At 34.3% G+C, this 67,566-nt stretch overlaps 2 protein-coding genes, 1 long non-coding RNA gene and 1 pseudogene across 3 annotated transcripts; 2 read left to right on the forward strand and 2 right to left on the reverse strand.

Annotated features, from left to right (window-relative positions):
- Window positions 1-16,845: 16,845 nt before the first annotated feature.
- On the forward strand, window positions 16,846-25,972 carry LOC120084510 (UDP-rhamnose/UDP-galactose transporter 3-like; annotated as a pseudogene).
- A 9,347-nt stretch (window positions 25,973-35,319) lies between these two features.
- Window positions 35,320-36,475, reverse strand: LOC120084509 (uncharacterized). The gene is made up of 2 exons (XM_039040303.2): window positions 36,281-36,475; window positions 35,320-35,657 (listed from the first exon to the last, which is right to left on the reverse strand). The coding sequence occupies exons 1-2, from the start codon at window positions 36,396-36,398 to the stop codon at window positions 35,542-35,544; spliced, it is 234 nt and encodes a 77-aa protein (XP_038896231.1). The 5' UTR covers window positions 36,399-36,475; the 3' UTR covers window positions 35,320-35,541.
- Window positions 36,476-51,511: 15,036 nt separating this feature from the next.
- LOC120086206 (LRR receptor-like serine/threonine-protein kinase IOS1) lies at window positions 51,512-56,060 on the forward strand. Its single transcript, XM_039042744.2, has 12 exons — window positions 51,512-51,635; window positions 51,723-52,260; window positions 52,359-52,831; window positions 52,926-53,064; window positions 53,137-53,208; window positions 53,294-53,365; window positions 53,448-53,528; window positions 53,654-54,068; window positions 54,152-54,278; window positions 54,893-54,955; window positions 55,033-55,231; window positions 55,427-56,060. Exons 1-12 carry the CDS (start codon window positions 51,554-51,556, stop codon window positions 55,839-55,841), a joined length of 2,676 nt encoding a protein of 891 aa, XP_038898672.1. The 5' UTR covers window positions 51,512-51,553; the 3' UTR covers window positions 55,842-56,060.
- On the reverse strand, window positions 55,270-55,768 carry LOC120086209 (uncharacterized). Its single transcript, XR_005484164.2, has 2 exons — window positions 55,629-55,768; window positions 55,270-55,509 (listed from the first exon to the last, which is right to left on the reverse strand). It is a non-coding gene; the product is annotated as an uncharacterized LOC120086209 (long non-coding RNA).
- Window positions 56,061-67,566: the final 11,506 nt, after the last annotated feature.

Here is a 67,566-nt window from a genome sequence, read left to right on the forward strand (position 1 = left end):
ACAAGCAGACCTAGTATAGAGCATTGAAATGCTATAGAAAGGGTTATGAGGTACTTGAAGAAAATCCAGAACCTAGGATTACATTATTAGAAGTTTCTCGTTGCCTTGGAAAGATTCAACGATGCTGACTGGAACTCCCTCTCACATGATTCAAAGGCTATAAATGGCTATATCTTTAATATAGCAGGCGGAACGATATGTTGGAAGTCCAAGAAACAGACTATTTTAACCCAATCTACAATGGAGTTATAAATGATAGCACTAGCAACAACTAGTGAAGAAGCAAACTAGCTTAGAAGTCTGCTATCAGAGATTCCTCTATGGGAAAAACTGATACCAGCCATATTGGTCCATTGTGATAATACTGTAGCAATTGCAAAAGTTCATAACCATTACTAAAACGGAAAAAGACAACAAATACGTCATAAGCACAATACCATTAGAGAGTTCTTAACTATTGGTGCAGTTATAGTGGATCAAATATAGACTGATGTAAACTTGGCAGATCTTTTGACGAAAGGACTGGCTAGATAGAAGGTTGTCAAAACCTCAGAAAGGATGAGACTCATGCCTATATAGAGATAAATTACCTGTGAGGAAAACCCAACCTGTAGACTGGAGATCCCAAAAAATAGGTTCAACTGGTAATAATTTATCGCAAGTGATATGTAGTGAATCATGCTAAAACAAACACAGAGTTCCTTTCCTATGACCTAGAGTCTGAGCATGATATCCTGAAGCGTAAGAAAGGTTGAACATAATTCTTAATGAGATATATACTTGATGTCAAGTGAGGTACCTAGCTACAGGAGTACTCTTGATAGATTCACCTACATGAATGTGGAAGTGGGGGCCGCTTCCTATGGATTTTTAGGCGAACTCTTTAGAGTGTTCATTAAACCGAGATACACGTGTTAGGCCTTAAAGCATGGGCTTTCGAACTACACCCTAATGATATTGTGTGTGAGATGTTGTTAGAGATAGAGTTCAAAACCATGAGTTACTTTAGTATATTCTAAATCATCTACACTACGTATAGGTTCAAGTCGTAAGACATCTTTGCTTATGCACAGTGTTGTATAAACTGATATTGCTCGATGAAAAATGTTTTTCTTATGATTTTAAATTTTCAAGTGGGGGATTGTTGGTGAAAATTTGAGTTTTAAAAGGAAAAAAATGCTTTTGAGAATCCCACATTACTTAGGTTAGGAAGCGGAATCTTCTTTTTATGCTCCCACCTTGAGTTATGGGTTTGGGCCCCAAGGGGTACCCATGTTTTAGAGGAAGTGAGAAGGTAGGCTAATGTGGGTATGATGGACATTTCACACGCGTGCCACCACCGCTGTCCAGTCGGCCGTGGCGTGGGATTATTTTTTTATTAAAAATATTTTTTCCCTTATTTTATTATAATTTTATTTTTTTTCTTTTATTTAATTCCTCATTCAACGCTCCACGTATCGCGAGTAAAGGGCGCTGGTCAAGTCTTCCTCGCGTTTGGCGCATGCCTACATGTTCAATGGCTCCGCACATTTTGCACAATTGCACGTTCATTAGCCAAACGTTCTTTGCATCGTCTTCTATTGGTCCTCGAGGCCTATAAGAGTTGCAAGTCTTTTCGACATTCAGACGAAATTCAATTTTCGATCTCCATCTTCTCTCTCGTGCCTCAGTTCTTTCTTCCATTCAAGTTTTTCGAGCAAGTCAGTCGGTTGTGAGTTTCCAATCGGTTTAGTTCGGCTCTAATTGAGATAGTTTTATATATTCTGGGTTGTTTTATCTTGGGTACGACGTGACACTTCTGTAGAACTGCTTGTACACTTGGGCAGAGCCACGAAATGTCTTAAAGAGAGCAAGATCTGCGACTCAGCCTGTTCTGTTTTGCAAGTTTCATATTTCTGACAACTATCGTTCGTGACTATTCATTGCTGTCAAATTTGACTGTCGGAGGATAGCCAGTTCCAACATTGGTTGATGTAAAGAAATAATAATAGAACCTAGTTGGTTCATTTTGCCTTTTATTGGCACAAAAAATGTGATGTTCCCCGTAGGGCTTCGTTCTTTTTTTCTTTTTTCGTTTTTTTTTTTTTTGAAACATTTGGCTTGAGCAAAACAACCACTTTTTAAAGATAAATCTAATGGTCTGTTTAGACTGATTTAAGAAAAAAAATGTTTTTTAAAAAAACTCATTTTTATTTAAACACCTTTGATAAAAATTGATTAAAATACACTTGAAAAGCTATTTTGAGTGGTTGTCAAACATTCCAATTTCTTGCTAAATGTCTTATTTTTTAAATTAAACACTTGAAAATGTAATCTGAACACATCATAAGTCTCTTTATTTCTCTTAGAGGATAATTTTATTGTTGCAGCAAATTTAGTGCTCAAAATCCATTTTATTTCGTAACTATGATAGAATTTCCTTTTAGGTTTTTGGAGAAAGATACTTATAGTTGATTTATTATAATCCTAGATTATTATAGTTGAGTTATGATAGTTTATATTTGAGGTGTAGGTTATTTTAGTTTGAGTTATAATAGTATGTATTTGAGGTGTAAACTATTTTAGTTTGAGAATGAAATAACAAACATTGTAGGTAAGATAAAAAAAATGATGAATGTAAAATAGTAAAAACTGTAGAAAATAGTAAATATTGTAGCAAATGGGGTTTTGAAATAATGTTGATTGTAGCTAATTAGGACTATAGAATAATATTTACTATAACAAAAGGTGGTTATTATAGTCTTATGATAGTCTTTGCCCTAAAGACATCCTTAAATTGGAGAGCTTTTCTTTCTAACTTTTGATTGACATCATTTTTTATTAAGCAAATATCTTTATCTAATATATATATATATATATATATATATATATATATATATATATATATATCTTATGGATTTTTAGTTTTTATATATGAATTTTCTAAATATATAATTGTCAACATCAAGATTTTAAATAATCAATATAGTAAAATATTATTGTATTGTGGTAGATAGTGACATTTTGCTATGTTTATAAATAAGTTGATTCATTTTACTTTACGTAAAATTAATCTTAAATTAATCATTACATATATTACTATATTGTATCCCACTAAAAGCATTATTCATAAACCGACAAAACATTGATAATCAAGCTTAAGAAAGGTTAAACAAAACCCCAACAATATAATATTCAAACTTCGCTAAAAACTGAATTGAACTTAATTAATTAATTAAGATCAATCCAGTCACAAGGAAATTTTCAACTAATAAAAATTGATTGATTGATGGAGACTATTAATTTTATCGTTAATTCATTTTTAAGTATTCAATTTATATATTTGAGGTTTGATTATTAATAAATACGAAACTAATTAAGTAGACTTTTCCATGATAGGAAATAAACAACTTTTTAATTACATGACAAAATCTTCACAACATTACTATATGTTTTGTTTTAAGTTTTCTTTTTCTTTTCTTTTTTTTTTTAAATTGTTTTGATCTTTTTTACCATTTTTCTACGGCCATTTTTTTAAATCTTTCTTGAGAAAATATTAAAATTTATAGTCAATTTTTTTTTTAAAAAGGATTAATATTATTAATTTCATCAAAAGAATGATGTGATTGTAGTTCAACGTTGATAAGTGTAATTTTATAGCTCAACGTTGATAGGTGTAATTTATATTTTAAGGTGGGCTACGTTATTCTTGTGGAGGCAGGAACATAGTGAACGAGATTTGGCTAGGATTACTTCATACGAGATTGATAGGTGTAATTTTTTTAATTGTTCATAGAGGGGTTGAGAGTTGATTGTACCATAGGAAATGTGTTCATATGGGGGTTGATAGTTATTATACTTTTGAAATTATTCATATGGGGTTGATTATAATGTTGGAATTATTCATATGGTGTTTTCCATATTCTTTTAACTTAGAAATGCTTTATGAAGTTGTAATATTGACAATGTTAAAGAAGTGAAGTTTTTATCAAGAGATATTGGTAGAAATTTGGTTGACATATAAGATTGAAAATGCGTGTATTGTTTATTTGATTGATGAATATATGTCATATATATACTAAATGTGGTTAATGGATCAAAATACAAGAGCAATTATAGGTAAAGACGTCAACATTACCGATTTTTCTAAAGAAATTACAAGCAGGCTTGACATGTTGAACGTGTCAAGATTATACATATTCTCGACATGTTTAACAGGTCAAGAACTCCCATATTCTTGACATTTCTAACATGTCAAGTAAGATATAACTTGAAGTTTTTTCATTATCAAGTTAAAAAATTTCTTGACGTTTTTTCCTTGTCAAGAATGCACATGTTATTGACATTTCAAACATGTCAAGTATCAGTGTTTCTTGACGTTTTTTTAAATGTCAAGTATCACTTTTCTTGACATTTTTAAAACATCAAGAAAATTCAGATTCTTGACAATGGTTTCTTTGACATTTTTTAAATTGTCAAGAAAAGTGACACTTAACATTTAAAAAACGTCAAAAAACACTGTTTTTGTTGTAGTGAACTGGCGTAAAGTATGTGTTAGATGCCAAAAGATCTTTGGTTTGAGTATCCACCCCCATATTATAATTAAAAAGAAAGAAAAAAAACCTAACTAACTCACTCAAATTTTGTATAATTTATTTTTTCCAAAATATAATTCTCCCTGTAAAGGCAAGTTATATATTTATAAAAAAAACAAATTTTTGAGTTTAGTAGTGATTTAACGAACGTTTATTTGGTAGAAGTTCACAAGTATATCTCATCAACCATGGAGATAATATTATTCATATTGGACTAAATAGTAAATATTTTTCATATATTTTATGAACATTTATAAAAAAAAAAAATCAAAAATATCATTTTTCATATGTTTTATGAGCATTTATAAAAAAAAATATCAATAAATTTTGAGCCATTCAATTTCCAATAATAGGGACGATAAGTTAATGCTTGGTTGAGAGTCTTTGCCAGGAATATTTTGAATAATTGTTGTACAATTCTGATCCATTTTTCAAGTTGCATAGTCCATGTTTCCAATATAAGTGCTATGCTAAATTAATCAAATTGATGGGTAAGAGAGAGAGAGAATGGATTTGATCCAATGGTCCATAATATAAAGACGTATGATAGGGTCAAAGGATTTGACTTTTCCCACCACACTAACAATATGCACTTCTTAATTAGGCCTCTTTTATTTATTTATTTATTTATTTAAAAAACAACTTCCAAAGTCCCTCATGGGCTGTTTAGTTGGACGAAAAAGATGATGGAAAATAGAAATCCATCTTACAAAGTTCATATTTAGTTAGTGGACTTTGTTTATTTATTTTGGAAAAGACATTTCCTAGGTATCTTTTAGCCACACAAAGTGAAAGAATTACATACTTATTAAAAAATGTGAGTTTTCACTTCTCCTTCCTACCACCATTTTCATTTCTTCTTCCACTTCCTACCACTATATAAATGTTTATTTCGTCTATGTTTAGTATTTATACTTATTGGTTATATTTGATTTTTGAAATAAAATATAGTGCAGCTGCTTAAGGTTGTTTTTAATAATTGCATAATAAAAATAAAACTGCACAAATTAATTATTTAAAATCAATTAAAGCAAGTTTCTTTTTTATTAAATATATGCTTTATAATTACACAAAATTTTGAAAGTGATCACACAATTTAAACAAAAATAACATTTACTTAGGTGATCTAATAATATTCCCATGCAACACAAAACACATGTATTACTTATTCCCAGGAAAAGTTGATAACATTTTCTACACAACCAAACATAGTTATCTTTAATTCCCATACATACTATTCTCAGACATTGTTTTCCTATGCACAACCAAACATAGTCATCCTTAATTCCTAGTAATTTTATTTCCAGACATATAATTCCTAGGCATTCTTGATTCATGGACATTGAAAAAACCTCAATCAAAACGACCCCTCAAAGCACATCGGAACAAAGTATTATTACGAATCCACCAAGAAATTAGACACTCTCTTCCCTTTCAATTTTCTGAGATTGATGAATTTAAAAAATAAAAAAAAAAAAAAAAAAAAAAAAAAACAGCAACATAACGAGCGAAACAATGAACAACTCAATTTCAAGCCTAAAGAAAAAAAAAATCTCAAACATCTCACCAAAACATCAATCTATTTCATGGTTGAACTTTTTTTTTCTTCTACCAAGTTTTGCTTCTTTTTTTGTTTATATTTTTGTTTTGAAGTCTAAATTTTGATTGTAAAAAAATTGAGCTAAATAATTACCTTTAAATTTTAAAGTTGAAGTTACAATTCATCTATACTTATTACAAGAAAATAAAAAGTCGTTACTATTTGATATTTTTCACAAGAAAATAGAAAGTTGTTACTATTTGATACTTATTACAAGAAAACAGAAAGCTACTACTATTTGTTGAAACAATAAATAATCTGTAAAAAGTTGTTTTTAGCTTACTTATTTTGTAAGCTCCTTATAAACATATCTGTATATATAAACGATCTGGAAGGAAAAGTATAGATGATATATTAGAAATTTGTAAAGATTTGAAACATCTTACAAAATCTCTTAAGGAAAGAAACTCATACCTTTGACAGTGGATGTAGGTCTATTATACCGAACCACTATAATCCTTGTGCTCATACCTTTGACAGTGGATGTAGGTCTATTATACCGAACCACTATAATCCTTGTGCAGATCTTCTTCTCTCTTTATCTCATAAGTTGTAGGTCTATTTGTTTTAACAACTGGTATCAGAGCTAATTCTTCAAGAAAGCTCCAAGAAGGCTTCAAGATTCCTCAAGAAACCTATCAAGAACATCAAGAAAGTCAGAAATGAAAGTAGCTCGGTATGAGGTGGAGAAATTCACAGGAAGTGAGGATTTTCAACTAAGATGAAGAGAACTTAAGCTTTTTTGGCTTCACAGAAAGCTTTAAGGGCTCTTAATGATCCTAAATCCTTTTCTGAAACTCTCACTGAATCAAAAAGATAGAATATGGAACAAGTGACATGAATATTTCAAATAGTGTTCTAAGACAAGTAATCAACGAGAACACAACCTCTGAGGTATGGAGAAGTTAAATAAGCTCTGTAGAAGAAGGATATGGCTAACAAGCTATATGTGAGGGAGAAATTATTTTCTTTCAAAATGAGTTCTTCAAAGTCCTTAGATGTAAATCTTGATGAGTTCAAGAAACTTACAAATGAGTTCACTCAAATAGGGAACAAGCTAGGAGAAGACAATGAGGTAGTAATTCTGATAAACTCTCTACATGAGAGTTATAAAGATGTGAAGGCAGCACTGAAATATGGAAGAGATTCAATTTATGTTGATAATGTAATCACAACCTTGACAAGTAAGGTATAACAACCCGACTCCCTAGGACTTAAGCTAGGTTGTTACTATAGACATGCATGCATGAAATTTAAACTGACATCTTTTCATAATTTAGTAAAACCAAATAAATATCGTAAAATAATTAATTTTATTAAACTAAATGACTGAAATTCAAGTAGTAGGGTACCCATAAAACCATAAAACAAAACTAGAAAATTTTCTTAAAAATCTAAAGCGTAAATGCTAAATCTTCGAGTTCCAATATCAAAACTAGGAATTAAAAACATAAAAATCCTAAAAATATGAGCGAAAGCATATGATGATCCCAATTGCTCAATCACGGATTCCGCTTGTCATTCGTTGGCACGCTTTACCCTTACCTTAAAAAAATAAACATGAGAAAGAATAAGTGTAAAATACTCAGTAAGTAACCTCACTATCGGGGTCAAGCTAAGCATCTGTGTCCTCTAGATGCCACTCTCTAGTGGGATGTGCATAATTCTCTAGTTTTCACGGGGCAGCTAATTAGTGAATAGTTGATAACTTGTAAAAATACAAGTTATTTATACTGTCTTATCTACATATTGCGGCCAAAAGAGAATATATATGCGCCAATTGTATGAAAATTAGCTTAGAAATACAATAATTCTGAATTATCACAATTACACCCACTAACATTATTAAGATGGAAGAAGAAGAGATTTTTACTTTGTTTTGCAGGAAACCAAGTCACCACTTGCGATTAAGGCTTAAGACAAACTGACCAACGCATCTCTGACACATTGCGCCCGTCAATCAACAATGAAAATATGATTAACGCAATGACGACGCAATGCGACAGTCGATCCAGAGTTGACTTTCAACCGCATGCGGTAATAAAAACAACACCACATGCGAACACACGATCGAAAGATGCAGTTGAGCAACGCAAATGTGGAGGATTTTGCCATGTGTACACTAACGGTTGTGCAGATTTAACGGTCTGATTGCATAACAGAAGGAATAATATTCCTCCATCTTCAAAATTTCCATAATAACAAGTGGGAACCACAAAGCCGGAGTCAAAGATCTTCACCTATAAATACCCCATAGAATTCACAGAAAAAAAGGTTACTTGATACGGGGCTAATTGTTGATATTATATTGAGAAAAAGGCTGAGCTGGGTGTTAAACTGAAGAAATCCGGGAAGAAGAAGAGACAAGGCCGAGAGGTGAGTCTCAGTGTTAATCTTCCAGATCCTCGCCGCGAAGCTCTATACTCAGATCCCTGCTACCGGTTGAGCAAGCCTGAGAGAGAAGCTCATCTTTCCACACGATCCATCCATTCCGGCATGCAAATCTCCATCCAAATCGATGCCAAGACATTGGCGCTTGTTTATATTTGTTTCTATCTCTTTTCATCATTGTATCTCATCTCCTTTATCTCTTCATTCACACACCATGTATCAAACGCTAAATAGATATGTTGAATGTCTCAATCGTTTTCATTACCACTTCTCTGTCTATTTCCGTTCCTCCGTTTATAGTTTTCTTCATGAAGTGTTCTTAATCCCCGGGTAGTCAATATGAATTAAACGAGTACTTAATCTGTGTTAGAGAGATAATTGCATTTAGCTAAGGCATGCTAGATAGCATCTTCACTTGTGAGAGCAGAAGTGAAGATGTTAGTCTGATCTATCGAGAGAAGGTCAGAAGAATGTGTTAACTAGAGCGAGTAGTACTTCCAGGAATGGAAGCAACCTTGCGTTCATTGCATTCGTCTCTGTTTCACCACAGACATGTGGAAATGCGGCTGATCACTAAAAGGTATATGCTAAGGGAAGAATGGAACCGTACTTATGACTTTAATGCAGTTAAGGAACTTGCAATATTTATATTAGTTATCTTTCTCTTTCTGCTTCATACATAAGACTTACCATCGCATCACATGATCTGTGTATAATCTTCACAGCCAGCCTTGCCCTCAGTATTTTGTATCATGCTGCTTGTATCTTGTACCATCTTAGCTTAGGTTTACTGCATTTTATTTTATTATCGCATTTTTACTGCTTTTCTTTACTTTATTGCAACTTTATACTCTTATACACAAATACTTTTATTAAATTGAAAATCCTGGTTGCATGTATCATAAACATAACACAATAACCTCAAACAGCCCTTGTGTTCGACCTCGGATCACATCAAGAAACTTGCGGTAGAATTATACTTGGTTCCAATGCAAGGAAACTTGTGACAACGCACAAAATCCTACAAGAGCATCCATTAATAACGCATATCTAGAAGTAGTATTGCATGAATTGAGTCCATTAATGCATGCATCATTAATAAGGAAGTAATTTTCCCGTTACAATAATTGAACCCACTCTACCGTAGTTTAAGCGTACCCACAACCTCTGGTAGATCCCAAAGGACACAAACCTTTGGTAAAGTCCTAAAAGAGTTCACACCTCTAGTGAATCGCGTAGGAAACACAACCTCTGATGAATCTCGAAGGATACACAACCTCTGGTGAATCCCGGAGGAAACACAAACTCTAGTGAATCCTTAAGGAATCACAAACCTCTAGTGAAATTTCGAAGGAGATCACCACTTTTAATGGGTATCTAACTACCGGTGAGGGCAACTATCACTGTCATGAATGTAACATGCAACATAAAACATAGTCCTACAACATGAAAATACATATCATCATACTTGTAGTTATCCAACAAGTCATAAAATCAATAAATAATGTAGTTCATGGTAGCATTCATAAAATTTTTCAACATAATTAAAACAACCTATTTATCCTCATGAAATTCAATACAAACAACCTCAGAATATTCAAACTAAAGCATAAATCTTATTGCCTGACACATAGGCGGTTCCAGTAGTAAGATTACTTATCTCGAATCGAAATTCCAAATTTAACCCAAGCAATTAGTCTCCAAAAAAAAATAAATCTTGAATTAATTCTCCTAACACAAAACACAACACTCAATTTCCTTGGAGCCAAAACCAAAACATACAAAATTTATTCCAACGATCCCCAATTAACATACCTAACCGAAGCTTGATCAACAAACACTCTCAAGATTTCAACTCTAAAATCTCCCAAAAAAATTTTAATTCCAACGGACGACGACTTGCAACCTTCAAAATATGAGAGTTAAGCCAATATTTAACCCAATAATTAGTGGGTGTCTAAAAACCAACAACAAGGATCGCAAACCTTACCAATTTCTTACCCAATCTTGTCTCGAGCCAAACGAACAGCAGTGCACTTCCTTACAAACCTCGACCTAACACTAAACGTGATGGATATTGACAAGTCAAAGTCAAAACTTAGCAAGCATCTAATGCTCGATTTTATGAAATGGAAATGTGGGTGATACGCATTGATGAAATTGCGTTATGCACTCAAGTTTCCTCAGCAGAATCCAAGTGTAAATTCCACTGAGTTTCCTGGTAAGTCCAAGGTCAAACTTAGGGACTTGTGAAAACAGGTTGCGTTGGTACTTTTTATGAAAACCTTGCGGTAACCAAATAAATAAATAAATTGTTGGGTTTGTTGTTTGCGTTAATGAAAAATAAATAACTGCGGCGAAGTTTGAAAAGAGTTGATAAACGAAAAATGCGATGAGTATGCGGTGAACGGGTTGGGAAAAGTTTCGGCAAACAATTCCTAGGATGAATTCATGCTATGTGATCATGCAACATACATACAACAGTAAACCACCTCTCGGCGCGAATGCCACGACTTCTAAAACTAGAACGCATGCGATATATGCGAAAAGTCTATAGAACCTACATATAAGACTCTATTCTTATTTATGTGATGACAGAATGACACACACATAAATAATGCGACCACATAATATCATTCCCATCTCTAGGATGCATGCGATGCAAGTTGACAAACAAAGCTTATCTTTAAGTCCCCATTTCTTGTTCATGCAGTTCTAATCTTACGCTCTCGAGTCCAAATTCTAACATAGCTCTCTCGAGTCATTAGGTTCTTTCTTTAGACTCTCTCTAAAGTAGCTCTAAAGGGTATTTAGCACAGCATAAAACAAGACAATCGCAAGCAATGAACTTCCTAAGTCATGTTAGCTTAGTTCTTCTCAACCCATTCGACTAGTTTAGCTACTCATGCGTGCTAAGAGAGTGAATAGATATAGAAATAGAACTTCCATTGTATAAATATAAAGATGAAGTACAAAATAACAATGCAAGTATAGAATAAAGGGTCTGGTAGCAATCTCTTGTTGTCCAGGCTTTTACACTGTTTTTCTACTCGTACTCAAAAGATAATCTCGCTCTCGCAAGAGTCGACTTGCTTTCTGCTTCTTCGCCTCAAGGTTCTCTCTCGAGTTTCCCTGAGCGATCTTCGACGTCAATACTCTTCCCTTGTTCCGCCTTAAAACGAAAGGAAAAACTATGAACAAAGACGTGCGAACTGAAGTATGAAACCTCTAACTGTTGAATTGCTTAACCCCTTTTCTGAAGGATGCCCTTGGTATTTATAGAGAATTTATGGTGAAAGAAGGCTTCTCTCTCATGATTGTACAGATGGGACAACTTTAATTCCTGATTGATGCATTGAATAATTGTCACCAAAAAGCGGAATGTACTTGTGATCGTTATCGCCTGTCAACTTAATTCGGATTCGACTGTCATAAGCTTTATGTTCCATTGCGATTATTAGCCTTTCACCCAGATGCGCCCACCATGTTGCGCTGACCAAGTTGCGGCGATCCTTCTCGGGCGAATATTTGCAAACACAACCACTGCAAAGCCTTGGGATGATGCTGCGCTCAACCAATAATTTCCTATGATTGCAATTTCCGCCTTGTGTCATCACATATTTTGCACAAAAATACAAAAATCAACTGTTCTAATGCGATGAACGCTTGCGACCACAATATTATGAAATTGATGCTTAAGGGACGCAATTTAACATGTTTTATCAACGCAAGCCAATATTGTTTAAGAACATAGAACTATGATAACGTGCATTTCTACCTATTATCACACCCCCAAATTTAATCAATGCTTTTCCTCAAGCATAAGCTAAAGATTTCTTTTAGCAAATCGACCGCAATATTCTTTTCCTAGATTTCTCAAGGATACGTCGCTCAATTCCTATATACCAAAGTTTTCTTAAGTCTTATTCAAGTCTCTTCTTAAAATATTTCTAAGACCTAGGGACTGCAAGCTTAATTTCAAAAAGACTTTGCTAATTTCCGGAACATCGTATGATTTATTTCAAAACGAAAAAAAAAAAATTCATCCGGGTGTCAAATGATTTTATCCTTGCATATTTCTTATCATTGTTATTTTTTCTGACCTTGCGCTGGTCCAAGTACCTTGCCTTCATTTTGGCTTGCCCCCACGTGTGTCATTCGGACATCCAACTACGAGCAATGTGCTCTTTCTCAGACTAAACTCATGCCTACTTGGCAGTGGAGTTGTGGTCATTTATTTATGCGTTGATCCTGGTGACTTACTTTTGTTTTGGCTTGCTTCCAAGTCTGTCATGCAAACATCCAACTATGGGTAAGTAGCTTTCCCAATATAACTCTTATCAACATAGGTTTCCCATTGTGTTGAGTGGAGTTGTTAATTCTCAATTTTTTTTTTTTTTTTTTAAAATAGCAAGGTTGAAAATAAATACCTCACCCTCAAATTTAAAAGGCGGCAATGTCCTTATTGCCAAAAGATTGATATAAGTCATGCGATGTTCTTAGAATGCTTCGTAAAAAGAGTTTGAAAGAAAGCTAGCAAACCCCTAACTTCCAGAAATATTTTATGAGGTGACTATCTTAAAGTTAAGATAACTCTAGTATATACGAAAGAAATAGAAGCATGTTTTTCATCATTGAAATCATACTTGGCAAAGAAACAACATGCGGTAACTTACTAAATTTATCCATGTCAAATGATTGCGGTAATCAAAGAGGATGCAGTGATAAGACTTTTAAAACTAAAATGCAATGCGATAGTGCAAAATTTGAAAAAAAAAAAAAAAAAAAGATAAGGAAGAATACACCCCTAAATTTGCGCTGTCAGCTGCATTGTGTATTGGTGCATCCTTCTTTGTGGCGATCTCTCTTCTTTGGATTGCGGTGATCAAGTGAGATAATTTGCTGCTTCATGTAACATCTCCGCAATCCAACGCCTCGATTTTTGCAACAAAAACAAAGAGAGGGTCAAATTATTTTAAACAAAAAAAAAATTCGTTATCGCAATCTCCATTTTTTCTTCTAAATACAATAGATAAAGTTGAAAAGAGATAGTGTAATGAAAATTCAGAATAGTAGAGAAAAGTTGAAGATTTCATGCTTCCTAAAACTTGCGTCCCTGATGGATTACGAACGTTTGATAACGCAGGGACCACCTACTTCCTTCTTTATTTAAAGTTCTTTAGTTTCATGGAGTCAATTCGGTGATGCCAACCTTCTCCATGATATGCTTTTACTCGCTGCCCATTAACTTTGAATATGTTGATTCCGTCATTGTTTGATAATTCAACCATGCCATGCGGAAATAATTGTCTAACTATGAATGGTCCAGACCAACGTGATTTTAATTTTTCCAGAAAGAGCCGCAGATGTGAGTTGAAGAGTAAGACCTTTTGCCCGACTTGGAAGTTCTTACCGCATATGCGTTTTTCGTACCAGCGCTTGGTGCACTCTTTGTACATCTTCGCATTCTTATATGCATTAATCCTCCATTCTTCTAGCTCGAAGTTGCATTTTTCGTGCTTCTCCTGCTTTCTTCAAATCAAAGTTCAGCTTCTTTACCGCAGTGCCTTATATTCCAGCTCCAAAGGCAAATGACATGCCTTACCAAATACCAACGCCTATGAGGACATACCTATGGGTTTTTTAAATGTAGTTCGGTATGCCCACAACGCATCGTCAAGCTTTGTTGCCCAATCTGTTCATGAAGGCCTTACTACCTTCTCAAGTATCAGCTTAATTTCTCGATTGGACACCTAGGCCTGACCATTCGTCTGCGGATGATATGCGGTGGCCACTTTATGGATGATGTCTTATTTGCACAGTAGCTCCATGATATTATGGTTGATAAAGTGGGACCCTTCATCATTTATGATGGCACGGGGAGTGCCAAAACGAGTGAAAATATTTTTCTTCAGGAACTAGAAGACTACCGCCGCATCACTTGCAGCACATGCTATTGCCTCTACCCAATTAGATACACAATCGACAGCTAATAAAATACAATGCTTACTATTTGAGGGAGGGAATGGTCCCATGACATCAATCCCCCACACGTCGAATAATTCAAGCTCCAAGATGGTTTTCATTGGCATTACATGTTTCCATGAAATGTTACCTGTGCATTGACACCGGTCGCATTTCATGGCGTAGTCAGCTACATCCTTAAACAATGTAGGCCAAAAGAATCCACTCTGTAAAACTTTGGCTGCGGTGCATTGTCCTCCAAAGTGCCCACCATATGGTGAGTCATGACATTGTGATAATATGTGTTGTTGAGCAGCATTTGGTACGCATAATCGAAAAATCTGGTCTGCCCCTCTTTTATACAAATTCGACTCATCCCAATAATAATGTCTGCATTCATGTTTGAGCTTCTTCTGTTGGTGGTAAGTGTAATCTTCAGGAAATTTCTCGCAAATCAAATAATTAACTATGTCTGCATACCAGGGCAATTCTTCGATATGGAACAGCTGCTCATCCGGGAACACTGCACTCACCTCAGACTCATTGTAGTCAACCTCAGGATGTTCCAGTCTAGACAAGTGATCCGCAACTTGGTTCTCTGTCCCCTTCTGGTCAATTATTTCTATATAAAATTCTTGAAGGAGGAGAATCCACCTGATCAGCCTCGGCTTTGCTTCCTTCTTTGTCATTAAGTATTTTATTATCGAATGATCAGTATGGATGAGTACCCTTGTTCCCAATAGATATGCTCGAAATTTTTCCAACGCAAAAATTACTGCGAGAAGCTCTTTCTATGTGGTGGTATAATTTATCTAAACAGGATGTAATGTTTTATTTGTATATGCGATGGGGTGCAAGATTGTTTTTCTCTTTTATGTTAAAGTTGCTCCCATCGCATATCCACTTACATCGCACTTATTTCAAACGGAAGTGTCGAGTTCAGCGCAATCAATACGGGTGCAGTAATCAACACATTCTTCAAAACTCGAAATGCGTTGAGGCAGTTGTTATCAAAATCAAATTTTCTACCAGCCTCTAACAACGCACTCAATGGTCGTGCTATTTTCGAAAAATCTTTAACAAAGTGTCTGTACAATCCACCCTGCCCCAAGAAGCTTCGTACAGCCTTCACGCTTGTTGGAGGTAGAAGTTTTTCAATTGCTTCAATTTTTGCTTTGTCCACCTCTAACTCATCCCGGGAAATCTTGTGTCTCAACACTATGCCCTCCTTCACCATGAAATGGCATTTTTCCCAATTAAGCACCAGATTCATCTCTTCAGTATCTTCTCCAAGTTGGCTAGACAAACTTCATAGGTGTTCCTATAAACAAAGAATTCGTCCATAAAGATTTCGACAGAGTCCTCGAGATAATCTGAAACGATAGCCATCATGCACCTTTAAAATGTGCTTGATGCATTGTAGAGACCAAACGGCATGCAGCGGAATGCAAATGTCTCATATGAGCAGGTGAATGTGGTCTTGTCTTGGTCTTCTGGAGCTATCATAATCTAGTTGTACCTGGCATAACCATCCAAAAAGCAATAAAAGTCATTTCCATCTAGACGATCTAGCATTTGATCAATGAATGGTAGAGGGAAATGATCTTTCTTTGTGGCCGCATTCAGCTTGCGGTAATCCATGTAAATGTGCCACCCAATGACAGTCCTTTGCGATATTAATTCATTGTTTTCATTCGAGACTACTGTCATGCCGCCCTTTTTCAGCACACACTGCACGGGACTGACCCACGTGCTATCTGCTATAGGATAGATAATGCCCGCATCTAGCCATTTAATGATCTCCTTCTTAACGACTCTTTCATTGCAGGGTAGAGTTTGCGTTGATGTTCAATTGTTGCTTTGTGGTCTTCTTCAAGACGAATGCGGTGCATACAATATGCTGGGCTAATTCCTCTTATGTCGACGAGCGTCCAGCCGATTGCTCACACATGTTTCCTTAAAATGCTCATCAACGCATTCTCCTGGTCTTCGTTCAGCTCAGAGGAAATAATAACAGGCAACTTCTCATTTGGCCCCAAAAACGCGTACTTTAAATGATTCAGAAGGGTCTTTAATTTCAGTGTTGGTGGTTCTATTAGGGATGGTTGCGTTGTTTTTCTTTCTTTTTTTTCTGTTGGCTCTTCTTCTTGAATTGCAATCATCTCTTATTCCTTGCTTGTTTTTGTTTTGATCGCATTACAGGCAGCAACGGATGTGCTGACATCTTCTTCTTCATTTTCTTCATCAAACTTTTCTTCTTCAATCGCATTCTGGTCATCATCTGAGTTATACAGGTCTTCTTCATCCGAAAACTTCATGGCACGAATTATGTTAAACTTCAGCTTCTGTCCATTGATACTCAAAGTGATCTCCCCTTTATGCACATCAATTTGAGCACGACCCATTGATTGAAAAGGTTGCCCCAGAATAAGGGGCACATCTTTATCGGCCTCATAGTCCAAAATGATGAAGTCGGCTGGTAGGATAAATTTGTCAATGGTGATCAGTAAATCCTTCACCTTTTCTTCTGGATACACCAGAGATCTATCGGTCAGTTGGAGAGTCACTATTGTGGGCACAAGTTATCCCACATTCAGCTGTCTAAAGATTGACAGAGGCATCAAATTTATGCTGGCTCATAGGTCACATAGGGCTTGCTCGATGTACAGTCCTCCTATGGAGCAAGGAATGGTAAAGCTCCCAGGATCACTCATCTTTGGTGGAATTATTGATTTGGAACTTTGTGTAAACGCCACCGTGGCAAACTTACCAGCTCCCCACTTCTTAGTTACCATATCCTTCAGAAACTTTGCATAGGCAAGCATTTCCCCAATCACTTCACTAAAAGAAATATTAACATGTAATTGCTTTAACATAGATAGGAAGCGTTGGTACTGTACCTCTTCGTTCTTTTTCTTCCTTAGTCTCTGTGGGAAAGAGGTAACTGCACTTTCACGATTCCTGTCTCAGTTGGCTTTGAGGTCGAGGTAACCTCTGGTTCTATCGCAATGAGAGCTGTCTGACTATGCTTCTTCTTTTCTCCTTCCACAATCTTCCCACTTCGCAATGTCACAACCTGACATTTCTCTTCACCTGATCCCTTCGGGTTGCGTGGGAGTTTTTTTGAACTCGGCAGAGCCCCTTGCGGTCTACTCTTCAGCTCACTCGCAATATGGCCCATCTGTAATTCTAGATTGCGGATGGACGTAGCCTGACTTTGAAGCACGATTTCATTTTTCTCTATGTATTGCTTCAATAGGCTTTCCAAAGAAGAGGACTACTATGGTTGTGAGCTACTTACTTGAGTGCTCGTTTGACCGTTGTTGCGTGGGAAGAATCCTGGTAGCCCCTCTTTCTGTGCCACTAGTTGGAAAATCTGTTGTTGATTCTTCCAAGCAAAATTAGGGTGGTTTCTCCACCCGGGGTTGTAGGTGTTCAAAAAGGGATTATTTTTTACAAAGTAAACAGATTGTGGATTTTGCGGGCAATCTTCCATCGCATGCCCATGATCGCAAGTCGCACACCTTACGGTGTTTTGAATGATTGCATTGATTTGCCCATTTTGCGATGTTGAGCTGCTGATCACAATTCCCTGAATTAAGTTCATCATTGTGATCATCTAATTTTGTAGTAAAGCAATAGCACGATTACTTGCGTCATTGTCTCTGAGTCTCAATCTCTGGTCACTCTCTCTCAATCTTCATGGTTCTTGGAGATACGATATAAGATATTCTTCGCCTCGTCATACATTTTATCAAACAGACCACCAGCGGCTGCCGCATTGGCAGTGGTCTGTGAAGCAAAATTCAAACCATGAAAAAAATTTCCATCTGGAGGCAATCTGGCAACCCTCGTGTGGACAATCCCTGATCAACCTCTTAAACCTCGCCCAGGCATCGCTGAGCGATTCGTCCATATCTTATTCAAAATTTGTAATTAGTTTCTGTCGTCTGGCGTTCTCAGTAGGTGGAAATTATTTCTTCATAAACTTCTCCACGACCTGTTCCCAAGAAGTGATCTCTCCCGGTTCGAGAGAATATGCCCATTTCCTAGCCTAATCACAGAGAGAAAATGAGAACAAAGTTAGTCAAACTTCTTCGGCAGAGATGTTCGGGAACATAAAAGTATTGCAGAATTCAATAAAGCTTCGGAGGTGGGCGTGTGGGTCCTTGCCACGCCTTCCTCTGAATTATCTTGTAGTCTAGATCATCTGCAGCATCACTGGTTTCATCTCGAATCTGCTTCCATCGCGGGTAGGCCTTATGATTCCTGGAGAGAAATTATAAAGGTTTGGTGATGCATAGTCCCTAATAAGTCTATTGTGATCGTTTGCCAACAGGATTGGATTCGCCATGACATTATATCATTTGGTGCTTCATTTCCAGACTGCTCCGCCATCTCTTCTTTATCTGATTATGGTTCCTGTTGGCGGTCTCTCAATCTCCGTCTAAATGTTCTTTCAATCTCCGAGTCGTAATTCGCCAGAGATTGAGAGTCTGCAAAGAAGTAAAAAAAAAAATTACGGTTACCACTCTATTTTTCCGAAGTCACCGGCAACGACGCCAAAAAATTGATGCTCGATTTTATGAAGTGAAAATGTGGGTGATATGCGTTGAGGAAATTGCGTTATGCACTCAAGTTCAGTAGAATCCAAGTGTAAATTCCACTGAGTTTTCTGGTATGTTCAAGGTCGAACTCAAGGACTTGTGAAAACAGGTTGCGTTGGTAATTTTTATGAAAACCTTGCAGTAACCAAATAAATAAATAAATTGTTTGGTTTGTTGTTTGCATTAATGAAAAATAAATAAATGTGGTGGAGTCTGAAAAGAGTTGATAAACGAGAAATGCGATGAATATACGGTGAACGGGTTGAGAAAAATTTCGGCTAACACTTCCTAGGATGCGTTCATGCTATGCGATGATGCAACATGCATACAATAGTAAACCACCTCTCGACGCGAATGCCACGGCTTCTAAAACTAGAACGCATGCGATATATGTGAAAGGCCTATAGGACCTACACATAAGTCTCTATTCTTATTTATGCGATGACAGAATGACACACACACAAATAAGGCGACCACATAATATCATTCCCATCTCTAAGATGCATGCGATGCAGGTTGACAAATAGAGCTTATCTCTAAGTCCCCATCTCTTATTCATGCAGTTCTAATCTTGCTCTCTCGAGTCTAGATTCTAACCTAGCTTTCTCGAGTCATTAGGTTTTTTTTTTAGACTCTCTCTCGAGTAGCTCTAAAAGGTATTTTGCACAGCATAAAACTAGACAATCACAAGCAATGAACTTCCTAGGTCATGTTAGCTTAGTTCTGTTCAACCCATTCGACTAGTTACTACAAGAATTTTGGGCTTTAATGTCGGTTGAAAAAAGTGAAATCGGATGTATAATGTCGATTTTAACCAAAAAAAAAGGATCTTTAATGTCGGTTTTAAACCGACATTGAAGATGGGCTACAATGTCGGTTTAAAACCGACATTAAAGGCCTACATTTATTTTTCTTTTACTTTGCATCTTTTTTCCTTTCATATCAAATCTTCTCTCTCTTTTCACTTCTCTCTTACCAAACCCTCTCTTCTTCTTAACTTGGTCGTGTGAATCACTTTGATTGTCGTCGTCATTGGGATTGCTTGGATCTCTGTCTTTGTAGGCGTTCTTCCGGTGGTTGGTCATCGTCATGGGCGTTCTTCTGATTTTTGGTCGTCGTCGTGGCCGTTCTTCTGGTGGTTCAATCTATAGATTTGGGTCATCGTCTGGTCCAAATTATTTTGGTCTTCGTCACCAGCATGGTGGAGTTCATCATCCGTAGATTTCGTCAGTGGTGGAGTTCTCTCTTCTCCTTGGATCTGTAGATTCTGGATGGTCAGCTCGTCGTCTGTCCAGCTTGTTCTAGTTGTGGAAGTGAGTTGTCGGTGTTGGATCTATAGATTTAGTTATGGGTTTTTTCGATTCGGTTGTCTATTTTTCTGATCTACTCGTGGGTCTTTCGATCCGGTCGTCGACGTTGTACTTTTCAAAGGAAACGACTTAAAAAACTGACTGAGCATTTAACTGGATGATGGAAAATGAACTTGAAATTTCCATTTTTAGGTAGCCAATAGCGCCAGAGGCCAGCTACCGATCCCCTGTTGACTGAGCGAAACGGCTTTAATCAAAATTCTCAATAAATTATGAATGATCCTTATGAAAATGATTGTCCCATATGAGTGTGTTTTTTAGAGAAAACTAAAATGCATAATGCATCTCTTTCATTTCATCAATTAGTTGCTTTGATCCAAGGTTTTCCCTCTTGTGTTTCAGCTACAACTTTAACTGGATTTCACTTTTCTGTAACTACATTGATTGGTTGGATTTCAAATGCCACTGGCTATTCTGAATCCAAGTCTATTCCCTTCTGGGAACTCTTTTGGTTCTCGATTATCACTAACACGTCGATGACAGCCATGAACTTCAGCCTCATGTTAAACTCTGTTGGATTCTATTAGGTTCAATTCTTGCTTCCCTTACTCTTAAGTCATCACTCATCGTCATTGACGATAACTGAACTTTGTCACTACTTTATATGCTTGTAGATATCAAAGCTGAGCATGATACCAGTGGTTTGTGTACTGGAGTGGATTCTTCATGGAAAACAATACTCAAGGGAAGTGAAGATGGTCGTTACTGTGGTCGTTGTCGGTGTTGGAGTCTTTACGGTGACTAATGTCAAAGTTAATGCCAAAGGCTTTCTTTGTGCCTTGGTAGCAATCTTATGCACATCACTATAACAAATTGTAAGCATTATCTTTTCTCCCTATAAAATCACTTGAAATTCAGCATTTGAACTCTAAGAACCTAATTATGAGACATCAAGCTCAAATATTTTGCATTGATTTAAACAGTCAATAGGTTCATTACAGAAGAAGTACTCAATAGGTTCCTTTGAATTACTAAGCAAAACAGCTCCCATACAAGCAATTTCTCTTCTAACAGTTAGTCCGTCCATTGAATCTTGTATTTGTTTTGCTTTTACTTCCAAAGTTCAATCTATCCTTAATGAATGTTGCAGTGTTTCATAATATTGTCATGCTCCCTAGCTGTGTTCTGCAACATCAGTCAATATCTGTGCATCGGATGCTTCTCGGCCGTATCATTCCAGGTTTTAGGCCATATGAAAACGGTATGCATGCTGATGTTGGGGTAGCTGCTCTTTGATTCAAAGATGACATTGAAGAACATATCAGGGATGGTTCTTGCTATTGTTGGGATGGTGGTGTATAGCTGGGCAGTTGAAATTGAGAAAAAAGCCAATGCAATGGCCATCCTTCAGATAAGCATCATTCTAATATTCGATTTAAATTATTTGATCATTCGATAAGCATCACTACAAGAATTTACCATTTATGCACATTCCCAATAAACACGATTAGTTGAATATAAATTCTGATAACATTTTCACTTTCAATCCTTTGTCTTAAACCTTTTTTGTTTATGTGTTTTTTAGGTGTTTGGAATGGGTGGGGAGGAGATGGATTTCTTGCAACAGCATCAGGTGAAAATTGTTCCTGGTAAGTGCATTTTTGAATGCTTGCAGTTTTAAGCATAGTTTCTAAGTGTTTTGTTTTCAAGTGACTCTAATGATATGAAAATTCCTCTTTGAGAATAGTATGCTTATTTCTCTTTGGACCATATTGGATTAGAATGTAACATCCGTTTATGACTCATGGGTATTATTTATTTGTAGTTTAAATTTGATTCAAGGTGCTTGAGTTTGTGGGTTACCCTATGGTAGTTTGTGGGTTATCCATACACTATGGTAGTTTTTGTGACAACTTTTGAGATTTGAAGTACATTGTGAGCTAAATTTTCTTATTGATGTATGTGTTCTTCAATATTCATTTTTTGGGAATTCTGATAGTTCTGTTGAGAAAAAGTGGTTGTGAAATATTTTTGGGAGTGGGTTTCTTTAAACAGGTTCAAGGTCAATTTTGGGTTTTGTTGTGGTAGCACCGTTATGCTGATGAAAATTTTTCATCGTCTTCGTATCTCATATCTAGGTAACCAAGCTTCTTTTCTTCAAGATCTTGAAAAATAAGATTCTTTCATTTATTCAACTATTGAGTTTTCTTGTTTTGTAGATGCAACAAAGGAGTAAATATTTGGTATCGTAACCTCTTTATGCTTTTTCTTGGGGAACTTTAGATCCAACACATTCACTACAAGAATTTTCCCTTGAATGTACCATTTATGCACATTCCCAGTAAACATGGTTAGTTGAATATGAATTCTTATCACATTTTCACTTTCAATACTTTGTCTTAAACCTTTTTTGTTTGTGATCCTCTGAACAACAGTGGCCAGACAAAGATGCCTATAACTAGACACTGCTAAAGCTAGGGGGTTGATTCAAGAAGAATTATGAAGGGATACATACTTACCAAGTGGAGAGAGGCAGTAATCTCATAATGTTTGTAAAATCATAATGTTTGTATTACTTGTAATTTGTGTTTTCAAGGCCTGAATTATTGTACGACCTTTTAAATTATAATTTTATAGCAGAATTTGTGGATTAAATATAATAGATTTACAATCCATACATGAATAATATGTCATACCACAACGTTCAATGATGATGTGTCATGTTATACTTTTTGACTAAAAAAATGGATTCGACGACGGAATTTTTTAAAAAAAGGGACAAATTCGAGCTCCAATGTCAGTTAAGAATTTTTAAAAAAAAAAAAAAAACACAGGCTTTAATGTCGGTTGCAACCAATATTAAAGACCTTTAATGTCGGTTGAAAATTTCACTGAAGGTCTTTAATGTCGGTTGTAACCGACATTGAAGACTGTGTTATTGAAGCCCTTTAATGTCGATTTAAAACCGACATTAAAGGCAACCAACATTAAAGGGCTTTAATAACACTATCTTAATGTCGGTTTAAAACCAACATTAAAGCCTGAATTTCTTCTAGTGAGTTTACCTACTCTTGCGTGCTAAGAGAGTAAACAGATGTAGAAATAGAACTTCCATTGTATAAATATAAAGATGAAGTACAAAATAACAATGCAAGTATAGAATAAAGGGCCTAGTAGAAATCTCTTACTGCTCAGGCTTTTACATTGTTTTTCTACTCGTGCTCAAAAGATAATCTCACTCTCGCGAGAGTCGGCCCGCTCTCTACTTCTTTGCCTCAAGGTTCTCTCTCGAGTTTCCCTGAACGATCTTCGGCATCACTACTCTTCCCTTGCTCTGCCTTAAAACGAAAGGAAAAACTATGAATAAAGACGTGCGAACTGAAGTATGAAATCTCTAACTGTTGAACTAGTTATTCTCTTTTCTGAAGGATGCCCTTGGTATTTATAGAGCATCCATGGTGAAAGGCGGCTTCTCTATCATGATTGTACAGATGTAACGGCTTTAATTCCTGACTAATGCACCGAATAATTGTCACCGAAAAGTTGAATGTACTTGTGATCGTTATTGGCTGTCAACTTAATTTAGATTTGACTGTCATCAGCTTTATGTCCCATCGCGATTAATTAGCCTTTCACCTAAATGCGCCCACCATGTTGCGCTGACCAAGTTGCGGTGATATTTCTCAGGCGAATATTTGCGAATTGCAGTGATGCTCTGCTCAACCAATGATTTCCTATGATCGCAATTTCCGCCTTCCGTCATCGCATATTCTGCACAAAAATAAAAAAATCAACTGTTCTAATGCGATGAACGCATGCGATTGCAATATTATGAAATTGATGCTTAAGGGACACAATTTAACATGTTTTATCAACGCAAGAAAACATTGTTTAAGAACTTAGCACTATGATAACGTGCATTTCTGCCCATTATCAGCATCCAAAAAAATCTTCAAGAAACTCAACTAAACAAAATAGATCTTATCCAAATCCAAGATTTCGACGAAAACCCACGGGGCAGTGGTCGACGGGCAAAAAATTGATGGGCACCGATTAGATCTGAGAAACGGTTGACGGTGGCAACAGCCCCTATGCAAGACGGATAGGTACGACGGGGAAACGAAACGAGCATTGCGGCTGGGCTCAAACTAGCGGCGAGCGCTGGGGCGGTGCAGACGACTGCGCGAAGGGCGACGAAGATGTGGGCGGTTGGGGCGTCGACGGTTGTCCGAAGAAGCGGGGAGGCTGGCGGCATCAACGGTTGTGTGAAGAGGAGGAGAGGTTGGTGGCATCGATGGTTGTGCGAAGGGGAGGGGAGGTTGACGACGTAACAAAAAAACAAAAAGAGAGATGAGGGAGGGGAGGGTTTGCATGCGAGAAGAAAGAGAAGGAGAGAGATTTAACAAAATGAAAATAAATAAAAGTTTATTTTATTTTATTCTATTATACTTTATTTTATTTCATCTTATTTTATTCTTTCTTTCAATACACAAATATACATATATGTATATATATACACACACACACACACACAGATATATATATATATATATATCTTTCCTTCTCCTCTTCAAATCCCAAATTCAAAATCAAACCAATTTCCCCAATTTAAATTCAATTTTCGACATTAACTTAAGAAATTGCATTAATTCGACATAAATCCCAAATTTTCCTTTAACATATCTAAATTCTGAAATTTCCTTCTGAACAAATAATAAAATTGAATTATCCCTTTTACAGTAATTCAATTTAATTTCCAAAATTAAAAAAAAAAAAACCTTAAATATTACGAAAATATTGAATTTAAATTACGAAGAGACTTGCGATGTTAAATAAGGAGCTAGAGCTTAAAGTTGAATCTAATGGCAATGGTGATGTTAAATCACTGTCTACAAATGGAAAATCTTTCTCAAGAAAGGGGAAATCTAACTTTCAGAAGGGGAATCGTACATAGAGGGATAAATCTATTCTAAAATGTTTTTTTTACCATAAAGAAGGACATTTCAAGAGAGATTGTCTTGACAGAAAGAAGAAACCATACATAAAGGATTTCAAAAGGCCAAAGGAACATGGGAGAGGAAATGTTTCTAGTGGGGAGAATGTAATTGAATTCAAAGAAATTCTTATGACCACTGAGAAAGAGCAAATAGCGATGAATCTAAAGAAGACTGGGTATTAAACTTAGGTTGTACCTATCACATGACATCATCAAAGGCATGGTTTATCTCCTGTAAATCATGGGATGATGGATTAGTATTCATGGGAGATAATCACAACTGTAAGGTGGTTGGAATAGGCTTAGTGGTGCTTAAACTTCAAGACAATAGAGTCATACTCCTAAAAGAAGTAAGGCATGTTCCACAGCTTAGACGAAATCTGGTTTCTATGGGAATGCTTGATGACCAAGGTTGTGTGTTTGTTGGGAAGAATGGAAGCCTAGAGATTTCAAAGGATGGAAGACCTATCTTTAATAGGGTGAAGTCTAATGGGTTGTACTTTGTGAGAAATGTTTCATTACTAGCTTAAACACTTGTAGCATAAAAGCTCGAAGAGGGTGAGACTGATTTATGGCATAGAAGACTCTCAAATATAAGTGAGAGGGGAATTCAAGAGCTACAGAAACGGGGCTGATCAAGTCAAAGGGTACTAAGAGGCTGAATTTTCGTGAAGATTGTATCTATGGGAAGTCTAAGAGACAGAAGTTTGTGAAAGGGACTCACACAACCACTGAAATTCTAAGCTACATACATGCTGACTTGTAGGGACCTAGAAAGATTCCTTCATGAAGTGGTTCAAGATATTTTCTTTCTCTAATAGATGATTACTCAAGGAAAGTTTGGGTGTTTTTGCTAAAATCCAATGACCAAACATTTGATTAATTTAAAAATTGAAAATCTATTGTTGAGAATCAATCTAGTAAGAAAGTAAAATACTTAAGGATAAAGAATGGTTTAGAATTCCTAGCCAATGACTTCAATAGTTTTTGTGCTGGGAATAGAATTACAAGGCATAGATCAGTAGTTACACTCCACAACAAAATGGAGTAGCTAAGAGGATGAATAGAACTATCCTAGAGAAAGTAAGATGCATGATTTCAAAAGCTAAAATGGAAGAGTCTTTTTAGGCAGAGGCAGTGGCTACAACTTGTTTTACTATCAATAGGAGTCCTTGCACAACTATTGATTTTAAAACGCTTGAGGATGTTTGGTCAGAGCATCCTCCTAACCTCTCTTTCTTAAAGCCTTATGGTTGTGTGGGATATATTCATGTCAAATAGGGGAAGGTTCAACCTAGAGCTATGAAATATATGTTCATTGGCTATCCAGAAGGAACTAAAAGGTTCAAGTTGTGGGATTTTAAATCTAATCGAAGCATAATCAACAAAGATGTTGTATTCAGAGAGAAGTACTCTATATAGACTCTAAAGATTCTAAACCAGTTGAAAATCGGTAATGGAACAGTGACTCAAGACCACTGTGAGATGGGAATCTCTAATGTTCCTCAAACTCCTTTCAATCCTATTCAAACTGATCACCTTGATCAGCTTGAAGAAGAACAGACAAGGACAGAGACAGAAACCCAAGTAGAAACCTAAGAACCTCAACCTCAAAACTTAATGGACTACACTCTAACAAGAGACAGAACTAGAAGGGAAAGAAGGTCATCACAAAGGTACAAAAAGGATAATTATGTTTCTTTTGCTAACCTTTGTGAGGACCTAAATGATGATGAACCTAAAAGCTATGAAGAAACAGTTAACAGCAAAGAAAGCAAATAGTGCGTGAAGGCAATGAACAGTGAAATGAGCTTCTTGTATAAAAATGAGACATGGACTTTGACTACTCTACCTTCTAAACAGAAAATTTTCTCCTTCAAGTGGTTATTTAAGAAAAAGTTGGGGAAGGCAGATGAAGGTGGAGTGAGATACAAGGCTAGACTAGTAGCTAGGGTGTACACTCAAAGAGAATGACTAGACTACAATGACATATTTCTCCCCTATGGTGAAGCACACTTCTATAAAAGTACTCCTAGCTATTGTAGCTTCTAGAAACTTAGAGCTAGAACAACTAGATGTGACCACAGCTTTCCTACATGAAAAGCTAGAAGAAATTATCTACATGTCTCAACCTAAAGGTTACAAGAAAAATGTAAAACCCGAATCCTAATTACTTTAAGTAATGTGATGTCTTCTAATGAGTTAAATAATGCCATGTCTCAGGAAGAATAGAAGATGGAATGCATAATAAGCATATGAATGAGACCATGCCATATAATGAAGAGTAGTGCTGAAGTTATATTGTGAGTGAAGTTACAAAAGGAATTTGCTCAATCCTAGCCCTTCATCACCAATAGTGGGCCAGGTGGCACAAGGAGGGTTCATGCTGGATTTTGGGCGGTAATATAAGCAAGAAGGTTGAATTCATTGGGTCGGTTTGGACAGATTACTCAGGCTATTTGTGTAATTCTAGTGGCATTCGAAAACTCTATGTGTCTATTTTTTGTGGCTGGGCTGCTGAAGAAAACTCACCAGAATAAGGCCGAAGGGGCAAAATAAAGTCAAAGGGTTCGTTTCTTGGGTGAATCTAGGCCATCGGTTTGGACAGATTACGAAGCGTTTTGAGCTAAATATTTGAGGTAATATTGTTAACTCAGTTATAAACAATTTTGTAGAATGAAACTTTTTAAGATGAGGCCTGGAAATCGAGTTATATAATTTTGAAAGTTGAACTGAGAATTATTAAACAAGCAGGCAGTTGCTTGAATTGGGGCCAATGATGAAGTTTTGAATCTCTAAATTAAACGACGAGTCATTTTGAGCTGAAATTTTAAGATAATGTTGCTAACTCAATTCTAAACATGTTTGTAGAAGGAAATTTCTTCAAAAGAGGACTGGATTTTGAGTTATGAATTTTTGAAATTATAACAGAGGATTTGGGCATAAGCAGACAGCTGCTTAGGAAGATTAAGCAGGCAGCTCAAGAGCGAGAGTGAGCGAGACCGAGAGGGAACGAGAGAGAGCGAAAGTGAGCGAGAGCGAGAGAGAACAAGAGGAAGCAAGAGCGAGAGCGAGAGGTGGATCTCGCTAGGGACGGAAATCTCGCTGGTTTTGCATTGAATCTCACTGATTTTGCACTGAATCTCGCTGGTTTGCACTAAATCTCGCTAGAAAGTGCTAAATCTTGCTAGGAATGGTAAATCTCAATCATAAGGGTGGTCTCGCTCATGTGGGTGATCTCGCTCATGATGTTCTTCTCGCTAGAAATACTATTTTTGTTGATAAAAGTTCCATTAGTAAATGAACTATTTGAGGTATTTTGCTAAGAATTCTAAGTAGTTTAACTGGGGATTATGTTCTTTCAGGCAAAGAAGAGATAGGAGAGGCGTATAACACGTTAAGAGGCCAACAAACTGTGAGTGACTAAGTAAACTTTAAGTTTTTTTAATATTCACGTATATATGATCAAGTAAAGCACAATGACATTAACAATGTATTTACACTTCTTCAAGCAACAAATTGTTGAAGAATAATTTAATGCATATCTCTCGGATTGTATGTGTGTAGCACAGGCCAAGGTATGTTGTGTAACCATTACAAAAGCTATGTTCTAATTTGATATATGCTTTCTAAAGGAAGGTTACAGGAGAATGAATTCTTGTGTAAATGAGTGACAATGGAATAGCTCTTATGTAATACTAGGCTATGGAACTTAATTTGTTGTTACAAAATACACATTTGATACCAAAGGACGTTGAGAAGGTATCTAAACAATTTGGTACTGAAGGATACTTGAGAAGGTACCTGGCCAATTTGATACCGAAGGACTTTTGAGAAGGTATCCAGCCAATTTGATACCGAAGGACATTAAGAAGGTATCTCACCAATTAGGTACCGAAGGACACTTGAAAAGGTACCTGACCAATTTGATACCGAAGGACTTTTAAGAAGGTATCCGACCAAATTGGTACCGAAGAACATATGAGAAGGTATCTTAACAGCTCGATACTGAAGGACGTTTGAGAAGGTATTTGAGCAGAAGTACCTAAGGATACTAAAGGACACTGAGAAGGTATCCTAGTCAAGTACCTAAGGATACTGAAGGACAATGAGAAGGTATCCTAGTCAAGTACCTGAGGATACTTAAGGACAATGAGAAGGTATCCTAGTCAGGTACATAAGGTACGATGGTACTCAGTTATAACCACATACACATAGGTAATACGACGTCAAGGGATTGAGCAAAAGAGATCTCCCCGACTAAGGTTGACGTTGAGGGTTAGATTTAGTAGTTCACTCTCAACTAAAGATAAAGGCAGTCGTATCTTCTCATAGACTAGAAGGATAGCTTGGAATTGCTAATGCTTATGAATGTTTATCAACGCATGATGTTTACTAATGTATGAGTTTTCCCAAGTATGTTTTCCCTGTCTAACGCATGCTAGTGGTTTTACAAGCTAGTTCAATATTTTTGAAGCCAACTTATTTCACAAAGTATGAAGCATGCGTTATGGTTAAAGCTAAGGTTGAATGAAGCTTGACGAACTATGTTTTAAATACCTAAGGTTGCCAAAGTACATGCGTTGGTATTTCTAAACATAATGAATAGGGATACTGAAGGTAGGGAAGGTATCTAAATAAATGTACCTAAGGTATTAATGGTACATAGCGAACTCCATGTGTATGTAGGTAGGTCTGAATGAGAGGCCGAGGTATGGGTCTCTTGGCCGATAATAGACGTTGGGAGCTAGAGCAGTATATGCTCGTTCTCAACTAGGGAATAATGATGATTATTGATGTTTAAGAGTTGTTAACAACGTTTATGTTTTAAGGATGTTGCTTAAGATGCCATCGGTATATTTAAAGAGATCGACGTAGGGATATCTTCTAGCCATAGTTTAACTTGAACAGGTCGAAATAGAGGTCTTATCTGGCCATGGCTTGACGTTGGGAATTAGAGCAGTGAATGTTCATTCTCAACTAAGATTCAGGTTGTAGATACAATGGTTTAAAAGGTTTTATGTACACGTTTTTTTGGTGTATTTTCAGTTCCAGTATTATGTTTTCAAGCTTTCAGTTTAAGCATGAGTTTTACGTTTTATTAAGTCACTCACTGGGCTTCTAGCTCACGTTTTCAAATGTTTTCCTTTCCAGGTAGTGGTTAGTTCCCAGAGGACTTTTCTGCTGTTGCTCTGCCACTCAAAGAAACAGGTTAAAGGAAGCGTAATTGAAGATCGGTATTAGTTAGTACACATGTGTCTGACTAATAACTAATATTCTAGATGGGGTTCACTAAGTTGTAATATTCATATATGAATAATATTGTGAAACCCTGTAATGTAAATGTGTTAAGTTTTGATTTAATTTGTATGTATTCAGGGTTTTGAGCAATCTTTAATAGGTAAGATAGGCAGAAAGTGCCACCAAAAAGGTTGGTAACTGCTGCAGTCACCATTCCCTCCATGTTAGGAGGATAATCTAGTGCAAGGTGTGACAAAAAATGGGTCAGAAGATCTAGTTTGTTTGCTAAAGAAGTCCCTATATGGGCTTAAACAGTCTCCAAGGTGTTGGTATAAGCATTTTGGTGAGTTTATATCGAGCCTATAGTTCAGAAGAAGCAGCTATGATTCTTGTGTCTACATAAGGAAGCGTGACAATAAGGAAGAAGACTATCTTCTATTATATATAGATGATATGTATTGGCAGGAAGTAATATGGGTGAATTAAATGAAATTAAAGCTCAAATGAGCAAGGAATTTGATATGAAAGACCTAAGAGCTGTAAGGAAAATTCTAGGGATGGAGATCTACAAAAACATAAATAAGGAAGATTTGCTCCTATATCAGTCAGACTATGCAACTAAAGTATTAAAGAGGTTTAACATGGAAAATGCCAAGGTTGTTTGCACCTCCCTAGCTCAACACATTAAACTATCTGCCAAAGACTCTTCATCCACTGAAGAACAGAAGAAAGTAATGGAGAGAATTCCCATTCAAGTGCCACAGGTAGCCTAATATACTTGATGGTGTGCACAAGACCTGATTTAGCTCACTATTCCAACTTAGTAAGCAGGTATATGGGAAATCCAAGGAAGGCACATTGGGAGGCAACAAAGTGGGTATTTAGATACCTAGTGGGCACTCAAAAGAAGGGCCTCTTATATGGACATCCTGATTCAACTAGCCTAACTCTTATGAGTTACTCTGACTCAGACTTTGCTGATGATTTAGACAAAAGGTCACTCACAAGGTATGTTTTCCAATTTGGAGGTAATACTATCAGTTGGAAATCTAATCTATAGTCCATTGTGGCTCTATCTACAATAGAGGCAGAATTTATTGCATTAACAGAGGTTGTTAAAGAAGCTAAATGGCTTCAAGGACTCCTATTAGATTTTGGGTTTAATCAAAAGATAGTAAGTATTAAATATGACAATTATAGTGCTATATTCCTAACTAAAAACCCTCAATTTCATGACAAAACCAAACATGTGGATATACGAATGCATTTCATCATAAATGAAATAGAAAAAGGTGAAATAAAAATAGAGAAAGTTAAGACAGAAGAAAACTTATCTTATTTTTTTACTAAAGTTGTGCCTCAGTCCAAGCCAGAATACTGTCTGTGTCTACTTAAAATAGTAAAGTAGACCATCCAGTTGAAGGGTGAAGCTATAAAACAAAGTCAAGGTATGAGTAATTTTTAGCTCAAGGTGGAGAGTTGTAAAAGAAATTGATCTAAACAATTACCTTTAAACTTCAAAGCTAAAGTTATAATTCATCTATACTTATTACAAGAAAATAGAAAGTTGTTATTATTCGATACTTATTATAAGAAAATAGAAAGCTATTACTATTTGATCATTATTACAAGAATACATAAAGTTGTTACTATTTGTTAAAACAATAAACAATTTGTATATATATATATATATATATATATATATATATAGCTTACCTGTTTTGTGACATCCTTACAAACATATATGTGTATATAAATAGATCTGGAAGGAAAAATGTAGATGATATATAAGAAATCTATAAAGATCTAAAACACCTTAAAAAGTATCTTGAATAAGAGAAGAAACTCATACCTTTGACAGTGGATGTAGGCAAGGGCGGAGCTAGGACAAGACTAGGAGGGGCACGTGTCACCCCTCAAATCGCGTCGTATTACATATAGATATAAATTTTTTTTATTAAATATAAAAAATACTTTTGTATATATTAAACATATAATAACACGTGCCCTCTTAAGACATAAATTGGTACTTTGCTTCAGTGGTGGTGAAAGAGCTTCTATAAGTTTGGCAACCAAAATTTTATTCCACCCCAAGATAGTTTTATTTTCTTTTTTCTTTTAGCCAATTTTTGTTGCTTAAAGTTTCTTTTATATATATATATATACATACAGCTATTTTCTTCATATATATGTTCGTGTTTATATATAAATATTTTTAAAATTTTAGACTCATTTGGTAACTATTTGATTATTTATTTTTATTTTTTAAAAATTAAGACATATAAACACCAATTGTACATATGATTTTTTTGCTTTGTTATTTACTTTACCATTATTCTAAAACCAAGTCAATCCAAGTTTAATTTTTAGTGTTTAAAATTATGACTTATAAGTAGCTAAACTTTTAATTTTAACTTTAATAAGTCCCTTAAAAATGTCTACTAGATATATACACTTTAAATTTAGTATATAAAAGTCTTATAAATATTTGAAATGCTTAAAAATTAATCATTATTAGATTAAAAAAAATTGTTTCTAATTGAACCTCACAATTTCAATTTTGTAGCCGATAGTTACATTATTTTTTTTAGAAAAAATGTCTGGCACTACATATTATATGCACTTATCAAGAGTTAGTAGTCTAATATATATATTTTAAAGTTCAAGAACTATATATGACATAAATTTAGACCTTAATAGTTAAAATTTTAATTTATATAAAGTTGTGCACTCTAACATGTAATCTGAATCCATCACTATCTATACATTAGTTAGTTTTAATCGTTTTGACGATATAATATAAGTTAAATATTATGTTAATGCATCTAAATTATGTTTAGCTGAACTTGTGCCCCCTTGTATAACATCCTTGCTCTGCTACTGGATGTAGGTCTATTAGACCGAACTACTATAATCCTTATGCAGATCTTATGCTTCTCTCTTTATCTCATAAATTGCAGGCCCATTTGTTTTAACATTGTCTTCATTATACTTTTCCCCTTAAGATAGATACTAAACCTATTGAATTGATTTTTTTTTTTTTTTTAGTCAGGATTTAGACAACTACCTTTGAGATCATAATAAAGTGTCACCTACTTGATAAAAAAAACGTGGTATGTTTGAATTCTAATTGTTTTCATGCAAAAAAAAAAAAAAAAAAAAAATGTATTGGAATACCTTGAATCTATTATCTGGCACTTCAAACAATTAAGTATGAGGGTCTCGCTGTTGAATTCGTTTTATTTACGATTATGACCCTAAAATTTAGAAATGTACACCTATATAAATTCTCTAATCATAGAAGAACCATCGTTATGTATTTTGTAACATTCTCTCTAATAAAATTGTTCTCCCTCTATCTCGTGGAAGTAACTAACATACTGCTAGTGAATTATATAAATCTTTGTATCAATTCTCTACTATTTCATATTTTCTATATTGTTTGTTTGTCAATTCTATAATAAAAGGGGAGAATATTGAATGGGAGAGCATCCAACCATAATGCAACCAAATGGTAGAAGTCGCGTTACGAAAGACTTTTCCAACTCTTTTTTCAGTGATTTTTTCTATCGAAGAAAGTATAATAAAAAATGTCAAAGATTATTAAATGTACCAAACTATATGGGTTCAGACTGTCACTATTTTGACTTGAAAGTTTAGAAATATAAATGAATTGTTTGGTGTTGATCAAAGTAAAGTTCAGTGTGAATAAAGAATGTACTAACCCGATTTAAGGTCATGTGTGACAATACATGCCCTTATTTCACATATACTAATGAATTGAGATGTTATGACTGCTAAAATATCGTAAAATGTGTACTTTCAGTCCTTCAATCTCTATACTTTTGTTTTCTTCTTCGTACTTATTATTATAAATTGTGAGGGGTTAAGTTATGAATTTAAATCACACACAAGTAATTGTCTATAGATGTAATTGAATCCATATTCATTGCAAGGCAGTTGAAGTAAATGACATAGGGGATTAGTATAGGTTACATATATTGAAAGTTGGGTAAAGTTTTTGAAATGGAGCTAAACCACAAGTTTCCTAATAATTTGGGGAAAAAACAGTCTCTATATTTTGGGTTAGTTCTGTTTTTAAATTTTAGAATATTTTATTTTTATCTAAGAAATTTTGACTTTAATTTTTATTTGGTCCCTAACTTTCATTTGGGTAAGATATTTATATATTGAATTAAGATTAACAACTCAATTTCAGTTTATAATGCAATTTTTCTTTTCAAAGTGTTAAAAAATTATTTTATAAATTGTTAGAGAATAAATTATATAAAAGTAATGAAATTAAATAAAACAAAAATAAATATATGTATATATAGTTGTATCATAAGTATAAAAAAATACAATTTAAAATAAATAATAAGTTTTGATTGATTCGGGTTAGTTTGGGTTACTTTAAATGAACTCTTGAACCAATCCAACCCAAAAATTTTCATTTGTTTGAATTCAACCTAACCGAATGAGTTGATGACCCAACTCAAATCGGATGGATTGGGTTGGGTTTATTGATTTTTTCGGTTTATCGGGCTTTTTTTAACACCCCCAGCTAGAATACCAAAAATTTTCTCCATACCAAGCAAAATATAATAAACAAAAGAACAAAATAACTCACGGACACTTTGAACTATATTATTTTCACTCTTTTATTCTTCTTAGAGTATCAACCTGACTTCATTAACATCATATAACAATATTAATCAGAGATTAACCAAATTAAAACAAATCTACATTTTTTTATTTTTTATTTTTTTGCATGGAGAGTGAACTTCTCCTTATTCTCAAAGCATCTTCAAATCCTTTAATGTGTGTACTCCCATGGACAGAGCAGCAAGTTTTTTTTTCATGGCGACCCGTTCTGAGATGAAGTCTGGATCGGAGAAGCGCAGCACCGGCAACAGGATCCCGCCGGTGCTGGCTCGCAGCACACGCAGGCCGGGCATATCGGCGGCCTATTAACTACGTCACCAAACTCAACAATATAAATATGAAAGCTCAAATTTCTTTGAATTTCAAAATGAAAATTTTAATTTAATTTATCCTAAGCCAATAAGCTTAAGCTTTTTTAATCTAATGGTTTTGACTCAAAATAAAATGTCTCGGCCAGAAAATAATTTAACTTGATCCGAAAATAAAATGACATTTTCTCTGTTTTATATTATACCAATTTTTGGGTCTGATGCTAATTTTCAAGCAAATATACACAGTTACATGTATCTTTTTCAAGAGACAGCTCTATTTTTTTTTTTTTTTTTCTTTTTAAATATCCTATATACTAATAGGTTGAAAAAACCTTGTAACTTCTTTATATATATATATATATATATTTATTTTTAGTTTTCTCACAGTTTAATTTTTTACTCATAAGATATTTCAATTCTGAGTCAAATTCTAGAAAAAAAAAAATAGGTAGTTTATAAAAGAAGTATATATATATATATATTTTTTCCGTTTACGAAACTTAATTTGAATTTTTAAAATAAAAGATAAAGCATAATACAAAAGAAATTGTGAGTGATTATTTATAGATTTAATTTACAAAAACAAAAAAAAAATAGTTATCAAACAAAATCATAACTTACTTTGCTGTAGAAGCACACGGGTAGCATTGGCAGTTGGAATCGTCATGGGAGAGAGAACCATGGTGAAGACGAGAACCGTCATCAAAACAGAGGTTAGAGAGAATTTAGCTGAGGCCATTGTTGGAATTTTTGAAGAGAAATAATAGGTGATGGGGTATTGGTATGCACTTAATTTTGGATTGGTGAAGATTTGAAGCTGTATGCATTGGTATTTATAATGAAGCCATGGGTTTGAATCAGAAGTGATATACTTTGAAATATTTGTACAATTTTGACTTTTTATTTCATGTTGTATAGTCCAACTTTTCAACCATGTTCCAATATCTTACGCAAAATTAATCAACTTTGATGGGTGTGACACGAAAATTTATTCTATCTCAAGACCAAACCTAGCTATATTGATTGTGGTAGAGTGATTTTCTACAATTGAAAATTATTTTTAATGATTTTAGGGCATGTTAAGTTTTGACTCTAAGAATAAGTGTTTTAAGTTAAATTATTTGAATATAATTAATTTTGTAAGGGTGTTATACATCATGCCAATATATATATGGATAATCAGACTCGAATTGATAACTTCTGTCACATCAAGACGATACTCTACTGCTGAATTATATCCCTTTTCTTGTCCCCATTGAGGAATATAACTGACTAATCCTAAGGCAAAGGGTCGAGAAACTCAACGCCACTATTCTTGAACAATTTGGATTTGGGCATTCCTTTTTTTTCGCACTATTAGATACGAAAATGAAAATAATGGACAAAACTGGCTTCAATTTTATATGTGTGTGTGTGTGTGATAATATGTGGGATTGAAGAAATGTTCATTTTGACATGTTAATGTAATTGGTAGTAGATTCATATAAGTGATTTAATTTTATCAAACGTATATTTATGTGATTAATTTTTTTCAAAGGTAATTTTAGAATCATCAAATTACTAACAACAAAAGGAAATATGATATTTGAGATTGAAAAAATTAGAAAGTGATAGACATTATATAGAGATAAATAAAAACTTAAGAGAAACAAAAAAGAGAAGTAAAGAAAATATTTTAAGAGAGAGAAATGCTACGAAGGAAAATTTTAAAGAGAGATAAAAATTCTAGAGAGAAGCTTAATAGAGCTGGCAAGAATTCGAAGATAGAAAAATAAAGTTATATAGATCATATTATAAAAACATTTTGAAGATTGAATGATAAACATTTATGACGAATAACTGTAAAGAGAGAAAAATTAGAAGGGTTAGTTACACAAATAACAATCAGACTCAAAATAATAAATAATGTGGAACAAGTATAAATATATTAGGGACATGCAACACAAAATTAACGTCAATATCACCGATAGCAGCTATCCGTGATAGTTATACTGATAAATGACTAAAAAATCCACGTGCAGCCCACCATTTCATACTTCTTCTTTCGATTTTCTCAAATTGAAGCTATCGGTGAAAGCTGCTATCGGTGATTGCTTTCAATTTGAGAAATATTAATTCAACCTTGAAATAGGAACATTTGAAAAATTAACTTTTACTTTGCTATTAGTTATCAGTGGCAAACTTTCATCAATTGGAATCAAACTTGAAATATTAACACTTATTATTAATAGCCATCAATAATAGACTTTTATAAGTAGTTGTCAAGTTTGAAAGGAAACTATCAACTTTCAAAGATTAACATTTAAAACTATAAATGATAGAAGTCTAACAATGAGAAGTCTATAAGTGACTATCACTGATATCTACATAAGTCATATCACCAATATCATTAATATCATTCATTTAATTGATATATACCTAGGTCATATCACTAATATATGGATATCACTAATAACTTCTATCAGTGGCTATCATCGATAACTTTTAGCAATGATTATCAATGATAGACTTTTATCAAATAGAATCGTCTTTTATATCATTGATATCATCGATATATGACTATCACCTAAGTTCTATCATCGATATCACTAATACGATCACTTGTATCATGGTTATCGGTGATAGCTTTTATTACTGGTTACACGCTATCAGAGATAACTTCTGTCATTCCTTTTTAACATCAAATAATATGCTATCGTTGATAGGCTTCTATCGTTATAATATGCTATTAATGATAACTTCTAGGCATCCCGCTTACACTTTAGTTCGATATTCAACTTTATTAGTTAAATTCGCTTAGTTGGCTATCAATGATAGACGTTTATAAGTGGCTATAAACTGTTAAAAAAATCATCAAATATTAAGCTAAGCTATCAATGATAGAAAATATTAGTGGTTATGACCGATAGACTTTCATTTGTGACTATCAATTTTGAAAGATTAACACTCAAAGCTATCAGTGGCTATTAATGAGAAATTTTTATCATGATTATCAATTATAGAATTTTATCATTAATAGACTTCTATCACTAATATCTACCTAAATTTGATATTACTAAGACATGAATATGACTTATAGCTATCTAAGTTCTATCACTAATATCATTGATAATTGATATTATCGATACACAAATATTACGATATCTACCTAAATTATATCACCGATTCATGTAGTTTGTCAGTGATAGAAATCCTGTCACCAATAGACTAAGTCTATTATTGATATCACAGACTATCAGTGATAGAAATTTATTACGGTTAAATTTTCATACTTTTAAAATCCTACAAAAAAAAAATAAATAAAAGTTTGTTTGTTATGTTCTCATCTCTCATTTTGTTTAGAAAAGATCTCAAATTTTATATTGAAAAAAATAGTTCTTTTAATTTCTTGGTTCGAAATCTAGCTTTTTCAATTCTTTTTTTAATTAATTGGTTTTTAATTAAAAAGTAAAATTAAGCAGTGAAAAAATTAATAATGAAAAAAAAAAATCAAAGATAGAAAATCAAAATTAACAACGAAGAAAGAAAGAAAAAAATTTAAAAGTAAAAGTAAGCCATGAAAAAAAAAATGGAAAACACGGGGAAGGAAAAGAAAAATGGGGAAAAAAAAAGAATAGGAAGACAAATAGAGAAGGGCAAACTTGGAAATTGAAAAAAATTTAAAAGGTGGTTAGTCACATTTGTCATATATGCAATAAATTTTAAATGGTGCTATACTAGTTGATATTTTCCGTTATTTTGCTTTTTATTATAATTTTTCAAATTAGAACGAAGAATACAAATTTCTCGAGAAAAAGTTAGAACCGAGATTAAAAAAAAACTATAAAACTAAAGAGATTTTAAAAGAGGCTTCAATTAGACTCATAGCCCATATTTATTACTTTTGCAAATAGCAAAGAATAAGCTTAATCCACGTGATACACTTGATACACATAATACTCTTGATATACTTGATACACTATTGATATACATCTTATACACTACTAGTATAAACTTGATACACTATTGATATACACTTGATATATTATTGATACACTGTTGAAAATGACTAGTTATTTAAGTGTTTAAAAAAAATCATAAAAATGATTTTATTGCAATACAGTTTTTATCTAATTATTCTAAACACGATCAAAGTGTCAAAATGAGTGTACTAAATTGAGTGTTAGTGAGTTTTAGGTTGAATTTTCCCAACCTATTGTACATTTATATTTAAAAATGAAAGAAATAACATCATTTAAAAAGTATATAAAACATTGAAAAAAAATGCACAACTGATATACTTTAAATATGGAATAATAGTTGATTGACATACCAAAAAACGTGAGTTTGTTAAAGGTGCAAAATTCGAATACGGAATAAACGAAAATTTAAATTTGAGAATTTTTTCATATCTACAATTTTTCATATGTTGAAGACATGCCACTAATTATACATTTTGGATTTGTCACCCATTGCAAATTTTAAAAAAAAAAACTAATGAAGAGAGAAAAAGTGAAAACATTGTACAGAGTAGACTAGTGTCTAATACATATTTATTATATTAATGTAATGGTTAGTGTCGAATAAGCATAGATTATATTATACATTCGAACGAATATAAATACATTACCTAAACTAAAATATTGTTCCCGCTAAAAAAAAAAAAAGAAAAGCAAACACAATTTTCGAAATTTAAAACTAAGAACCCAATAGTCATGAAATGAAACTTAAATGGCATACTTTTGAAATGTTGCAACTACATAGAGCAAAGACAAGAATAAGAATAACATTAAAAGCACCATAAACCATAAAGGCATTAGTTGTTTTAAAAAGGGAAAGAAAGTTTAGGTGATGATGTGATTGTTGATTTAAATGTTAGAAAGATTTGAGTTAGGTGGGGATGATGTGAATAAAAGATGAGAAACCTTTCTTTCCCCAAAAGCAATTGAAAGGGACACTAAATTACATAAATATATATGATATGGAATCTAATATTGACACAAAAGGAAGCAAAATATGACCTTTCTAAGGCTATGATGTGATCTCATATTATTTTTTTCGTGCATACAAACATGTCAGAAATGATATTTAATCGCATGCTTTCCTTTCTTTTACTTAATAAATAAATAAATAAACGATTTTGTTTTTTAAAAAATTTGTCACATGACGATTTTTTATTAGATAATTGTTCGAGTTGCATAAAGATAAGTGCAGGCAGGACACAACATCCGAATTTTCCTTTTCTTTTAATCCCTCTCAATAGAACCTAGGGAGTAGAGAATTTGAATAATTCACTTTTTTTTATTAATGATTTTGTCTTAATAACAAATTCAAGTACTAATAAGAAAGTCAGAAGTATATGTTCTTTATTTGAATGTTGTCTTTTTAAATGATTGGAAACCATGCATGATTCTAAATCCCATTTTACTTTTTTAAAAAAACTCATATGTATGAATATGGTTGGAATTTTGTAGAATTTTATAGGATTCTAAATTAAATATTTAGTGTCATATATTTTATAATAATTTCATAACAACGCAAATAAACTTGTTTTACAAAAGAACAAAAACAAGTAAAATTAATATAACTTGAATTCATAATAATAAAATATTAAATTATTAAAAAAAACTGAATAATTATCAAACGGACTTAAAATATTATATATATTTAATTATATTATTTGAATGTAGAAGAGTATTATTAAATAATACACCTTTGAAGACAATCCTCCAAAAGAAACAAGGTGGTTTAGATATTTTCAGACATCCTTAGAAATTTTTCAGATAAATAAAACATGATTATCTAGAGGAGTCGGACATCTAGTATATGACCATTTACATAATTTCAGATATATGAAGATTTCAACTATCTTGATAAAAAAAAATAATGTACCTAAATGTTGCCTCATCAACGATAGCATAAAGACTTAAGAAAAATATCTTTTTATTAAATAAAGATCCAAAGATTTCAACAATTCATGTCAATATCAAGTTTGTATCTATTGATTATTCAAAAATTATAAGAAATATCACCATTTCAATTATATATTTCATAAATGTCAATCTTGAAAAAAGAAATTAAACTCAAGCATGGCTCAAAATCTGCAAATTTTTATGTTTCAAATTTATCCTAAAGTTGCTAGTTTTTATATTTTAATGACATAATTTTTTCCATATTTAGATATTCAATTAATGTATATTATTTTAATATTTAACTGCAATAATGGATGAATTTTCTCTTAATCATCTTCTTGTAAGATTCATATGGCAATAATATTAAGATCATGTTCAAAATGTTGGCACACACTTTGCTGTATATATATTTCCTAAACTATTGATTAAGAGTGAAATATTAAATGTTAAATCATGCACTTTCTGTAATTCTTGTATATATATGTTGTAATTTTAATTTGAACAATTTTTTCTCATACCCTATTTCTTTTTATATATCTTTTAATCCAACATATATATTAATCAGACATATATGTAGAGTATATTTCCAATTAGAATTATATAGCTCAAATTATTAAGAATATTGTATATACCTCAGATTTATGAAATATAAAGATGTAATGAAACAAAAATATACACCTCATTCTGGGAGAAATATTGCATTCAAATATTTAGTTGATAAAATTCTAAAATTTTGTTTGAATTTAAATTCTATTAGGACCTTAGTTTCATATTCATTTCAAAATGATTTTTCATATTTTCAAATTTATTTCAAAATGGTTTTTCATTCTATTAAATTAAAATACTTAAAATTTTCATAAAATCCACTTTAATTTAGTCTTCTACGTTAATTATTTTTATATTGCACTTGTTTTTTTAAAAAAAAAAATAAATAAACGTAATGCCGTAGAAAAGAAAGTGACATATACCGATCTACGGCTAAAAAACTGCAACATGCTACGAATTAAATTTATATTATCTTTTGATTAAGAAAAACTATATTGTATTAATTAATATATTTCATTTGTTTACCAAATCCTGATTAGACTAAGAGAACACATAGATATTTACAATTTTTTTATATGTTGGTCTATAATATATTTAAATATGTGCAACAAGTTGGACATTCAGATTCCAATAATTATTGTTTTTTGCCCTTTTATATTTGGAATTATATTTTTCGGTGCTACTTTTAATAATATTTCTTATCAATTTTGATTTAGTCCAGCTACTCCTAAATTATTAATCTATTTTATTTATTTCTTTATTTTTTTGGTACCTTCACCACCTCGCTTTCTTTTTAGATATAGAAAAAAAAAATAAACAAAAGGAAGGTTCTCCGAAAGATTTTTTATTTAGTCGCATGTTTCACCCTATAAGTATTGCCAATATATATAACAAGAAAATAAAATTGAAATTAAATTAAAAAAAAAAAGAGGGAAATGCAGATTGTGTCAGAACCGTAGCATTAAATTTTTATCAAATGACCATATTTTTATCGATATTTTCACGATTTCATAGGTTCAATATCAACATAAGGGATGAATCGATATTTCCACTATATTGTAAAAAAATCTATAAAATATAAAAAATAACAACAAAATATCACTAATATACATAGTATAAAGAATATACATGTTAACTTATTTTAAAATAAAAAATACTTATTTACTATTTTAAATTTATTTTTAAATTTTTTTTTCAGAAATATTCATCAACAATTTATCGATAGCTTCATCGAAATTTTTTAAAATCAAGGTTTTGATATTTTCGGATATCGATGTTTTAAACTAGGGTTATAATGGATTAGTTAGAAGGGAATATGACAATTTCTATAGGTCCAAAAACATTCTCGCAAGAGTTATGACATCACATTGCTGAAGCACTCAACAAGATAAAGAAAAAAAAAAAGCAAAAAAAAAAAATTAAAAACGACGAAAAAGAAAAATAAAGATTGAAAAGATCAAAGAGTATTGTTGGTTACGAGAGAATGACATGGGGAAGGAATTTTATTTTTAATTTTTTGGTTAATGTTTTATTAACAAAGTCAATGGTATAATATAATGTATGACAAACTACAAAAACCATATGATTAGAGTTACAACTATACCTTCAAATTTTTAATTATAAATTTGAACTTTAAAATTTATACAAGTGCTAGATTTAAACCATCAAAATTAGATAATTATATAAGTTTGAGAATTCAACTTTTATCATCAGGAGTCCAATTCTACAACTATTGTAAGTTGTAGGGTCTAATTTTAACACTGATATGAATTTGAGGGCTCAACTTTTACAATTGAAAGTTTAATGGTGTATTGCATATATCACTATACTTCAAAGGTAGTTTTTGTAATTTACCCTATAATCCCTAGTTATTAGGGAATGAAAAATCATTTAAGGTTGTTTGGGCCACACAGATGGGTGGAGTAAATTGTTATAGCTCACTTCATGTTTGAGACTACAATTAATTGTGTGAGTCGAGGCTTTCTAATCTAGAAAGCCTATAATCTCTATTGCGATTTCTAATTTTTCTATTCAAACATAGCAAATTGTGAGAAAATTAAGGAAAACACAACAAACTAACGGTACACATTCTAACGTATGTGTTAGGGATGACCATGTGTAGCTCCAACGCGATCTATCTCTATTGCGAGCTTATTTTTCTCACCCAAAAATACAACAAACTTTGAGAAAAAATAAGGAAAACGCAACATAAAAATGGAGATTGCAATAGAGATGAACATCACGTTAGTGCTACATAGATATGGTCATCCCTAACGTGAAACATTGTATATAAAAAAAAATGGTAGTGAGATGTGACGTAAGCAAAAGGTTAGAATTCATACATTTGTGAGGTCGGGTTATCAATCATAAAAGCAATTTGAAAATGGTCACTCATACAAAAAAAACTCTATACATTAATATCTTTTGATGTTTATGGAAAAAAAAAATGAAGTTTTGTTAATGGTATTTGTAGTTTTGCAAAATTAAATTCATTTAATAGTCATTATAATTTCCCCCCAATAATTTGGGGTTGAAATTCGAACATTTTTTAAAATATAATTAGGGGTAGGGAGATTCGAACCACAAATACCATGATTATTAACACTTATATGCTAATTGAGCTATGCTCGATTTAGATGAAATTGGAACCTTAAAAATAAGAATAATGTATAATCTCTAGTTATTGTATTTTAGATGACGATCACTTCTAATTTCTAGAAGCTTAAACAGTATGTTTATTATTATTATTGACTTTATATTTTGATTAAAATTTACCCTAGTTTAGAAAAATCACCTAGTTAAGTTATGGATAGATACAATTAAAGAAATACGGCGTGTTTGGAGAGCTAAATTAGTTACTATAGTCAGTAGTGTCTATGGGTTATAATAGTATGTATGTAAGGGAGTGCTTAGGTCCCCAACTTTAAGTAGATGGGAGTGGGCTATAATATTATATAGCCCATTCCAAGTTCAGGGGTCCAATAGTAATAGTTGGTGTTACCAATTGTTATAACTTACAATTAATTATAATATTACTATTTTAAATCACTCTTTATTATAGTGTTTATAATTTTTGTTACAGTGTTTACTATTTCTTACATATAATTTCTCTCTTTTTGTTACTGTGTTTATTATTTCTTACCCAGACTAAAATATTCTGCATCTCAAATATAAAGTATTATAACTCATTGATTATAATAAAACTATAATAACCAACTTAGTTCCAAACACCTCCATGGTTATAATAGTCTGTGTTTGGAGTGAAAACTGTTTTAGTTTAAGTAGAAAATGGTAAACACTCTAATTGTTGAAAATAGTAAACACTAACAAATAGTAAACATATGGTAATAAAGAGGGGATTTGAAATAGTAAATAACATAGTTATGTGTAGGTTATACTAGTTAGAAGGGATTATTAAACATTCAATCCATTTTGAAAACTTATTTTAAAAAAAGTCCAAATAATTGGATATTTTCATATAAGGGATTTAATGCAATTTTTTGGACCAAAATAACCCTTACGGTGGTCGACTGGATAGAAAATATGCATTGGAAAAATCTTTTCATATTTACGAAGCAACTTTACTGTTGGAGAGAGAAATTGCATTTATTGTAGACTATTAATTAGTTGAGATTTTCTTCCCATTTTCAATCGGAGAGAGAAAATACATTTAATCTTATTTTATTTTTAAGTTAACGTATTGATAACTGGATGAAATGCTAGTTATTATAAGCCTTTTATTTAGAATTATAAGGACTAATAAGTAGAAAATACGGTGATAATACTTAGAATTTGCGAAAAATTGAGTTTGCTTCAATTAGCACCTAAATCCTCATTGACCCCAATATTATGCATTACTCCGTGCCAAAGTGTCTATTTTTGTAGCTATCGCAGGAATCAAATGCATGCGATAGAAATAAGTAAGTAGACAAACGCATGCGCTGAAGCCAGGCTACCGCAAAGACAAACGCTTGCACTGAAAATCGAGTTATCGCATAGACGAATGCATTCGGTGATCGAATGTGTCAATCGCATGGAAGTTGCGGTGATCAATTGGAGATTGCGGCCACGGAATGACAACCATAATAGAAGGACGATCGCAAGATGGGTAGAACGCGTTGATACGTCAGCTGAATCAAGCTCGGACGCATACCTTGGGAGTATAACAAGAAAAGACGATATGACATTGCTCATACCATGACAAAGGCAGTAGTGAGACATAACGCATTCATGATAGCTATCGGCATTTAAACCCTATAAATAGCCCCTTGGACCTTCATTTCAAAGCATCCGAACTTCTGACTCAAGGCAGAGGTTTGCGATCACAGATGAGAGCTTAAGCAAGATTTTCAGTGAGAATTCTTCACCTCCACAAACCAGACCGAGTGACAACCGGAGCTTTCGCTGGAGATAGAGCTCGAGAGAGACATCTCCATCATTCATCCATGGCACCACTGACAGCCTTGACGCAGAGTCCTTCATTTCTCTTCTAACCTCTGTATTGTATTACATTTTAACTTAAGATATTAAGACATTTTGTAATCAATGCATCTCTTGATTCCTTTAATGTCATCTTCTTCATCATCTTTATCTTTATCATCATTTACCTTCATCGTTTATTTATCAAAGGCGATCGCATACTTAATCGTGTAGCCTAGAGATAGGACGCATGTAGCAACCCACCGAGAGGTGTGCGTTGTGCGAGTATAGTGAGTTAATCCTCTGTGCTTGGTGAAAGGCTTGTCTATGGGTTGTTGCGTTGCTTCTATAAGTTAAATAGCCGCGTCTAACTGCCTGAGAAGGTAAGAGATGGAACACACTAAAGCTAAGTATGCATTGTTCCTAGAGATAGGCACAATCTTATGCTCAACGCAACCATGCACTATAGAGATATATCATGCGGTTGACCACCGAGAGGTGTGTGATGCGTTAGTGGGATGAGCTGGGATTATTCGAGCGATTTAAGATAATAAACATTACTATGCGTTAATGGTTGTTGTGTATCTACTTATTCTCATCGCAAGTCTTCTATTACTCAATCTGTTTGGTTAGGAGTAGGAGTACGTGTGTAAATTCATTAAACTTCTTCTTTTTTTTTTTCATCGCCTCAAACGCATTGCTTCACAAGCATTATTGAGTGACAAGTCCCTGTGTTCGACCTCGGATTACCCAACAAACTTGCGTTTGCGTTATACTTGGCGCGAGCGTAAGAAAACTTGTGATAGGAACGCATGGTCATTGCATACTAGATTAACGTATTTTCATTCTAACGCATGACCTCAGACACATGGGCGTAAACGCATAGCTTAAGCCATGTCTAACGCATGATTGTGTGCACAATCTCATCCCTAATTTTCCTTCCAACACGTATCAAGCAATTAGTTTTACTAACAGATTCATTATCATTTTTAAATATACTTTAAAACATTGTATTAGATATTTGCAAATGTTCTAACTAATATATGAAATACGTTGGTAAATATATTTGATATGCACTCAACTACAATTGGTTTCACGACAACTTGTTGATTTTTCTGGTAGATTCATTGTTATTTTTTAATATACCTTAGAATATTGTATTAGATGTTTACAGACATTCCATCCAATATATGAAATATACCGGTTGTACTATTATATTTCATATAGATGGTTGTACCATTTGAAAGTTTTGATATAACATTATCTATATGACAGTATAATATATAAATTACGAGTATATATTGTTTAACCAAATTCCTTTATTAGTTCTAACACAGTATAAAAATCATAGATTGAATCAATGTTCTATATAAATCACAATATACATCATAAACTAAATTTATATCACAGTATATATCATAAATTAAAAGTAGGTATAAATAAAGCAAAATATCTCCCATTCAACATAAAACATACATAAAATGTATACATCATAAAACCAGAAATCTAAATAAAGAAATCGTTCTCATTTATATAAAATAAACGAATATGTAAATCACAGTATATATTTTGTATGTTTAAGGTTACAAAAAGTAGAAGAGGAAGTTTCGCCTTGGTTCTTCTTGGATTGCATGCGCAAGAACCCTCTCGTCTTCATCCCATTGTGTCTTTCGTCGGAGTCTATTTGTTGCTGATTTCAAACAAGCGGCGCAATCAACCTTCGATTTTGGTGAGATCGCACCAACCTAGCAATTGTCGTCGTTTGACAAGCCTCTCTGAATCTCCATGTCGTTCTCTAAACTACATCATGGGTGTTGCCATCGTTTGTTTGAAATCACCAATCTAGAAGTTCTCGCCATCCACCATCATTTGAATTGCTCTTGTCGCTTGATAAATGTGCTATATAACTCCACTTAATTTGAGATTATCCTAGGATTTTATGTGTTTATTTTGCTATTTTCTAGGTTTTGAGAATTTAAGGGATAAAATGGGACATTAGTAGCGAAATGAAGCTAAAACGAGCCAAATTGGAGGTTAATTGCATCAACTGGGAATTAGAGGCCAAATGACCAAAATGCCCCTGTGTTGTATTGCAACCCTCCATTGGTGTAGAGCTACGCTCATTGGCAGAGGCATCACATCGCTCAAAGCGTCACGACTCTACCTCTACATTGCATTGCTATGCTGAAAGGAAGTAGTGGAAATAACAGGCCAGCGTTGCAACGTTGCCATCAGCACTACGACGCTACAAACTCCAGACGCTGCGACATAAAAAATCCTTTAGTGTTGCAACGTTTTGCCTTGTCTATAAATAATTTGCTTTGAATTTAGGTTAAAGGGATGAGAGATTAACCAATTTTTATACCTTTAGGCTCGGCTTTGGTCTTTCTTGGCCAAAACCCTAGAGATTTCTTCATGTTTTGCTCTATAATCGTTATTTTGGCATCAAGATTCATATATTGACGAACTATTAAAGGCCCAAACATCGTTTGAGGTTTGTTGGACACTTTTTATGGTTTAATGAGATTTTTCTTGAAATGTTTATGAGTTTTCTGTTATTCGTAATTGTATCAATAGCATGATTAATTTTAATTATAGTTATAGTTTTGATTGCTAGCTTTTCTAGGATCACCCAATAACGATAGATAAACTGCCTAGGGAATAAAAATGTGTTAGGTTAGATTTGGCCAATTTAATCTAATGTTCTAATCAATCCAACTACTCAATGCAATTAGCTAAGTGAACAAGCTTGCGTGGCAATACTTAGTTAATTTAGGAATCGACATCATCTTAATCGACGAAGGTAATCTCGTGTATCTTTCTCAACCTATTTTATTTTCTGCACTTTTAATTCATGTCAACTCAATCTTAAAACCTCTCCATTTTTACTTTCCAAAGATTTATTTAACTTAGAGAAGTTTCATCTTAAATGTATTCTCTCTCCGATTGAAAATGGGAAGAAAATCTCAACTAATTAATAGTCTACAATAAATGCAATTTCTCTCTCCAATATTAAAGGTACTTTGTAAATATGAAAAGATTTTTTCAATGCATATTTTCTATCCAACCGACCTAAGGGTTATTTTGGTCCAAAAATTTCATTAAATCCCTTATATGAAAATATCCAATTATTTGGACATTTTTTTAAATAATTTTCAAAATGGATTGAATCTTTAATAATCCCTTCTAACTAGTATAACCTACATATAACTATGTTATTTACTATTTCAAATCCCCTCTTTGTTATCATATGTTTACTATTTGTTAGTGTTTACTATTTTCTGCTATTACAATGTTTACTATTTTCTACCTAAACTAAAATAGTTTTTGCTTCAAACACAGACTATTATAACCATGGAGGTGTTTGGAACTAAGTTGGTTATTACAGTCTTATTATAATAAATGGGTTATAATAGTTTGTATTTGAGATGCAGACTATTTTAGTCTGGATAAGAAATAATAAACACGTTAACAAAAAGAGAGAAATTATAAGTAAGAAATAGTAAACACTATAATAAAAATTATAAACACTATAATAAAGAGTGATTTAAAATAGTAATATTATAATTAATTGTAAGTTATAACAATTGGTAACACCAACTATTACTATTGGACCCCTGAACTTGGAGTGGGCTATTAAATTAGTAAGTTATAACAATTGGTAACACCAACTATTACTATTGGACCCCTGAACTTGGAGTGGGCTATAATTATAGCCCACTCCCACCGACTTAAAGTTGGGGACCTAAGCACTCCCTTACATACAGACTATTATAACCCATAGACACTACTGACTATAGTAACTAATTCAGCTCTCCAAACACCCCGTGTTTCTTTAATTGTATCTATCCATAACTTAACTAGGTGATTTTTCTAAACTGGGGTAAATTTTAATCAAAATATAAAGCCAATAATAATAAACAACATAACATTTAAGCTTCTAGAAATTAGAAGTGATCGTCATCTAAAATACAATAATTAAAGATTATACATTATTCTTATTCTTAAGGTTCCAATTTCATCTAAATCAAGCATAACTCAATTAGTATATAAGTGTTAGTAATCATGGATTTGTGGTTCGAATATACCTGCCCCAATTATATTAAAACAAAAACATTTGAATTTCAACCCCAAATTATTGGGGGAAAATCATAATAACTATTAAATAAATTTAATTTTGCAAAACTACAAATACCATTAACAAAACTTCATTTTTTTTTTCATAAACATCAAAAGATATTAATGTATAGAGTTTTTTTTTACGAGTGACCATTTTCAAATTGCTTTTGTTTACGTCACATCCCACTACTGTTTTTTTTTTTTTTTTATATATATATAATGTATCACGCTAGAGGTGACCATATCTATGTAGCACTAACGCGATGATCATCTCTATTGCGATCTCCATTTTTCTATTGCGTTTTCCTTATTTTTTTTCTCAAAGTTTGTTGTATTTTGGGTGAGAAAAATAAGTTCGTAATAGAGATAGATCGCATTCGAGCTACACATGGTCATTCCTAACACGATACATTAGAATGTGTACCGTTAATTTGTTGTGTTTTCCTTAATTTTTCTCACACTTTGTTTTTTTTGGATAGAAAAATTAGAAATCGCGATAGAGATAGCTATCGTGTTAGGACTACCATAGATATGGTCATCCCTGACGCAATACATTATAAAAAAGGGTTAGAATTCATACTTTGTCGGGGATGGATCATCAATCATAAACACGCTTGAAAAAGAATCATCCATACAAAAACCTTTTAATGTATATCCCTTGGTCAATGAAATTATTGTAAATTCACCTGCAACTAAAAATAAAAATAAAATTATTAATACATCTGCATACATATGTATACTCAAGCTTAGCTAATTGAATTTGACCTGGTCCAATTGTATCTATAAGCTGTCACACCAATCTAAAAATGTCAATTAAGTTAAATCTTTGTTTATTAGTGAAAACTACATATACTTGTTGCAAATCATCAATTATAGTTATATAACTCAACGAAAATCAAATTAAGAAGGTAATCTAATCATGGATGTTTCAACATATTTGCTCTTTGCTTTTCTGAGTGGCCTAGCTCTTGTCAATCTTGTTCAAGCTCAAGGTCAATTAGGTATGTATATTTATCTTAAACTCGGTCTAATTAACGCTTGTTTCTTCATACAATTAATCAACTAAGTTTCATTTGTTTGTATGTTAGGCTTCATAAGCTTAGATTGTGGATTGCCACCAAACACAAACTACATTGAACCAACAACAACACTTCAATTTACTTCTGATGCTGCTTATATAAAAAGTGGTGTAAGCAAAAGCTTATCCTCTAATTATAACCAATTTCTATATAAACAATATCATCATGTTAGAAGCTTTCCCCAAGGACGTAGAAATTGCTACGATATAAGTGTAAAAAAGGGCACCAAGTATTTGATGCGAGCAAGTTTTTTCTATGGAAATTACGATGGGCTCAGCCAACTGCCGAAATTCAATCTCTACTTAGGAGATAGCTTATGGAAGATGGTGAATTTCACTGATGAAAATATGGATACCACAGTAGATTCTATACATGTAACCTTAGACAATCAAGTACAAATTTGTCTCGTCAACACAAACACTGGAACTCCATTCATCTCTTCATTGGAATTTAGACCTTTGCCAAATGAGACTTATAAGGTCTTGACAAGATCATTGTTGCTTTCCTACCGATTAGATATGGGTACAACAACGAACCTCACATACAGGTTGGTTGCAAAGGAACTTTATTTCTATAATACATGTACCATGTTCTAATCAGGATACTCATAATTCTCCTAAAAAATGTGTCTCAACTTCTCTTCAGGTTTCCTAATGATACATATGATCGATTTTGGGTGCCTTACAATTGGGGCGAGTGGACAAGCATAAGTAGTGCACTTACAATAGATCCAAATACCTACGAGCCAGGGTCTATTGTCATGGAAACTGCAGCTATTAGAATAGATACAAAAAAGCCCCTGGAAATTTGGTGGGAGACTGAAGATGAAAACACACAGTATTATGTATACATGCACTTTGCTGAAGTTGAAAAACTCCAACCCAATCAAACAAGAGGATTCAACATCACCTATAATGGGAGTGTTTGGTATGGTCCTCTCATTCCCGACTACTTGTCCACAACAACGATTTTTAGCCAAGGACCATTACCAACACCAAAAAAAAAGCATCTATTCTCACTCATACCAATCGAAAATTCAACACACCCTCCAATCATAAATGCCATGGAAATTTATTCGGCAATAGATCTGTTAGAGCTAACGTCAGATCAAGGAGATGGTATTTACTAAATCTTATTCTCTATCTTAAAATTCTCCTTTCACCATTGACGTTTAAGCTGATTCTAATCCTTGTATGGCAAATGAATAATTAGTGGGTGCAATAACAAGCATCAAGTCAACTTATGGAATAGTCAGAGATTGGGAAGGAGATCCATGCGTTCCAAGAGCATACCCCTGGGAGGGTATAGCTTGTACCAAAACAAATGGAACTGTTCCTAGAATCGTGTCTTTGTAAGCAACTCACGACCAAATATTCCTTCCTAACCATTTACATGAAATAATTAACCTTTTTTTCTTCTTCAGGAATTTGTCATCAAGTGGATTGGCAGGAGAGATTTCTCAAAGTATAGAGAATCTACAAATGCTACAAATATTGTAAGTAAATGGTTAGATGTGTACAACCCCTACCTTGATAGGAACTACTATAGAGATTTCATTTAACCAGTTTTGATATTTTCAGGGACTTGTCAAACAATGACTTGACGGGAAATATCCCAGATTTTCTGTCTAACTTATCAAACCTTGAAGTCTTGTAAGTAACAGGCATAACTCAACATGAGTGGTGGGATTTAAGATGCACAATATTAAAATATCATTGATTTCTCTTTTTACAGAAAGTTAGATAACAACAAGCTCACAGGCTCTGTTCCATCTGAACTCCTCAAGAGACACGATAATGGTTCATTATCGTTAAGGTCTAATTCCTAATTAACAAAAACTTTTGCTTTATGTTAACATAATTGTAAATTTGATGTGCCTTCATAGACTGTAATCTTCTCATCAAAACACGAAACTGATTCGCATATTTTCTATGAGATAGTGTTCAAGGGAATCCAAATCTAGATTGTACATCAGATTCGTGCAAGAGTAGTAGTAAGAAGAAGACTAGCGTCGTTATTCCAATTGTAGCATCAATTGGGGGATTGATACTCATCATTGTAGTTTCAATCATCATCCTTTGGATTGTTAAATCAAGAAAGAAACGGCGCAATGAAACTGTTGTTCCAAAGGTGGATCCCTCAGGAACCAACGACCAAATAAGCGATCACTTGTTGGAGACAAGGAGGCGGCAGTTCACATATTCAGAAGTCTTGAGGATGACCAATAATTTCGAGAGAATTCTAGGAAAAGGAGGTTTTGGGATGGTTTACTATGGCACCATAGATGACACTCAAGTGGCCGTGAAGATGCTTTCTCAAGCTTCCGGTCAAGGTTATCAACAGTTTCAAGCAGAGGCATGTGGATATCACTAAAGTTTATCTCTAAGTAGTCAGCTTCATCCCTATAATACATCAAAGTATTGTTTTCCATATTGCAGGTTACACTTCTTTTGAGAGTTCACCATAAAAACTTGACAAATCTTGTGGGGTATTTGAACGAAGGAGACCGCCTTGGTCTCATTTATGAGTTCATGGCCAAAGGAAACTTAGCAGAGCATCTTTCAGGTGATCTACTTGAATTAGCTAAAGAAAAACTTCCACCCTGGTTCTATATTTTTTAAAATTGTGCATGTTTCTCATCATTGTTTACAATAGTTTTCAACCGTCAGAAGAAAACATTTGTATTCATAGTCAAATTAAAAAAAATTATAATAATAAATAAATAAAGTTTTAAAACTATATTTTTTGGCTTTCAAATTTTGCACTGGATTTTGAAAACATTCCTTAAAAGTAGAATGAAAAAAAAAAAAAAAATTCTCTTATAGGAATGTTATTGGGGTATTATTAGGATATTTTAAAGGTATATTAGTAAATTAGATAAGGAGGTTGTTATGGAGTGGTAAGAAATAAACGGAGCAGAACGGAGGAGAGTAAACATCATTTTGATGAATTAGGGCTCGCTAGGTTTATCCTGTAGTGGTTTACCTTTTATATTTTAATATCATTTTAGTTTGGTTTGAATTTTATCAAATTCATAGGTGGAAATAGTGTTTATAAATTTAATTTTTAAAAACCAAATATTTATAATTTTCAACTCAGGTTTTGTAGATCAGCCCAAAACCCAAAAAATTGACACAAGTTTTTTTTCCCCCTTTTTCCAACTTGTCAAACTCAAACAGAAACGAGTTCGTATGTCTTAAGTTGGCAAGATAGGCTCCGGATAGCCATGGATGCAGCACAAGGTAAATTGAATGTTTCACATGAGCATTTTTTACAAACACCTAAACGACATAAGACAATTTCTAACTATCCAAAACAGGATTGGAGTACCTGCACGACGGTTGCAAACCACCCATAATCCACAGAGATGTGAAAACAACAAACATCTTATTGACAGAGAATTTCCAAGCCAAACTTGCAGATTTTGGTTTATCCAAAAGCTTCCCAGTAGATGGCAACAAGACTAACAACTACATGTCCACCATTGTTGCTGGCACCCCTGGTTACCTTGATCCAGAGTAAGAACAGGATCCAAATTTGATTCACTCCCTCCCAATTTCCAAGTCAATATGATCTCTTTTGCATCTTAGATTAAAGAATATGAACCAACGAAACAATAAATTCTACAGTGACCCAACATGATATCAAAGTAGAAGATCCTATTTAGTATTTTCGAAACCCTAATAAATTTAACCTCATGGCTTGTCTTTCAGCTACTACTTATCGAACAGGCTGACGGAGAAAAGCGATGTGTACAGCTTTGGAGTGGCTCTGTTGGAGATAATCAGCTGCAGACCTGTGATATCAAGAAGTGAAGAAAACGTTCATATCAGTAAATGGGTAAACTCGATGGTGGCTCAAGGGGACATAAATGGAATAGTTGACGAAAGATTGGGAGGAAAATATGATGCTAACTCAGTTTGGAAGGCAGTGGAGGTGGCGTTAAGTTGTGTATCTGGGAACTCTGCAAGAAGACCGACGATGAACCAAGTGGTGGCCGAACTGAAAAGTTGTTTGGCCATGGAATTGGAACGGACGCCGGAGAGTCGAGGTTTCGATTCGACGAATTCCGTGAACATGATGTCCATTGTTATGGATTACAGTGAAGCCGCTCCAATGGCGAGGTGAAAAATTGTTCAATTTCCGATGGGGATTCCAGGATCATGTTCATTTGTGTTGCATTGTAAAATATTGAAAACTTGTACCTCCTCGTAAATTTCAATAGATGTAGCTTCCTGCTTCCCATCTCTTGAAATGGTTTGGAGTCTGGACGATAATTTTTTTCTTAGCATGTACCCGATGCGTTTGTTAAGTTGATTTTTATTGGAAAAATGGGTTTAAATATTAGAGAACTTGTGTCAAATCCAATGAGTCAATTTTACGTATATTTATTAAAATGAATCAAATAACATTAATTTTCTATTAATGGGTTTTCATTTTTTTTTAAAAAAAAACGAGTTTACCAAAACCCAATTAGAGTAATTCTTATAAATAGGGAAAAAAAAACAAAACTATTTACAATTTGTAGCAAGAAAATATTAGGTTTCCTTGTTTTTTGAAATTCGTGTGTTATCTTCGTCTCGATTTGAAATCTCAGCTTCGCCGATCGTCGATCTTCCTCAACGCCTCGTCGATCTTCTTCATCGAATACTGTCTTCCTCGACCACGGTACGATTTTTTTCTATTTTCTACGCTTGCAAGTGTACATTTCTTCCTTGATTTTCTTCTTTGATTTTTTGCATGCGTCCGTCTATGGCTTCTTCCCCGTTGATAATGGATTCTTCTATCCTTCGTCCATCATCGATAATGGATTCTTCGCTTCCCCCAATTTCTTTTCTTCTGTCCTGCGCTCTTTCTTCTTCTTCTCTTCTCTTATTTTCTAGGTTTTTAGATCATTCATATGATGTAGGCTTTCTTCTTATTGTTGTTGTTCTTTTTTAGGTTTTCAGCATATTAGAATTTTATCAATTTGGTTGTTGTATTTGCATTCTTTTCAATCTTTCATTAATTTTTATTATTCTTTATTTTTTATTTGTTGTTGCGCATATAGATAGTTTTTCAATCTATCACTATCTATCAGTTATATAAAGTGATAGAGCTCTATCACTGATAGATAGTAAGTCATAGAACTCTATCACTATCTATCACTTGGGATATACTGTGATTGAGTTCTATCATTGTCTATCACTAATAGACAGTAATAACACTCTATCACTATCTATCAATGATAGACAATAATAGAACTACTGATGGACAATGATAGAACTTTGCACTGATAGACAGTGATAGAGCTCTATCACTGTCTATCAGTGATACAAAGTGATAGAACTCTATCACTTTCTATCAGTTATAGACATTTATGGAGCTCTATCACTCTCTATAATAGTGATTGAGCTCTATCACTAGTGATATACTATGATTGAGTTCTGTCATTGTCTATCACTGATAGACATTGATAGCACTCTATCACTATCTATCAATGATAAATAATGATAGAGCTTTGCACTGATAGACAGTGATAGAGCTCTATCAATGTCTATCACTAATATAAAGTTACCGAGCTATATACATATTAACATCTTTCTTAGACAATATTCTTTTCCTTTTATTGCAGTAATTGATACTATGGTTGATATTCCTGTAGTTATTTTTTATGGTGGACAGTGGACTCATTACAATTCTTATGAGAATTATAGTGTTGCTGGAGTTTTTGTTGGTGATATGATAGACTTCAATGATTTAGTTAGTTTAGACTTTAATGGTTTAGCTAGTTTGATATTGGGTGAAATTCAGTTGGATGTTTCGATAGATTTATCAGTATTATTGGATTTTGGTCAAACTAATATTGAATATGTATTCCAAATAAAGCAAGATAAGGATGTCAGTTGGTATTTGTCTTTGGCTAAAGATTCAGGGACTAGGCATTCTTTAGTACTCATGTAAACCTCGTACTCTATTTTCCCTACATAAGTGAGTAATAGGCATGCTAAGCAAAGACTAAGGATATGTTAAAGTAAAGTTGTGAAAGGAAGTGAAGAAAGTAGGAAGATGGAGGAAGAAAATTCTAAGTGTTGGAAAACCTAGTCTCTAGTGAGTTTTAGATAGCTTAGCAAGAGAGAAATTTGGCTAAGTGTTTCCATGGGCATTGGCCTTATGTTAAGCGTTGAGGTAAGAACAATGGGCGATGGTCTTGCTCTTTGAAGTTAGGTGGGCCATTTGATGGCTAAGTGTCAGCCATGAGATATTAGGATGCGTTGATGCGACGAGTAAGGAAAAGTGTGTGTTGACGCACGGACCTTGTCAAGGCTATGTTGAGCGGCAGCTAACGGTTGTCAAGGTTCGTGTGGCATATGACTAAGTGTGCTAAGCGAGACATTAATGCGCTGAGGCTTGGAGCAGAGCATGCAGCAACCAAGTCCTTTTGAGGACTATTGGGCGCATAGTGGGCGTGAAGGAAGGTGCTAACGACAGGTTAGGAGTTGGTCGCAAGAGGTATAGGCATTGAGCATAGGCATGTGCAAGACCGATTCATGTTGAGGTTAACTTGGGCAATGATGAGCCCAAGACATAGGTAAGGCCACCAAGCGCTGAGGCTGGGCGTGCGTGCTGACCAGTGCACGACAATGAGCACAAGGTTGGGCGCAAAATGATGAACACAAGATGCTAGGTATGCGATGTGCATTGGAGCTATGCAATGAAGCTAGGAAGCATGCAATGAGGTATGCGATGTGCACTAGAAGACTGTGTGGTTGCTTGGGAAGCGTTGGCAGCATTGGCGCAAGGCACCTGAGGTAGGCGTTGCTCGATGGTTATGATTGAGGAAGGCTTATCACCTGGTTGGTGATGCGTTGAGACTAAACTATGTGTGGGCTAAGACATGCGTTGGTCTAGAAGCATACGACCATAGGAGGGATGCGATAGCCTCAAGGTGAGTTATGCATTGGCCAAGGTTGGGTGATGCACCGTCTGAATGAGGCATGCAACCAAGTGATTGCAAGCCTTGGCTTGGAAGTTGAGCCTGGGGTTGATGACCAAGAAGAGAGGATTAGCTTAGACCACTATTTAGTTGAGCCAGCTATCATGCTTAGGATTTTTGTTATCTCTTTAAGGATGAAGTGGCAACTTAACAACCAGGGGATAACATGCAACTGCTAGTATAAAAGGGAAACTTAACTTTAAAGAGAGGGTTTGAGCAATTCACTCATGCAAATGGAGTGATTCCAGTGCCATTCAAACCCTGAATGTGTCTAGTTGATGATGCTAGAAGGAAATTCCAGAGGAATCGGGTTGGAGATTGAAGAATCCGGCTGAAGGTTGAGCTCTCAGGTAAGCTCGGGCCAGTCTTGTTGACTTGAAGATTCCAGCCAAACCACGAGGAGTTCTAAGCTGAGATTTTAAGGTAAGCTTGATAAGACATTTTAGAGAAAATTTGTAGAAGGAAATTTCTTGAGAAAAGGTCTGTAAAATTAGTTATTCAAATTGTAAGTTGGATCTGGAAATCTTGAACAAGTAGGTAGCTGCTTGGGTTGAACAAGCAAGCAGCTTGAAGGGCCAGACAGTGATATTGGTGAATGCACGCATTGAGGGCTGAGTTGCGTGCAAGGGATGAGTTGGTGCAAGGACACGTTGAGATGCATTGGACCATACATTGCATGTTGAAGCCATAAGCACAAGAGAGTATTGTGTGGGTGTTGAACTATGCGACAGTGCAAGCGGAGCTGTGTAGCTAGGCGTGCAAGGTGTTAGGCACAAGGTTGCATTGGAGCGTGTTGGCGCACGACTGGACGAGCGCATGAGGCATGCATTGATGTGCCACAAGTTGGGCACATTCGTTGAACGATTGGCACAAGGGTTAGCTAGGCGTTGGGCCATGCGATAAGCTGAGTAGGCGTGGAGGAGGCTTAAATGCTGGGCGTTAGGAAGGTGTTGTCACCTAGTCAAGTTAAGGCTTAAGAAATTCGCTAAGTACTCAACGTCTAGTAGTACTTGCCATTGGAAGGTAAGGCTCCACACTAAGGCAATATAAGCTAGTTTATGAAATGTTGGTTCCAAAAGGGAGACCAATGCTAATGATTAAAATGCGTTGTGATGTCCAGGTTTGACATCAAATGAGGGGTACTTTAGGAGGATTGCCAAAGACAGTGAGTGACTTTAAATGCTTTATGAATGATTTAGCAATTCATATTTATCGAAAGCTATTTATGACAACTAATTTCAAATAGTTTCCAAAGTAACGCATCTTTCTTTAATGTTATTTTTATGTGTTGACTTAGAAAGCTACTATGTTCAAGTTATGTACTCCAATGATCATGGGTATGCGTTAGTGTTGAATGCCTTAGGGCAACTAAGTCATATATAGATAAAAATGTGCCTTAGAATATATGAATAACTCAGTACTGAAGGACTAAATGTGAAGGTACTAGAGCTCAGTCCTAGATATGAGATCAGTATGAATAGCTCAGTACTGAAGGATTGAATGAGAAGGTATTAGAGCTCAGTTCTAGATATGAGTTCTGATGACAAGATCTAATCTACATGCACATAGGATAGCTAAGACTAGGAGAAAGGTGATGGAAAAAGATGACACACCTTATCCTAGGGAACTACGAGGTAAGGTGATGGACAAAAGAGACACACCTTAACCTAGTATAGTATGAGAAAAACTAGGTGGAAGGTAGTGGACAAAGGTGATACACCTGAACCTAGAGTAGTACGGAGAGTTGGAAAAAAAAGGCTCCTCCTCTCAGTTAAGTAGTATTTGTAGTTAAGTATAGTGGAGAGTTGGACAAGAGGGTTCACTCTCAGTAAATAGGTCAAGTATTGGGAGTTGAGCAAGAAGGCCACTCTCAACGGAGGAATAGTCCAACTATGCAGAGATATGATCTATTATGTTATCATTTTTAATGTGAATGTTGTTTACCTAGGTTTATGTTTTAAGTTAAAGCTTTCAGTTTTATTATCAGTTTTATGTATGATGCTTATGTTTTAAAAGTTAGTCACCCATTGGACTTCTAGTTCATGTTTCAAAATGTTTTTCCCCCCAGGTAGTGGTTACTCCCCAGAAGACATCTCTGCTATTGAAGGAAGCTTAACTGATGACTCTGTAATTGTTAGTACACATGTGTCTGTCATGCTGGGACTAGGGTTATATATTGAGCTCACTAAGTTGTAATATACATAAATGTATATACGAACAATGTTATGAAACCCTGTAATGTAAATGTGTTAAATTTCGAGTTAATTTGTTCAGTATGTTGATAAAATGTGTGTATTTAAGGTTTAAAACAGGCTAAACAGGTTAGTTAGACAGTAAGTACCAGCAAAAGGGTTGGTAACTGCTGCCATTACATCTTTTTCCAAGTTAAGAGGGTAATCTGGGAGGGAGTGTGACAACACATATTAGTCATCATTCCGTAGAAGGATGTTGTAGTGGTATTATTAGTGGAGATGGTGATGGATTACTATGTTTAGATTCTTCTCCTAATTCTTCAAAAGATCAAGTTATACGAAATGTTGGTTTTAATGGTGATTTGAAGGAAAAATATGTATTTGGAAGTAAAGAAATATTGTCCAAGTGTTTTTATGTAATAGTAGTGAATAATAATTTTCAATTCAGGACTACACGGTCAAATTCAAAGTGGCTTGAGTTGAAATGTTTGCAAGAAGGCTGTTCATGGTATGTTCAGGCATATTGGTACAAGAAGAGTGAGTTGTGGATGCTTAAAAAGTATATTTCTAAACATAATTGTTCAATGAATACAACTCAAAGTTGTCATAGGCAAGCTTCTTCATCTGTAATTGAAGACTGCTTGAAAGGGAATTCTAGGTTTATCTCTACTAATCACTCACTTCCTAGAGATATTGTTCATAAGGCTACTATTAAGCTTGGTGTTAATATTAGTTATCAAAAATCTTGGAGAGCAAAAGAACATATATTAAGATCATTAAATGGTAATGCAATTGAATCATATAGCTTGATTCCACAATTTTTTGAAAGGTTTAAAAAAATGAATCCAAGTATTGTTACTGATGAAGTATTCTTCTTATAAAATTTATATCACCGTGTATTGTAGATAGACTGTTATAGACATCTATCACTCTCTATCAGTGATAGTTGTGCATCACTGTCTATCACTGATAGACTGTGATAGACATCTACCACTGTCTATCTACCAATGACACACAATGATTGATTTGTTACCATTGTGACTAATATAATTGTTTTTAAAGATTGATGAAAATGGACATTTTAAATTTTGTTTCATGGTTATTGGTGCATTTATTGAGGGGTGGAGGTACTATAGATGATAACTTGTAGAAATACAAGTTATTTGTACTCCATTTTCAGACTATGCAACAATAAAAGGAAGAAAATGTGCCAGTCATGGTTAAGTTTATACAAAAAAACCAAAGTTGCGCTAAGATACTTCAAACACACCCGTTGACCGAAGGAAATCAAACACGAGGATTTCCATGAGCAGCATAAAGGATTGTTCCAAATTCCATTCGAATTGAACACTAACGATTACAATCTAAAACAGAAACTAACAGATCATGCAAATACAGAAATTACAACATGCTAAACGATAATACAAGGGATAGAGGATGCATATCTTTGAAGAACCATTCTTCAAGAATCCCTCGATTAATCCAAAATGCTTCCAAAGCAACTCTCGAACGCAACGAACAGAAACAGCAACAACACGAACAACGAACACTCCTCCACGAACCCAATCGAGTCCAACTCGACTCACGAACAGAGTGAGGACACCACCACAATGGTTACCTTGGTATACTCGGTGTGAGAATCTAAGAGTTGTGGACTCTGTCTGATCTTGGCTTGAGGAAGAGATTGGAGGTCTACGATCGAGAAAGTGGGAGATAAGAAGTTGGCCTATCGTATAGACCATGTGCTCGATCGTTTAGTAAACAACAGCTTATCGTATAGACTTAGCTACTCGATCGTGTAGCAACGATCAGCTGAATGACTATCGTATAGTCAACTCTAAGTGATCGCTTAGCTGATCGTGTAGTCTCTCAAGCTTAGTGAAACTCTTTCACTTGATAGCTTATCCATGAGAACTTTCCGAATGAAGTAACTACTAACTTAGGAAAATTATTTTCCTTTTATCTCATGGTTACCATAAAACTTCCAATAACCTCCCACTCAATCGGTTATTAGAGAAAAAGAAATTATAATTAATATATTATAAATAAATACGATAACCAACTTATCATATTATATTTATAATCTATAGTTTTAATATTTCATCATATGAAACATACAAACCATAGTTCTTTTCCTATTTTATGGTACTTCATGTAAATCATATTTACATTAATTCCTCCACTTGATGTATCTCATACATCACAACATTATATCATATATAATTGAATTTTCTTTTATTAATTTGAACACTTTAAATAAACCCCAAAATTTTATTCTCAACTTGAATCCATTGAACTACCAAGGGGACCTTATGGACCTGTAGCTTGAAGCTTCAACGGTACGTGAATAGCTGACTAAACAGTTTAGTCACGAGATCCACCATCCGTTAACTGCTGGGCACTCCACTAAAGATTGACAGTTGCACTCTTCTCACTACAGATATATTTCTGTGTCCATATCGACCAATCAACAGTATGATAACCCTTCACAGATCGCTCGTAAGTATAGCTGGGCCAATTTACCGTTTTGCCCCTCTAGTTACATCTAACTCCTTAAGTACCACTGATTCCTTTAATGAAAAATAAGTCATAGTCTTACTATGACTGGGTTCTCTCTTCCAAAGAGAGGATATGGCAACTATGTTCAATACCCGAAATCAGCCCTTAAGGGAGCAATCTATCTACTTACCCCTGCTTCAGGGAAGGAGTGAATTCCATCTTGTGTAATTGAGTTCCCTGCTCCCCAATCAGATAAATTCCTAAAAAGGTAGGCTTGTTGAGTTGGCAATCTAGCCACTCTCACCTATACTAATCAAAAGACTATCCTCATAGGCAAGAGTTCCCAAAATACTCAGGATCAAGGTCATGTCACCTATGGTCATTTTAGTGAGATGTAAGTCTCAATTATCAACGACGTTATATAAAGAAATGAATCATCTCGTGGTCCGGTCTTACACAAACTCTTTGTATAGGACACCCCCGCTCGCATGTCTCCACGTGAATGGTCAGGATTAGACCATCTGTAGTAGTTCACAACATTTGTAAACCTCTACAAAGCGGGCAGTATCCATAGTGTCACTAGGATAAGGTATCCTTCTTTTATCCTTATACTACAGACCATTTAGATTATTACTTAAGGCATGATCCACTTGTATATCTCATATACATGCTTAAGTTTACATACAATAACCACGGATCTTATTTTATTGGATATGAATAAATGCAAATAAAATAACTCTTATTTTATTAATAACAATGTGCACAAACTGTTTACAAACTACGAGACTCCAGGAGAATTAGGTCACCAATCCCAACAATCTCCCACTTGTCCTAATGCTTCGGGAGACTAATGTACAATACATGAAAAATAATACAATATACAATAAACTAGGGCATACTCTATACCCCAGTATCATCTCCGACTTGCCCTAGACAAGATGTCGCATATCCTGTAGACCCAGACTCTCCAAATGACCCTCGAACACTTTAGTTGTGAGGGCCTTTGTAAACGAATCAGCAACGTTGTGCTCTGACGTGATCTTTGTGACAATCACATCACCGCAGTGCATAATCTACCTGATCAAATGATAGACTATCAAATGATAGTTGTGAGGGCCTTTCGTTTAATATGCTTGCCTCTATGATGACTCCGAGGTTCCTTTGAATTTACCATAGCCCCGCTGTTATCACAATAGAGAGTGATCAAAAAGACATATTTGGAATAACTTCCAAATCAGTAAGGAAATTCCTAAGCCAAACTGGCTCTTTAGTAGCTTCACAAGCGGCTACGTATTCAGCTTCCATAGTGGAGTCCGCGATGCATCCTTGCTTAATGCTTCGCCAAACTACAATCCCTCCATTCAGAGTGAACACTAACCCTGATGTTGATTTCTGAGAATCTCTATCAGTTTGAAAGTCAGAGTTTGTGTATCTTGTAAGGATCAAATCCTTATCTCCATACACAAGCATATAGTCCCTCGTTCTCTGAAGATACTTGAGGATCGTTTTGAGCATCGTCCAGTGATCTAATCCTGGATTGGACTAATAATGACTGATGATCCCTACTGCATAGCAAATGTTAGGTCTAATACATAACATTGCATACATTAAGCTTCCAACAGTCGAAGCATAGGGAATTCGTCTCATTTCCTCAACCTCTTGAGGTGTCTTAGGATATTGCTCCTTAGACCATACAATTTCATGCCTGAAGGGTAATAAACCCCTCTTGGAATTCTGCATCTTGTACCTAATCAACATTTGATTAATGTACGATGCTCGAGATAAGGCTAACTTCTTGTTTTTACGATTTCCAATGATCTGGATCCCTAGAACATACTGCACCTCTCCCAAATCATTCATTTGGAATTGGGCAGCTAGCCACTTTTTAATGTCAGTCATAAAACCTATATCATTTCCAATGAGTAGGATATCATCCATATACAGTACCAGGAAAGCTACAAAGCTATTGATGATTTTCTTGTAAACACAAGGCTCATCAACATTTTGATCAAAGCCAAACGATTTGATTGCACTATCAAATCTAATGTTCCACTATCTAGATACTTGTTTCGGCCAATAAATGGACCTATTAAGCTTGCAAACTCTTTGCTCTTGATTTGGAACTATGAACCCCTTTGGTTGAACCATGTAGATGGTCTTCTCAAGATTACCTTTCAGAAAGGCAGTCTTGACGTCCATTTTCCATATCTCATAATCATGAAATATGGCACGGACAGGAGTATCCTTATAGACTTCAATATGACAATAGGTGAGAAAGTTTACTCATTGTCCACTCCCTCGAACTGGGTATAACCCTTTGCCACGAGTCTAGCCCTAAAGGTATGCACCTTTCCATCTACACCTCGTTTTCTCTTGTAGATCCACTTACACCTTATAGGTTTTACCCCATCAAGTTAATCCACAAGTTCCTAGACATTATTGAAGTACATAGACTCCATTTCCTGGTTCATGGCTTTAATCCAGTCATCTTTATCAACATCCTCCATTGCTTGCTTATAAGACAATGGATCCTAGACCCCTCATCAAACATGATGTTTTGGGCTTTAGTCAAACCCAGCGTTCCGAGGGGTTCATAACCCTCCCACTACGTCGAGGCAGTCTCAACTCTTGAGATGGTTGACTAGATGTACCAACATCAACAACTCTTGTTGATCTATCAGTCTGTTCAACAACTCTTGTTTAACCCTCAGTAGTCTCACTAGAAATCTCACGTAAAATAAGCTTGCTTCGTGGTTTGTGATCCCTTATATGGTCTTCTTCGAAGAAGATAGCATTTATCGACACAAATACTTTTTTCTCACTCGGATCATAAAAGTATCAACTCCTCATTTCCTTAGGGTAGCCTACAAAGAGGCAAACTTTCGAACATGGTTTCAACTTTGTAAGGTTAGTCACAAGCATGTGGGCCGAACATCCCCAAATCCTAAAGTGGCGTAAACTACCTTTACGGCATCTCCACAACTCAAAAGGTGTTTTAGAAACACTTTTCGAGGGAACATTATTCAAAATGTAACATTTAATCTCCACTGTAAATCCCTAAAACGAGTCTGGAAGATGAGCATAACTCATCATAGACCGAACCATGTTCAACAGGGTTATGTTTCTCCTTTCTGATACACCATTTTGCTGAAGTGTACCTAGGGCCGAGAGTTAGGATGTGATTTCATGTTCTATCATATAGTTCTGGAATTCGAGATCTATATACTCTCCACCACGATCAGATCGTAGTGTTTTTATCTTCTTACCTAACAAGTTTTCAACTTCAGCCTTATACTCCTTGAACTTGTCAAGAGCTTCAGACTTACATTGCATTAGGTATAGATACCCGAACCTTCAATAATCATCTATGAAAGAGATAAAATATTCATACCCACCTCGAGCCCTAACACTCATCGGACCATAGAGGTCTGAATGTATAAACTCCAAGGTTTCCTCAGCTTCATAACCTTTTTCAGTAAAAAGTCATTTGGTCATCTTGCCTTCAAGGCATGATTCACATACTGGCAAGGAGTTTTCTTCTAAACTCTTTAGAAGTTCACATTTCACCAACTTCTCAATCCTATTGAGGTTGATGTGTCCTAACCTTAGATGCCAAAGATGAGATTTTTCCTTAGGAGAAACTTTTGATCTTTTTGCAATTGTCGCTGTACTGAACATTTCAGTATTAAGTAAGGCTTTTATGACTAACGGCCTTAGTACATATAAGTTATTTTCCATTGAACCAAAACTAATCTCCATACCATTCTTGAAAATAAACACTTTACTCTTAGAAAAGGAGACGGTATAACCTTGTTCAATGAGACAAGAAACCAAGATTAAGTTCCTCTTGATATGAGAAACTATAAAAACATTATCCAATAACAGATAACGTTTCTTGTCCAACAATAACTTCAACCTGCCTACAGCAACAGATGAAACAACCTCACTAGTACTAACTCGAAGAGTCAACTCTCCATCTTCCAACGTTTTCTAGGAACCAAATTTCTGGTAGGAAGAACTGACGTGGTTAGTAACACCTGAATCAAGTATCCAGGCAGAATCATCATTCTTTACCAAACACGTCTACAAGACAAATAAATCACATTTACTGTCTTTAGACTTCTTCCTCTTCTAGAGAGTAATGGGATTATATAAGAACCTAAATAAGCTCCAAGTCCATTTCAGA

Source organism: Benincasa hispida, chromosome 9, assembly GCF_027475165.1.
Source record: "Benincasa hispida cultivar pf3 chromosome 9, pf3_genome.v1.1, whole genome shotgun sequence".
Classification (NCBI taxonomy): Eukaryota; Viridiplantae; Streptophyta; class Magnoliopsida; order Cucurbitales; family Cucurbitaceae; genus Benincasa; species Benincasa hispida.

Coding starts and splice junctions, on each gene's coding strand:
- LOC120084509 (XM_039040303.2), bottom strand. CDS start 36,398: ATGGCCTCAGCTAAATTCTCTCTAACCTCTGTTTTGATGACGGTTCTC. Junction 35,658..36,280: donor CCGTGTGCTTCTACAGCAAA/GTAAGTTATGAT, acceptor TTGGTGACGTAG/TTAATAGGCCGCCGATATGC.
- LOC120086206 (XM_039042744.2), top strand. CDS start 51,554: ATGGATGTTTCAACATATTTGCTCTTTGCTTTTCTGAGTGGCCTAGCT. Junction 52,261..52,358: donor ACAACGAACCTCACATACAG/GTTGGTTGCAAA, acceptor ACTTCTCTTCAG/GTTTCCTAATGATACATATG. Junction 54,279..54,892: donor CTTAGCAGAGCATCTTTCAG/GTGATCTACTTG, acceptor AAACTCAAACAG/AAACGAGTTCGTATGTCTTA.